General features: G+C 36.1%; 2 protein-coding genes and 2 pseudogenes across 3 annotated transcripts; 3 read left to right on the top strand and 1 right to left on the bottom strand.

Annotated features, from left to right (window-relative positions):
• The first annotated feature begins 21,908 nt into the window (after positions 1-21,908).
• On the top strand, positions 21,909-53,013 carry LOC145789174 (protein LAS1-like). Of its 2 annotated transcripts, XR_014351282.1 has the most exons (8): positions 21,909-22,052; positions 22,170-22,241; positions 29,492-29,598; positions 30,183-30,238; positions 31,672-31,849; positions 33,644-33,727; positions 46,549-46,825; positions 51,247-53,013. XR_014351282.1 is itself a non-coding variant. In XM_082906864.1 (5 exons), exons 2-5 carry the CDS (start codon positions 22,207-22,209, stop codon positions 31,831-31,833), a joined length of 360 nt encoding a protein of 119 aa, XP_082762990.1. In that variant the 5' UTR covers positions 21,909-22,052; positions 22,170-22,206; the 3' UTR covers positions 31,834-32,671. The 2 variants fall into 2 exon arrangements, 1 of the variants encoding a protein (XP_082762990.1); XM_082906864.1 differs by lacking the exons at positions 33,644-33,727; positions 46,549-46,825; positions 51,247-53,013 and having other exon boundaries at positions 31,672-32,671.
• Positions 24,131-26,790, top strand: LOC145807882 (uncharacterized). The gene is made up of 4 exons (XM_082906862.1): positions 24,131-25,449; positions 25,544-25,821; positions 25,925-26,329; positions 26,399-26,790. The coding sequence occupies exons 1-4, from the start codon at positions 25,376-25,378 to the stop codon at positions 26,644-26,646; spliced, it is 1,005 nt and encodes a 334-aa protein (XP_082762988.1). The 5' UTR covers positions 24,131-25,375; the 3' UTR covers positions 26,647-26,790.
• On the top strand, positions 47,384-47,920 carry LOC145806834 (26S proteasome non-ATPase regulatory subunit 13 homolog A pseudogene; annotated as a pseudogene).
• A 777-nt stretch (positions 53,014-53,790) lies between the features above and the next one.
• LOC114264132 (glutathione S-transferase T1 pseudogene) lies at positions 53,791-54,500 on the bottom strand (annotated as a pseudogene).
• Positions 54,501-72,089: the final 17,589 nt, after the last annotated feature.

Below are 72,089 nucleotides of genomic sequence, written 5' to 3'. Positions count from 1 at the left end.
ATTGATTTTTCATGTTCATGGGCTTAATTTAATTGTAAGCTATACAAATCTCAAAACCCTTTCGAAATGCATGAAATCAAGCTGTTCCAAAATGAATGACACAGTCTATACTTGTCTGCTTCACATAGTAATTTTAGTATTTATTAAACAATCAAAACTTGAACATCTACCATAAATAAAACTCATATCATGGTTTAGTAAAGGTCGATCGTTTGATCGAGTGAGCGGGGATGCTCAATTAATGACCTTCCCCCCTCATACCTAAGGTTCCGAACCAAGCATCTTTGGTTACGACGAACAATGGCTTTGGCACGAGTCATGAGTTTCTTAATTTTTTCAAAATATTAGGTAGCGACTCTGAGATCTGATGATACAGTTCATTTTTGGCAAATGTTTTTGCAATAAATTGGATTTTCTATAAAGTTGCCAAATCTGGACACTCATTTATGTTTCAAATTGCACTCGTGAGACTAGATTGAAGAAATTGAGGGTCCGAACTGTTTAACGCACACGGGTACCCCCCGGGCATGTTATAGGTGTCAACTAAGCTGGTGTTACGATTGCTGGATTTTGAACTTTCTTTTGAAGTGCATACTAACACGTCAGACAAAGCTATTAGTGGCGTTTTGGTACAAGAAGGGCACCCAGTTGCCTTTGAAAGTCGCAAGTTAAATTTTGCAGCAAAAAATTATTCAACTCATGAGAAAGAAATGACAGAAGTGGTACATTGTCTTCTCATCTACAGGGTTTATCTATTGGGAACCAAGTTCCATGTCCTAATAGATAATGTGGCGAATACTGTGATGCCCCAAAATTTGAGGACATCGTAATAAGGTTTGAAACTTAAAATCAATTTTCTTAATTAAGAACTTCTAATCATTGTTGCCACTAAGTTTGCCATCATCCATTAATTAACAAAACAAAAATTAAAAGTTCTTGAATTACAACTCTAATCAAACTTGAAGCTTAGTCTTAGTACATTCATGAAAGAAAGACACAAATATAAAAAGAAAACTAGAGAAAAACTAGAAAACTCAGAAAAATGGTTTATGGGACTTAGGCACACTTCAAGCTAACCAAGGCTGAACATCGCCTTCCAAGACCTTGGTGTTTCCTTCAATTTCTTCGGTACCTGGCATAAAACACCAGGGCAACGAAAATGCCAATGAGCGACGAGCTCAATAAGATACTACAACTCGAAAATACCCACCCCGATAATAAGGGGTTGTTTGGGATGTTCTAAATAAGTGCACTTTTTGACTTTTTATGAAATATGGATTGGGTTTGAAGTGATGTGGTAGAGAGGTGATGTGACTTAAATAAGATGATGTAACTTAAATAGGATAGTGACTTTTTGACTTTTTTTAAAGATGCCTAACTTAGCCTAATACTCACAATCAATGAATACTATGTAATCACAAAGTAACAAGCAGCATTTAATAAGCATAACAGGAATGCTATCAATTTAAATAATAACAATAGATAATAAGAACAATGGCAAGCGGAAGCAGTAATTCATCATAAGGAAAATGCCAACTTTTCTTTTAAATTCTCATAGGCTTAGTTTATCAGGTAAGTCTAAGTAACTCCCCGCAGAGCACTATTTCCACTCAACTGCTAAGTAATGGCCACGGGCAATTCTAACTCCCCATTGGTCAAATATTCAAATGTTACTTCTTGTAACTGCCAATGATGCCCACGCACCAAGGTTACGTACCCCAGTCGTGGCATCAAGGTCTGCCCCAAGGGAACGGTCTATGTTGTGACACCAGTACCACCAACCTTATATCGCCTATACCGATATGAGCCGAAATACCTTCTCATGCCATGTTAGGGTTCACAAATCACTTGCGCAAGAATCTAAACCAGGCTCACCCCATCACTTTTAAACTTTAATGAATTGATTCAATTTCATGTTTCTTTACTTCGTCAAATTCACATTTTGATGCAAGTGCAAGTTTTAGTTTGAAAACCACAGTGACATAAGGTTTATATAGCACAACACAACCATGTATGGCAACCAAAATAAATATTATGGAATGTCTTAGGAGTCATCACAAAATTTCTTAGAATTTCACTCACTTCTTCTTTTCAGCATCGTATGGTAGGACTAAAAATAATGAAACCCACACCAAACGAAGTTCAATTATTATAATATTTTAACTGGTGCTAGTTCATTGAGTTAGGAAAATATTTTGGGAAGAATACCGAGGCTGAAAACAATTTTAAAATGGAGAAATAAAATTTGGAAGAAAACTAGTTTCTGGTGCAGTGAGCTACAACAACTTCTAGCACAGGTGATCTGTGCTTGAAAAATAAAAAAGGGCCTCAAACAATGTCAAAAAGAGGTATGGTTAGAATGGCTTGCTAGATATTTGAGTTTAGAACATATTTACAAAGGAGTTTGCACATTGAAAACCAATGGAAGATGGTCAAATAATTTTGCTAAGAAAATTGGACAAATTCTATCGCGTTTTTATAAAACTACAATTTCTCCTCTTAGACTTGTCCATTTTTTTGTGAAATCAGCGACAAATGAAAGATAATTCTTTTATCTAACTATCCCAGAAAAACACCAATTTCAGAGAAAATGAAACCTGCTTGAATTCACTATTTCTACTGTGTTGTAAGCAACGCTTAGGACAAATATTTACTTCGGTAAGGAAATGGTGTCCAATGATTTTATAAAAAATTTACACTTGTATAGAACACCTATATATACTCCCAGTACAAACAGATTTTAAACACAAGTTATTTTCAATTTATTAGAGTATTTTTTCATCTGATAAAATCTAAAACAGTGAAGAAAATATAAGTTTCAAGTAAAAGAGAACCGACCTTATCTCATTTTACCCTCGTGCAAGATTATTTCAAACAATGGAGAATATTTGAACACATAAGAAGATAAAATTAGCAGCTAAACCATCTAATCTATGCTTAAAAGAAGGAATAGAAATCATATAATCATGAAATTCTCATTCTATCAAAATATAAACATGCATTGAGTTATTCTTGTTATATATGTATTAACAATGCATACTCTTGCATATATTTAATATATAAATTCAGTTAAGAATATCTAAGGGAGAATAGTGATAAAGTATTCTTACCTTAAGATCTTTTACGAACTATCTTCAAGATTAGTTTCAAAATAATGACCACCAAGCACCCTCTCCTCTTTCCCTCTTTTCTTTCTTTTCTCCTCTTTTCCTTTCCCTTGTTCAAGCACGTGTAGTAATGGAATGGCTGAAATAGTGTTATATTTATAGGAGTTTTGAGGCAGATTTTTTATTTATTTATTTATTTTATTTATTTTCTTCTTCCTGGATTGGGAAACATTACCTAGAATGTATAAGTCTTAAGTGTGTTTCTATACATGCCTTAGCATGCCTCCTTGGGAAGGAAAGGTGGCCGAATCCTTTGCCCAAAAAAATTTGATTTGTGTGTGTGTGTGTGTACAAAATAAAATCAATGTATATATATAACCTATTCATTAGATGTTTTGCTCCTACTGTCCTCTAACTACCTTAGTTATTATTTGTTTAATTCATTTAGTTTTCACAACTATATTTAGATACAGAAATTTAATCACAGAAAGATAAATAAATGTATTTAAAAGTGTTTAATATTGGTATTAATCATGATGCTATTAACATTATAATTTAATAATCACTATTAATTGACTTAATATTATTATTAACAAATTAATTAGTTGTCTAAAAATTCAGGTTCTTACAAATACTTTCTTCAAAACGTAGAAAAAGTTGTCTCCTAGACAAACTCGATGGGAAGAGTTTTTGGAGGAGTTTGACTTCAAGTGGAAGCATAAGCTTGGTCGACATAACCAGGTTGCGGATACATTAAGTAGGAAAGTGACTAAGGAATATGTGGCTACCATTTCTATCATGGAGTCAAATCTGTTGGACAGAATTAGAGAAAATGTTGTTGTGGATGTCGCTTATCAAAAGTTGGTATAGCAAGTCAATGAGGGAATTGTCCACAGATATTGGTTGGCAGATGACCTTCTCCATGCCAAAGTAGATATGTTGTTTGTCCCAAGCAATGTGGGACTTAGACAGGAATTTCTTCGAGAAACACATGATCCGCAGTGGGTTGGTCACCGTGGCTTGAAGCCGATGTTGGCTCTTCTATCTCGTTCTTATTAGTGGTCGAATATGGATGATGAAATTGAGATGTATGTCAAGACACATTTGGTCTAACAACTAGACAAAATAGAACGCATGAAAGAAGCTGGTCTGTTACAGTCTCTTCCTATTCCAATGAGGCCATGGGTTTCTATTTCTGTGGATTTCATATCGGGATTGCCTAAGGTGGACGGTATGCATTCCATTTTTTTTTTATTGTTGATCGTTTCTCAAAGTATTCTATTTTTATTTTTGCACCACATGCATACCCGGCTGACGTGGATATAGAGGTGTTTTTCAAACATGTGGTGAAGTGAAGATATAAGTGGTGATCACAAAATAATATAGTGAACTCTCTCACACCATATCATAAACTTCATGTGGTGATCAGTGAACCTTCCTGCAAGAAATAGAATAATCTGGAAGTGGTTTTTTGGTGTTTGAATTTAAACACAAATAGCATTGTGTCTCTTTCCAAAAGATGATGACTCTTGGCAAAGGGTGTCAAAATGCTTATAAATAGTTGGAACAATGGGTCTCATTTGATTCATTCACAAAACCAGCAACCAACATATATAAACATCATTTTGCTTCCGGATTATCGATTCAATCTTGCGTGATAAACACCCTCACGAGCTTCTCGATCATCACCATTGTCAAGTTAATCTTACAGTGGTATCAAAGCCAAATTGTACAAATAAACGCAGATGTCGAATTACAGTCCGGAAGAACGAAAATTTTCCAAAAAGTTTTTACCAAAAATTCAGAGTATAATTGATCGTCAATCTTCGGCATTGGTTAATTCCGTTAGTTTATTTAATCATCACCAGCGTGTTATATTCCCAGAGAAATATCCAATGAAAATAACAGTTGGTGGTGCTATTGTTCCGAACCTTGCCAAAAGTGAGGCCAAATTATACCATTGGAAGTAATTTTATAAAATAATTTTTGGTTCAAATTGCGTCTCTAAATTAGCACCGTCTTGTTCTTCTCAGAATTTTGATCACAACAGTGAAATTCATTGTGAAAAATGGAAAAAAAAATTGATCCACAAAATTCAAATTTCAATGTGTGGTCTCCTATGCCCGTCACCAGAGAAGATAACTGGAGCAACAAAGCCGTTTCATCTTCTATTTTGAAAGATCAAACATTTGGGCTAAAGACAAAAGGGCCAAAAATCAGAATCACAGCAAGAAAGTCAATTCCTTTGGGCCTAAGAATTAAAAAGAATTTGATTGGGCCAACACTGGCGGCCTAACCCAGCGCTACAAAGACCAAGCCAAGCAGCCCAAAGCTGCGGCCCATCTTCCAGCACCCAAATCCGTGCATCAGCCCAGCACCCAATGCTCCGTGCCTAGACCCACGTCCATCTAACCGGCACGCTGACCTACGTTTCACGCTGGTTCGGTCCCAACCAGTTCAAACCGGTCCAGCCACAGCCCTAAACTGGCAGCAGCCTGGTTCAGGGGGTTTTTTTGGGCTCTTTCTCACTTATTTCAAGGCCGTTTTCAGTCATTCAAAAGACAAAATTTCCAAAATTCTTCTAAGAATTTTTCCATGGGTAATTGTACTAAATTTACAGAAGAAATAATTAGAGAAGAAGGCTATCCAAGGGTGTTACCGAGGAAAACATCCAAAGAAAAAAAAATTAATAAACGCCATTGTGTACTATTTTCACAAGACTCATAAGCAGGGTCTTGGGTTCAATAGGCCATTGGGTTTTCATCATTCTTTTTACCCAAGGCAAGAAGACCGTTCTACTCATCCACAGTGATATTTTACTTATCACAAAGGCCGACTCAACAACTATAAGGCTTATCCTTATTAAGACTTGTTGTATTTATTTTTGCTTATTTGTTTATTTTGTTTGTAATATCCACATTTGTATTTTTATTGTAACACATTTGTCTTGAGAATGGCTATTAAAAGTGCTATTGATTTTTCAAGAATTGAGATGCTTAATGGAAATAATTTCTGAGCATGAAAACGCCACATTTCTTATCTTCTTATACATGAAAAAACATTGCACAATTTATCCACTTATAAGCCAAATGATGATTCCAATTAGTTTCAAAATAAATGGATAGAAGATGATGCAATGGAAAAGGCAACTATGTTACATAATATGAAAGACAACATTATTCCGCTATTTGAAGAACATGAAACTGCAAAACAATTAATGGAAGCACTAGAAAGTAAGTATGGAGTTCGATCGGACACTCAAATTCAATTGCTCTAGGAAAAATTTAATAACACTCGTATGAGTGATAATGATAGTGTTGGTGATCATGTTAATCAAATGGAATTAATTGCTAAAGAATTATCCAACGATGATCATCCTTTATCAGACAAGATACGAGTAACTACCATACTTGATAGTCTTCCATTGTCTTGGTATCATGCTTTCACATCTTTAACTCATAGCAGACAAGAGATTTCAATGGTAACATTGCCTATACTCTTGGTTTTGGAAGAAGAAAGAATGAAGCGAAGGCATAAAAAAGTTTTGTCTTCTAACTTGTTGATGGCACAATCTTTGTCATAACCACAGAATAATTCCCATACACCATTCAACAAGAAAAAGACTACTTAAAAATGGAAGAAGGGGTTCCAAAAAGGATGAAAAAAACAGCAAGGATGGCAAAAACAACATCACAAGAATCAGGCTGGCCCATGTTACAATTGTGGTAAAAAAAAGTCATATCAAAGCCACTTGTCCTCAGAACAAGCAGAAAAAGGATCATAATCCCATTGCCATGACCGTTTCTGAAGCAATGGTGCTTAAACCTTCATCAAATGCATGGTGGATTGATTCTGCCGCAACTAAGCATATTGTGCAAAATAAAGACATGTTCGTGGAGTTTACTGAAAAAGAGATTGGTGAACACATAATCTACATGGGCAACAACTCCTATATTGATGTTTTGGGCATCAACAACTGTCAATTCTCTATTAATGGAACTTCCATTGTGCTTCATGATGTGCTTTATGTACCCAACATTCGCCGAACTTTAATTTCGGTTCCTGTATTAACCTAAAAGGGTTTTGAGATTAATTTTAGGTTTAACACATTGTTGATTAAGAAAGGAAATGTATTAGTGAAAGGTATAAGAGTGAATGACATGTATTCTCTTCATATTGATAATAATAATAAAGCATGTATTTCTGATTATTTGTCTGTTTCCACTAGTAATAGTTCTTATTTATGACATCTAAGATTAGGTCACATTAATAAAAATAAAATGTCTCGAATGTTTAAAAGTAGCCTATTGCCTAAATTGTTTTCCGATGATTTTGATATATGTGAACCATGTATCAAAGGAAAAATGACTAGCAAGGAATTTTTAAAACATTGAAAATCATCAGAATTACTTGAAGTAATTCATTCGGACATTTGTGGTCCTTTAAGAACTAAAACTCATCGAGGCATGGAATACTTTATTACTTTCACTGATGATTATTCAAGATATGGACATATCTACCTTCTTAAACACAAATGAGAGGCAATTGAAAAGTTTAAGGAATATAAAATAGAGGTAGAAAAGCAACTTGGTTGGTCCATTAAAAACTTGAATAATGATAGAGGTAGTGAATACGAAGCTATGGATTCTTTCTACAAGGACAATGGCATAAAACATTTGTTTACAATGCCATACACACCACAACAAAATGGGATTGCAGAAAGACGAAATCGTACTCTAATGGAAATGACAAGGTATATGATGGCTCATGCTGATCTTCATATTCATTTTTTGGGGGGAAGCTTTGTCTACCATTGCGTACATATTAAATAGAGTCGAAACAAAAGCCAAACCTCTACTTCCTTACGAATGCTGGCATGGTACTAAACCTAATGTTCAAAATCTCAAAGTTTGGGGGTGTAAGGCACATGTACTTATTCCCAAATCTTTAAGAGATAAATTGGGAAGTAAAACTTGGAAATGCAAGTTTATTGGCTATGTTGAAAATGGGAGTGGTTAACGTTTTTACCATCCAAAACGTTGATTAATAGAAAGTAGAGATGTTTTTTTTCTTGAATCCACTAATCTAGTTACTCCTATTAAATAAATTGAATTGCTCTCTGAAGTATCTCCAAATTCTTCTCTTCCTTTTCTATCTCCAACACCACTAGTTCTCCTAGAACCACCTAATAATGGGAGGAAAAAATAACTACATGATGTTGTGTTACGTATTTCGAATCCTAAGATAAGTGGGAGTAAGAGAGTAAGACGTCCATCTTCATTTTTGAAAGATCATTATGTTTTTCAAGTTGAAGAACTTAATAACTTAGTATATTATCCTTCTAGTTATAATGAAGCAATGAATAGCAATGACGCTACACAATGGCTTGGGGCAATGAATGAAGAACTTGCCTTGATCAAGAAAAATGATGTTTGGGAATTAACTGATCTCCCGAGTGAAAGAAAAACCATTGGTTACAAATGGGTTCTTAGAAAGAAATTCAAAATAGATAGAATTTTAGAGAAATACAAGGCCAGGTTAGTAGCCAAGGGATTCACTCAACAACCTAGAAAAAACTTCGTAAATACATATTCTCCTGTTGAAAAATTTGCCTCAATAAGGATTCTAATGGTGCTAGTAGCTAGGATGGATTTGGAATTGCATCAATTACATGTTAAAACAGCTTTTCTCAATGGAGAATTCAAAGAGGAAATTTATATGATGCAACCTGATGGTTTCCAGATCCAAGGCAATGAGGATAAAGTCCACAAGTTGAAGAAATCCCTGTATGGACTTAAACAATCTTCAAGGCAATGGTACTTGAAATTCCACTAAGCCATTTTAGAAATGGGGTATGTTGTGAGTCCAATAGATCACTGTATTTATATCTAGAAAAATAATAATAAGTTAGCAATATTGTCTTTATATGTGGATGATATATTGTTAGCAAGAAATTGTCCAGATATGATTATAAAAACCAAAACTTTCTTGGTATCTAAATTTGAAACAAAAGACATGGGTCTTGAAATTGATGTTCTAGGAATTAGAATTTCAAGAGATAGAAATTCAAAATTATTATATCTAGATCAAGAGAAATAACTAGACAAAGTGCTCAAAAGATTTAATATGGATAACTGTAATTCTTTAAGCATACCTGTTTTGCAAGGGACAAAGTCTTAGTAAAAGTATGAGTCCTCAAACTAAGTCTGACATTGAGGAAATGAGAGATGTCCCACATGCTCAGGCAGTAAGCAGTCTAATGTATGCTATGACAAGTAGAAGACTTGACATCTGTCATACAGTTGGATTGGTAAGTAGGTTTCAATCCAATCTAGGTAAGGAACATTGGCAAGCAGTCAAAAGAATATTCAGATATTTAAAAGGCACTAAGAATTTGAAATTATATTTTGGTTTGAGTGATCTAGACATAAAAGGATACACTAATGCAGATTTTGCAGGAGATGCAGATGATAAAAAATCTGCTAATGGTCATGTGTTCTTTTTTGGTGGAACAATAGTTTCTTGGTTAAGTAAGAAACAAAGTTGTGTTGCAAAGTACACTATGGAAGCTGAATACATTGCTTGTAGCACAGCCGTGAGTAATGCGGTTTGGATAAAATGATTTGTTGACAGTTTACAATTAGACATACCTGCCAGACCGGTCAATATGCTTTGTGACAATCAGTCCTCCATTTCGTTAATCAAAAGTGGAGGGAATAGCTCTAAGGGAAAATATATTGATGTTAGTTATCACTACATAGTGTAGATAGGTGAGATTAAAGTCGACTATATATCCTTAGAAGAGATGGTGGCCGACCCTATGACCAAAAGGTTGTCTCTAGAAAAATTCAGAGAACATGTAGTTTATATGGGATTGAAAAATGCCTAGCTAGGTGGTTTAGCTACTTATATAAGAGCATAGTCGGATGACTCTGGGGATGCCTAGATAACTAATGTTTTACGACTCTATCTTGCATGGAAACATGTGTTTGGTCAGGTAATAAGATAGAGAAACTGACAAGGTACGGACATCATAGTTAGGATGAGATGTAAAGTCCATGATATGCAACATGCTGATTGGATGATGTTGTCTGTTTGATCAACAACAAGTCATTGATAAGGTGTGTTAAGGAAAACCTTTAGGAATGGGCCTTAGAAGAAGTACTTAACAAAAATTTTGGCGCAGGTCGACACATGAGGAATGTGTGCGGCAAAAGTCGTCAATGATGAGTGGGTATGGACTATGAACCCAGCACTGAAAATTGACGCCGTTCATTTGAAATATAGTGTATTGAAGTCATCTGGAATATGTTGTTAGTGGGAGAACACATTCGTACGGGTGCGGTCAGATTGGTGGCAAAAACGTAGGCACATATGGCCAAGTCACAATCAGACGTCGATCTATAAGATACATTCATAGATGAAAGTTGGCATGAGACACAATTTTGATACTAAGATAAACATGCTCAACTTAGGTTTTATCACCAATATTATAATGTCATCAAGTGGGAGATGAAGATATAAGTGGTGATCACACCATAATATAGTGAACTCTTTCACACCATATCATAAACTTCATGTGGTGATCAGTGAACCTTCCCGCAAGAAATAGAATAATCTGAAAGTGGTATTTTGGTGTTTGAATTTAAACACAAAGAGACACAATGCTTGTCTCTTTCCAAAAGACGATGACTCTTGGTAAAGGGTGTCAAAATGCTTATAAATAGTTGGAACAATCAGTCTCATTTGATTCATTCACAAAACCAGCAACCAGCATATATAAACATCATTTTGCTTTCGGATTATCAATTCAATCTTAAGTAATAAACATCCTCACAGGCTTCTCGATCATCACCATTGTCAAGTTAATCTTACATGCAGAACTTTGGGTTGCCAGAGGACATTGTAAGTGATCAAGACACTCGTTTCACCGAATGGTTTTGGAAAGTGCTGTTTGGGTTGATGGGGTTAGAATTGAAATTTTCCACAACAAACCACCCACAGATGGATGGGCAAACAAAATGCATGAATGCTTTTCTAGAGGAATATTTGAGGCATTATGCCACAGCAAGTCAGAAAATTTGGGTGGACCTGCTTAATAGTGCACAATTCTGCCACAATATGCACCGATCTTCAGCAACCAACCTTAGTCCATTTCAGTTGGAAATTGGATATCGGTCCCTCACTCCTCATGAGATGGCCAAACAAAAAATAGGGGGACGTTGTCCCACAGCTTATCGGTTTGCACATACTAAGCAAGAGTTGCTAGAAGAGGCACATGATAGTTTGTTTAAAGCCTCCCGTCGTATGAAAAAATATGCTGATAAAGGAACACTATCACTTGAATAACTTACTCCCCAAATTTGGAAGAAGATCAATAGCAAGACTGTTTACTGTGGGCTCATTTCTAAATGTGACAATCATTTTGAAGTTATGAAAAGGGTTAGAGCAGTGGCTTACAGACTAATACTACCAGATAGGCTGAAAATTCACCCAATATTTCATGTGATTTTCTTAAGGCCTTGTCATGAAGATATGGCAAATGCTGAAAAAAAGCAAGCAAATAGAGCCCCACCAATGATCCAAAAATAGTTTGACAAGGAGGTTGAAAGGATTCTTGATCACAAAACAGAGGGCATGAGCAAAAAGAACAGGAGAACCCATTACTTAGTGAAATGGAAAGGTCTGCCTGAAGCTGATGCTAGTTGGGAGAAAAATGTCACGTTATGGCAATTTGAGATGTAGATGGCTGAGTACTTGAAGACCCTACCAACAAGGACGCTGGCTTCTTCTGGTGGGAGTGGTCTGTTAACACCTTCTACTTGAAGGTTGTCTAGTTGGCATCGACTTCACCTTGTGCCTTTGTCCAACCAAGGCCGCGACATGATGGTGGCATACTAAAACAGCAAGGTGGGAATATGGTAAGTGTTGTATAGCAGCAACACTCAACCTTTGGCCAAAGTGTGGGTAACATGGCATAGATGCAAAGCATTAATATGACCTAAATATAGGCTGTAACATATTTTGGGGTTGAACACAATCAGTGGGCAAGACTTGGTCTAGTGGCCAAGATAATCAATTTTGTGGCTGGCTTGATGGAGCAGACTGCAAGGTAGTTACTAGCAATTATGCATGTTTGTTAAGGGTAGTTACCTTTGTTGGGGCAAAGAAAAGACAAGGCTGGAAATCAGGAGGCAAGGTTGGAAGTCAGGAGCAGTTATCTCCAGATTATTTCTAAGTCCCTAGGTAGTTAGGGGTGTCAACTGCCATGCCACTTGGCATGTTTTCCTTATATTGCTGGTTGTATTTTGTACCTAATTGTAAGCCTATATTAAGCATGGCCATGGAACTCAAAAATTTAGTCAAGTATTTTGAGAGTCTCCATTGGCATTCCTTTATATTGTTGGTGCAATAATAAAGGTTGGGAATTTCCTGTAAATTCGTGTTGCCTTCTCTATTACTTGTTGTAACTCATTGTGCGAATGTATGTTGGAAATTGGCTGAGACTAAGTGTTGGAACTTAGTGCCATCACAAGACTAAAAATTTATACTCTGGAAATAGTGTTGTGATAGCTACCATGGTTGATGCTCACGAAGATCCCGAAAAACATCACCACAACTAATAGTATAAGGGTTTTTTTATTTTCTACAAGAACAAGTGTTATAATCTTGGAAAAATTGTGAGAAAGTCTCATATAGGAATCAGTTACTCTAATCAGTCCCATGAATTTCCCAATACATTGATATGTCCGGTTTGTTTTAACAATCTTACCGTGAGATCCTATTTTAAATTTTGGCATGATTTGATAGACGTTTTTACCCTTTCTCATTAGGGGGATGCCATCTTAGGGAAGTTGGATCCAATTTTTGGATCACATTTCCATCACTTGAACGTAACACTCCAAGGTAATACTCAAACGTAACACTCCAAAAAAAAAAACCCTCTTTATTGTACTTTTTCCAAACGTAGCATTCCAACGTAACACTATGACGTAACACAAAAAAACTCCTTAGTATACTTTTCCCAAACAATAACATTCCAACACTCCAACATAATACTCCAAAAAAATTCAAACACTCCAACACTACAAAACTCCTTAATGTATTTTTCCTAAACTTAACACTCCAACAATCTAATACTAAAAAACTCCTTAGTATACTTTTTTCAAATGTAACACTCCAAGATAACAGTGAAAAAAAAAATAAACTCCTTAGTGTATTTTTCCAAACGTAACACTCCAACACTAAAAAACTCCTTAGTGTATTTTTTTTTCTAAATGTAACACTCCAAGGTAACACTTCAACACTCCAACATAACACATTAAAAAACTCCTTAGTGTATTTTTTTTCCAAATGTAACACTCCAAGGTAACACTTCAACACTCCAACACTACACATTAAAAAACTCCTTTGTGTATTTTTTCTGAACGTAACACTCCAACTTAACTTTCCAAATATAACACTACAATATGGCGAGCAAATGAGCCATTATACATCGAAAACGACTAAATGGATCATAAAAAAAAATATAAGACTATATGGATCACAAGTCCAAAATATGGGACTTACTAGTCAATCACCCTATAATCTTTATGTGCTGGAGACTTATCATAGGTGTTGTTGGGGATCTCAAATTGGCTGGATCTTGACATTAGGTCTCGACTATGAGACTTATCTCATAAATCTCCTAACTTGAGTTTGAATCTTTCTATCTCCACTTTCCACATTCAAGCATCAACCAGAATGTCTCAAAACCCCTAAATGGTTTCGAATCTATTTTGTGCACAAAGCAGTCATTTTCTGCACCAAAGATGACATTATTACTATTACAGCAATTGTACGATGATATTTTCTATTTAGCTTTAGCAAAACCAAGATATACAACTTGGGCTTCCCTATAATATGAGTACCATTGTTTGGAGGATGTTGTGTGCTATGAGGGATCAAATTTTCAAATTTCATTAGGAAGTTAAGTGTTGTGTGAGATTGATGGGAGACATGAATTTAGTACTTTCAAGGTGAATAATTTGCTTATCCTTCAAAGAGGTAGAGACTTGGGAGATGATTTATTTAGTAGAATCAGAGGAAAACTTGCTAATGATATTATGATTTCTCTATGATGATAAATCTAATAATCTTCCTTCTAGTAGAAAAGGTTTTAAGGTCTACAAGTTTGATTTTGTACAAGAGTTTGGACTAAATTAGTGCAAAATGGATTAAATGATCACAGTTTGTTCCTAGGAGATTGTTAGTCAATGTCTTTTTTGACAAGCCATAGTCTCCAATGTAAAAATAGTAGCATATATTTCACTGATGATAATTGGGTTAGTGTAGACACCCCATTTTTGACCGCCCACAAGACTTGGGCGCTTTGTCCTGAGCACTCGATGATGAAGTTACGTTGTTAATGTTTCAAACACTCAGCGAAGGAATCCGGTTTTTAGCTCTAAAAAATTTCAACCTTCCATACCCAAGCTATTTCTATACCTCTATACCACAAAAATCCATTTTATTTAGCACTATGTCAACCTACACTGAGCTTGAAACAAAGGAATAAGGGAGCCACATTGGGGCCCAGTCGTGCCTCATTTGGGGCCAATCGTGGCCATTTGGGGCCAACTGTACCTTTTGGGTGAGAAACACTATTTTGGGCGGAAATCCTCCAGCTGCCCATTTTTGAAGATATTTGTGACCTATTTGGATCAAATTCCACAAATACGAGCATATATCTTTGTTTTGAGAGTTAGAAAAATTTCAAAAAAGCAAAAACACCTTTGAGAGCCCCTTTTTCCTTTGCAAGCTAGCTTTGTGATATTATATCATCCTTGAACCATATCTATACATCATATACACCCTTAGAGATGAACCTTGGAGCCTTGGTTGAGCCTTGAGAATCATAATTCAACCTTGAGAGCGTGCTAGAATCAAGTTTGGTTTATAACCAAAGCTTGCTCTCCTCAAGAGGTATAAGCTTGTCACCTTTTTCCTTACTTTCATTACAATCTCTCTCTATCTATTTCTTGTGTTTTTGTGCGGTTTTGGATCCATTCCAAGTGTTATAACTTGGGGTTGAAGTGCTACCAAAGATAGAGAGGCTTAACACCCTTTCTTGCACCCTATCCCATAGATTATACCCTTTGTTTTTACACTCCTTTCTTTGGATTTCACGCTAATTTTTAGAGTTTAAAAGGGTTGAAAAACATAGTTTAGAAGTCTCAAAAATGAAGGGGTTAGCCACCTCTCCTTACTCTTGTTTACTAGTTTTGTGTCTCCTTGTCCTTACCTATCTTTTTGTTCTCTTTTTGCTACTATTTTTTATGTTTTAGGGGCTGTTTAGGGCTATTTTTAATTCATTTAATTAGTTTATACTTTGAATACTTTGCTTATTGTGTTGTACGTTCTCATGGCTTCGGTTGTTTAGACCTTAAACATCAAGTCATTCGAGTTGATAGCTTTCTTTACTTAGTTTCTATGTAAAGAGGTCCATTTTTGGTAGTAATCAACTTCGCATAATCCTTCCTGTGCTGTCTCTCCTTTCTTAGTTTTCTTTGTTTGAGAGTTGTTTCAAGCGATTTGATTGTTATTCAAGGCATGAGAAAATGACCTCCCATGCTCAATGGCTTAATCTCTTAGGAGGTTCATCGTCAAGGCATAGTCTATCTTTCATGTTATGGATCACTTCTCATTTGACATTTCTCTTCATTTAGTGGACTTAAATCTCACTTTTGGACAAAATGATTAAAGAATGGAAAGGTAAGTCAAAAATGACTAATAAAATTGGCTTAAAATCAATAAAATCGACATAAAGAAAATGAATAAAATTGGTTGGATTCGACCGGATGCTATGCTGAATCCATCGCGTTAAGAGTCATCATATATTAATTCATGATATTTTGATAAATTTTGAGGCGTGTCTACCTCCCTCTTTGAGCTAACTTCATGATAGAAGGAAGGGGTGGTTGTCTTTCATTACATTTATTAACTTTTTGTCCAAATGTGCTCGAAATCATCAAGCAATCAACTTGCTACCATTGATGGTTTCAGAATCGAATTCGTTCTTCTCTTGAGTTCCCTCATGATAAAGAAGAGCATAAGGGACAAACAGGGCTTAGAAAGGCTCTGTCTGCACTGTTTTCACCTCAGAGCACTAAAATATTTTTCTACATGAAAATAGGGCACGACCAAATTTTATTGGACCCGACCGGGCCTCATTGAGGACTGGCCGAGCTCCAATGTTTGGTAAATAGAATCCTTTTGACAGAAACAGAGGGCAGTGGCTGAGGGTAAAACAGAGCCATTGCACAAAGGGCAGATAGAGCAGTTTCTGCAAACGACCTTCATTGACACGCATATGATCCTTGTGCATCTTCTTTTGTTTTATTATTATTGTTCATAATAATGTTGTAATTACTTTTCATGTTATTGTTGTAATTATTATTAGTGTAATTATTGTTGTTTATTATATTGTTGTAATTATTATTGTCATAATATCTTGTTGTTATAAATTAGATAGTTACATTATTTGTTTAGTATTCATTTGGACTTGTAATATGTAGTTTTAATTCGGACACTCATTTGGACCTTCTTGCACGAGGGCAAAATATGTAATAATTATGTATGTCTTCCAACCCCCATTTCTTTCTCCATTTTACTTACCCGCTTATAATGGTAGCATCATATGTCCTTAGCATTTTCCATGACTTGCATCTATTCGTTTTGCACGTATAAGGGTTCAGCTCATCATTCTAACCAATGTCAAATTAAAACTCTTTGCTCGAATATATGCTTTATCGCATGCCTTGAAATGAATCACATGCCATGTTAATAGCCGAGCTTATTATTTGCATAAAGTGGGTATTGCATTAGTCATATTGCATTGTTTAGGAACATGCATTTCTTCTAATTGTTTTGCTTTATTCAGCTTGCCTTAAAGTACTAGGTGAGCATTTCTTACTTTAGCATATTACATTGTATGTTTGTGTTGCCATGTCAAGCATATTCCATGAAGCTAAGTGCTTATTTGATATACCTGTTTGAATGCTGGTGGATGAAGGCATTTTTACTTAAATTAGGATAATTTAATTAATGTCAATATGATCTTGCTTTTTCAAGTGACACGTATTCAAAACACTTTTTCAAAAACAAACATAAAATCAATGCATTTCAAAATTTTGTGAATTGGTCTATACTTGTGTACATCACATAGTAAAACTTAGTGTGACAAGCCTTACCACTGTTTACTGATAATACCACTGATTACTGCTAAACTGTGACTGAACATAATTAAGTAACTGATTTGACTGACATTCTGAACTGATTGATTGAGTGTATTAGTTTAAACTCATTTCTATCTGTTTGACTGTTAATTGATCTGTTCATGTTTTAAGTGTCGAACTGTGAATTGAAGGCCTTATCGGCGGCCGAATCTGAAATTGATTAGTGTTTCATGTTAATTAGAATTTATGTGATTTTATGATAGATTTAATTGAAATGTGATTTGGTATGATTAAATTAGATTAAATAATGTTGAATTACATTAAATGAGTTTATTACTCTTTTGCCACTTAGTGGATTATTCTAGGACCATTTAGTTTACTCATATATGTTAGCATTAGCACCTCTTCAGCCATTATTCAAGACCCAAAACAGAGAGAGAGAGAGAGAGAGAGAGAGAGAGAGAGTCTTGGGAGAGAATTGATTCATCTTGAAATCTTGGCTTGAAATTTAGAGGAATTAAAGAGTAGATTGCAAATTGAGCTTTCATTCTTGAAATTGAGGACATAAGGTAGGATATTTATCTTCTTGATTATGAATTCTAGTTGTACCTTATATGGTTAATGAGTCTTTAGTGATCTAAGTCTAGAATTGGTTCTAACATGTTGAATTAAGGCTTAAATCATGCATGCATGTACATGTTCTAGCATTTTGAGGTTGTTTTCATGGAAATTGCTACATGCATGTCCATATCCTGATTATAGTTCATGAATTCATCATGTTTTTGGAAGTTTTGACTCATTTGATTATGTATTGGAAGCTTTGATTTCAATTGAACACTTGCATGTCATATGTTCATCATGTTCTTGAAGTTTTGTTTGGATTTGTGTTTAATTGAACTACCTTTGGGCTTTGATTTTGCAAATTGATCTTTGAAACATGTCATATTATGATTTTTAAAGTGTTTCCAGAAAATTGGCCCAAAGGAATCGAATTTGATGCTTTAAAGTTAAATCTGAGCTTGGAGGTTCAATCTGGAAATTCCAAATTTTGGACCCATGCTCAAGCGTAAGACTTCACGCTCGAGCGTACACTCTGAGTATATGCATCCCGCTCGAGCGAGGAAAGTAACGCTCGAGTGTGAAATGCGTGTATTCAGTACTTTTCATATGTTTATAGTCCGCTCGAGCGAGGGAATTCACGCTCAAGCGAGGACTTGTGTCTCACGCTCGAGCGGAGGTCGAGCGCCCATCGAGCGTGAATTGCATGCATCCAGTACTTTTACTGTAGTTTACAGTCCGCTCGAGCGAAGGAAGTCACGCTCGAGCGGGGATCCTTTGTCTGCATGTCCGCTTGAGCGTATAAAGCCACGCTCGAGCGAGACCCCTATTTTCTGAAAATTCTGAAAAGTGTTTTTAAGTACATCTTTGCATCCTCATTTCATCCTAGGCATTCATAGGCCTAGTTTAAGGCATCTTAATGAGGATATTGATATAGAACCACACCAAGATAAGTTAGGGGTTAAGTTATCAAACCCAAGTGTGTAACTTAGTGTGTGTTCATTCTGTAACTGTGTAGGGTTGGCATCTGAGGACGCTCATTAGCCACTTATAGTCCAGTGCTCTGTGAGTAACAATGTTGTAAAGATATATTCAATCATGAATATTTTCTGAATGATCAACTGTACTGCTTTCTAAAATGATATTTCTTACTGAATGAATGCTTGTCCTATTTGCGAATTGTATTCGTGGCATCCATAGCAATTTACTGTTACTGCTACTGTTACAGAGATCTCTGTCGGTTCCCATGTTTAGAACCACTACTGTTTACTGATATGATGGCCATCAACTGACTGTTCGGTCTGTTAAGACCTACTGTACTGTTTGCTATTGGATGTACCACTTATGACTGCTATGATCGAATAACTGATATACTGTTCAAATGACTGTTTTAAATACTGAAAGGACATTCATTCCTAACCTCTTTACACATATGTTATTCACTGAGCTTTAGCTCACTGTTTATATATATATATGTAGGTGTCTAGGCACCGAATCGGAGCTAGGAGCGTTGGGTTAAACTCCTTTTTTGGTCAAGCCAACCAACGTGCCTCACTGCGAGGTTCCAAGTCTGACCGAGCTAAGGCGGTTTTGGGGTGTCTTAGTTCACCCTTCTGTCGCTGTTTTGTAATACTGTATAGACTTGTACTGTACTGTTATGGTAGGGATTTGGTCCCTAACCTGAATGCTTGTATATGATGTATGTACATACTGCTTTTGTTCCGAATGTGAATATGTTATGAAAAGTCTTTTTATATACAGACTGTCACAACTCATTGGACATCTTTCATTTACTGTTTTGGCTTCTGCCAGCCCTTGTACTCTGTATTACTGTTATTACTGTTAAGCAGGCCTCCAGTAATCACGGATTACTGGCCGGTTACGGTGCTAAACCCATAGGGGCGGGTTTGGGTCGTGACATTTAGCCTAATAACCGGAGTAAGAGCATAAAATGTGAATAAAAATCACATCATGATTAATAGAGGCCGATCTTTGATCGGGTGAGTAGGGTGCTCAATTCATGATCTTTCCCTCTCATACCTAAGTTCCCGAGCCGAGACATTTTGGTGATGACAGACTAATGGCCTTTGGCACGAGTCACGGGTTTCCTAAATTTCTCAAAAATATTTAGGTGACGACTCTGAAATCTGACAAAGCGGTCCATTTTTGGCATTTTTTTATTCAAAATCGATTTTTCAAAAAACTTGCCGAAGTTTGACTCATTTGTGTTTATCTTCATATTGCACTTGTGAAACCAAATTCAAAACCATGGGAGTCCGAACTATAGGGCTAATTATATCCTAAAGGAATACGAAAAGCAAGCTACAGTTAGTTGGTATAGATGCAGATGAGAATGAGCATAACATGACATGGGTGTATTCAAATTCAAGCCTTTTTACTATTCGGTGATCATTCTTGTTTGTTTTTTTTCATTGAGTGATGCCTAGTGTCAGAAACTAGCTAATTTGGATGTTAATAAATCTGAAGGACAATCTGTGAAATTTGCTGGGGATGATTTGTGCATACCATTGTTTAGCCATGGGCAATTATATGTGGTATTGTCCACATGTATATTCTTTGACCGTAGAAGTATTCTCCTCCCTAAAGATAGTTTGGATTCTACTACAAATATTGTTCATCTTGAAGTGTTGTTGTAGTGTTCTATGTATTAAATCAAGTTTTATCAAAAGGTAACCATGTAAATTTATTTCTATTGTTTATATAACTTTTTATAAAATTTTAATTTAATAATAATTGGATATATGGATTTTTGTAGGATTTGATCAAAAAATCTATAGAGCTTAAAAGGAGAAATACGACTAACTTGCTTTGATAAGGATGTAATAAGGTAAAATACAAGCAAAAGTGTTTTGATGTGTATATTTTCAACAAATGTGGTAATTTATATATATATATATATATTTTCCACAAATTACCAAATTGTTGTGCATGTTTTTTATTGGGGATACATACAAGTTGATACAAAGATTTTTTGGAAAATAATGATGAGGAAGTTTGGGCAAACACGTGTTTGAAAACATGTTATTGACGCATCTTTTGCAAAGCATATATATTTTAGAAAGTTTTAACTCATTTTTTATAAAATTTGAACTCACTCTTTTAATCTATGACAATATAATGTTTGTTTTTCTTACGTAATCATAATTTGATTGGCAAATTATTGGCAATAGTAGCACTAACGTGTGGCAGAATAACTGGCGGAACCGGACCGATTTCACCCCTCTAGTGTGCCGCCCGCTTAGTTTTAGGTAAAAGAGGGCTGGAATAGTGGAATTTAGCTCCAACGGAATTCCAATTAAGTGGTTACGGCATTGCCGAGCGCTTAATCGTAAACAGTGAATTAAAATGGAGTCATTGCTAGGGTTTGTGAAAACCACGAGCAGCTTCGATGTCAATATCGACCGATCATGCAACTACAAGTTGGTCCCATGGCTTACCTGGGATGAATGGAGACTCTCTCTTCTCTTCTTCCCCACACTCCATTGCCTCAGCTAACATAAAACTCCTATTTTTCAGGAAAATTTTCTCGAGAAACAAACGGAGGTTACGCTGTGTTTGGATTGAGTGATTTGGAGAGAAAAGAAAAGAAATGAAGAGATATGTATTTTTTTTATTTGTTTGGATAACTTCAGTGGAGAGAAATAAGAAGAAATTGAGAGAAACTCATTTCTCTTATAAGTCTCATTTCCAATCTTCCCAAAAGTGAAGAGATTGAGAGAGAAAAGAAACCATTATTTTCATAACACCAATTTTGTCCCTATAAAAATAAAGGAAATAAAATAATTGAAAATATAAAAAGATTATTTTGGTAATATAACATAAAATAATTTATTTTCTTTTCTCTTAATGGAATCTAGCTAAACAAGAATGAGAGAAATCGCAATTATTTTTTTTTATTTCTTCTTTATCCAAACAAAAATAAAAGAAATAACAATCAATTCTTTTCTTTTTTTTTTCTCATAAACTTAAGTAATCCTTTCTTTTCTTTTGTGTCCAAGTTGCCAAACATAGTGTTAATGATATTACAAATTTTAGCATGAACAATTGGGGTTTTCCAGATAACGGTGTGGCGAAGTAGAGGGTGTCTTCCTGTTGTGATTGAAGTAACCGCTTCAATTGTTGAAATTCAGCAAAAAGATCCTTTTTTTAGGTAATGAATTTTTTCCCCAAACTTTTTTTGGTCAATATTCCAAACTGAAATAAACTTGAATGTTGTGTGTATATTTATTTTATTATTATACCGAGGAATTGTCTTTGTCAATTGTAGAGTTGACCTTGGTGATGATGCTTTCGACTCGGAGGAGATGCTGACGATGCTATATTGCATGGCAATTGTGAGGTAATTATTGTTTTATTGATGAATTATTCTCATCGGTTTTTGGGTTGATGCATTAAGAGAGAAAAAGAGATTAATTTGCAATTGTTACTCTGTGTTTGGTTGGGGGATTTGGAAACAGAAAGGGAAAATTTGGTTATAATTTTCTTTTCCTAGTGCTTTTATTTTTCTTGTTTTTATTTTTTTATACTTCATTGGTACTGCTAAAGCTTGTTTGGATATAAGAAAGCAATCATTCTCTCCTAATGTCGTTTATGTGTATGACTATGTTGGAAGCAGTTGAAAGTTTTTAAATGGGGTTGAAGTTGATAAATATTTTCACCTCAGGTTGAGACTTATACTCATTATTATTATTTTTTTGTCTAACTTGTATTTCAGAAACAAAATGATTTATTGTTTCATGTCAAAAAGAAGATCCAAAAGCATTTATCAAAAAAAAAAAAGAAAAGAAGATCCAAAATCAACTATAGGATAAAGTTACTTGTACGTTCTCAACTCCCAAAACTCCCCGCCCCTAGGCGAAAAAAGAAAGGAAAATATGGAGCTCTTAATATATATATATATATATATATATTTCTTTCTTATATGAAAACTTGGTTGGCTTCATCCACACTCCCTTTAAAAGCAATATGTTGCGCCCTCTTTTAGGAGGAGCGGGGGGTGAGTTAGTGGGCTTAACCAATGCTGGCTTAGGTTATATCATGGTTCATGTTAAAAGTAGTGGTAAGAAAAATCATAGTTGCTCCAGGCAAGGTTGTTAAGATCGTGATCCGGATCGTACGATCGTACGATCCTACGACTCATTATACACTATTCGATCCAGATCGTACATCGGATCGACCCCAGAGCAGGATCGTGGTGGGATCGACGAGATCGGTAGGATCGCATCTGGATCGCGACTCCATGCGATCTAGATTTGAAGGATTTTTTGGGCAACTTAAAGGCCAAATCGGGACCTAAAATGAGAGAAGCAGAGAAGCAAAGCAGATTAAGGCAAACGAAGAGACTGACCTAGGGAAAGAGAGATTCAATCATCCAACATCAAACGAAGCTTGACCTGGGCAAACGACTCCAGGTGCGTTGTTTCCTCTTCTTCTTCTTCTTCTCCCTCTCTCTTCTTCGCTGCGACTCCACTCCAGGTGTCTGCTGCTCTGTTTTTTTTTCTTCGAATTCGAAGACTCTTCTTCTTTCTTCACTGCTCAGCAGCTCTTCTTTCTTTCTTCATTGATCTCTCCTTCTTTCTTCACTGAATCACCTCCTTCGGTGATTTTTTTTTTTGGCTCTTATTTATTTATTTATTTTTGGTTCTGATTTATTTATTTATTTATTTTTGGTTCTGTAAATTACCTCTGATTTAGTTATTTATTTATTTTTGTTCTGTAAAAAAAATACTAAAAACAACTGAACAATCATTCTTCACCAATAAAGAAATTTTACTATGTGAATCAACATCTGGGTATGATCTGAGCACCTTACTGTTGTAAAGCTCTTTAGATGACCAAGTCATTATCTTATTTATTTATTTATTTATTTATTTCTTCATTGAATCACCTCTTATTTATTTTTTTCCTTCACTGAATCACATTCTCTTTTTTCTTTTCTTTTTTTCTTCTTCAATTTTCCTCTTCTTCTTTGTTGCCTGCAATGCTATAAATGATAATGCTACTGCTGTCTTAATTAGCCCCTGGGAATGGAAATTAAAAACATGAACTGTCTCTGTCTTGTGCTTTTTTACAACTTGCCAAATGTTTACAATTTGTTGCAATTGCAGGAATGTCAGCCTCTGGTTCAAGAAGAGGGAGGAAGAGGAAAAATGTTGCTGGTCTAAGATCTGATCCTGGTTAGGAACACGGCATTGAAGTGGATGCTGCAAGCAAAAAGGTAAAATGCAAATACTGTAATATTACTCTTTCTGGAGGAATATATAGATTGAAACACCATTTGGCATGCACTCATCAAAATGGTGAACCATGTCCCCAAGTTCCGGAAGATGTTAGGGAAAAATTTATGAGTTTTTTGAGAACTCAAACATTGGAGTCTCAAAATAAGAAAAAGAGAATGCTTGATATTGGTGATGATGATTCCGATGAAGAAGTGGAATTATTGCATGCCGGTGGCCATGGAAACAAACAAAAACATTATGGGCGTATGGATAAATTTGTGGTGAATAAGTCTCGGCATCAAAATCAAAAAACTATCAATCAATTATTTAAGAAAAAAGAGAGAGATGATGTTTGTCAAACAATTGCCCGATTTTTTTACACTAGTGCAATTCCTTTTAATTGTGTCAACAACCCTATATTTCCACTTATGGTTAAGAAAATTAGAGATTATGGAAAAGGCCTTGTGCCACCATCTTACATGAAATTAGGGTGATATTTTTAAAAAAAGAAGTGCGAGAGACATTGCAATTGCTTGATGAGTTCAAGGAACAATGGAAGAAGACCGGGTGTACAATTATGTCCGATGGATGGTCGGATAGAAAGAGAAGATCAATTTGTAATTTTCTTGTCAATGGTCCTAATGGAACTATCTTTCTATCCTCATTGGATACATCCGACATTTCAAAAACCGGTGAAAAGGTTTTTGAGATGTTGGATGAGATTGTTGAGAAGGTTAGAGTGGAGCATGTTGTGCAAGTGGTGACCGATAATGCTTCTAATTATAAGTTGGCGGAAGAAATGTTAATGGATAAGAGGAAGAGCTTGTTTTGGACACCTTGTGCCGCTCATTGCATAGATTTGATGTTAGAGGATTTCGAGAAGCAAATCCAACTTCATCGAGTTACAATTAAAAAGGGAAAAAGAATTGTGGCATACATTTATTCAAGAACAAATCTTATTCATTGGATGAAGGAGTTCACAAAAGGTATTGAACTTATTAGGCCCGCGGTAACACGATTTGCCACATCTTACTTGACCTTGAGGCGGCTTCATGAGCAAAAGGGTGCATTGTTCTCTTTGTTTACATCATCTAAGTGGAGGAATAGTCGATTTGCAAGGTCTGAAAAGGGTAAAAAAATTGAAGATATTGTTTTAGATAATCGTATTTTTTGGAAGGGCGTTTCTATGTGCTTGAAGGCTGCGGTACCTCTCATTTAAGTACTTAGATTGGTGGATTTGGATGAGCATCCGGAGATGGGATTCATTTACGAGGCAATGGATCGTGCGAAAGAGGAAATTCAAAGCAATTTCAATAATGTTTTCACATGGTAAACTTTTAATTAGTTAAACTTATTTACTTTACTATTATATTTCTCTAAACTTTTTATTTGTTCATTAATACTCTTTATTTAATGGTGTTAGCTATGATCCTATATGGACCATCATTGATAGAAGATGGGAATCCCAACTCCATCACCCATTGCATGCTGCAGCATACTTTTCGAACCCTCAGTTTCATTACAGTCCTAATTTTCAACCCGATGCGGAGGTTAAAATTGGGCTATACAAATGTCTTGAAAGAATGGTTCCTGATGTTAATGAGAGGGTGAAGATAGATTTGCAAATTGATGCATTCAAGAGTGCAAGAGGGCTCTTTGGCATACAAAATGCAGTCATGACTAGGAAAAAGAAATCTCCAGGTGTTTTTTTATTTTTACTATAAGTTGATTTGTATCATTTTTAATATCTTATTATTTGTTTTCATTTCATCAATTTTAAATTTATAACTAAACTTTCATGTAGCTGATTGGTGGGACTCTTTTGGTGATGAATGCCCTGAGTTGAAGAGGTTTGCAATTAGGATATTAAGTTTAACATGCAGTTCATCGGGGTGTGAGCGAAATTGGAGTGCTTTTGAGATGGTACATTCAAAGCGGAGGAATCGTTTGCACCAAAAGAGAATGAATGACTTGGTGTTTGTCATATACAATTTGAAATTGAGACAACGACACATGAATAGACAAACAATCGTGAATCCATTATGCTTGGATGATATCCCATCAGATGATGAATGGATAACAGAGAGAGAGACTCCGACTCTTCCAAGAGAAGGAAATTGGTTGAGTGTGCTTGATAGGAATGCTCGACATGGATGTGATTCGGATGAAGACGAAGTGGAGGCCCTTACAAGGAATTTGGAAGAAGCTTGTAAGTTTATGTACACATCTTTTAGTTTTAATTAGAAATTATAAAATTTTTTTGTTTACTCCAACTTAGGTCGTGATCATATTGGTAGAGAATATGATGAAGTTCATGAAGTAAGTGATGATGATGCTATGGATCAAAACATGGATGCTCGAAGGGATTTTGATCATGACTTTGAAGATGCTACTATTGGTGAAGACATTGGGGACTTGGATGGCACCGGGGGTGGTGATGATGATGACAATGATGATGTGGCAATGATTAATGCTGATTGTGGCAATAATGATGATAATTTCGATGACAATGATGGCTTATTGTAGTTTTTATTTCTTCTTCCTTTATTTAGTTTGTTTTGTTTTCATTAAGAAACAATGACAATGGTGTGCAAGTATTAGTATTTGGTTTTATTATGTTTTTTACTTCTTTTTTTGAAAAAAAAAAATGTTTGAATGCTATATTGAATTGTTATATTTCTTTTTTTGGGGCTTATTCTATATATATTTTGATAGTATTATTAAGTCATATAAAAATTATTGCATTTTTTTATCATTTTAGTAGGATCTTACAATCCTCGATCCGATCCTACGATCCGATCCGATCCGACAAACCCCTAAAACAATCCTGTGTAGGATCCCAATCTTAACAACCTTGGCTCCAGGGTTTTGATATATTTTGTATAGATATGCAACTATAAAAAGCCAAGCTTACTAATATCGAGTAAGTACTTTAAGCTTGGCTTGTTTTCCCTAGAATTTGAGGTTGTATTGAAAAGTGAAGCTCAACCTTTTCTTTCTTTGTTACAATTTGGGTGGACACTGTCACGAGCTGTATAGATATTCTTGCAACCATCGTTAAATCTGATGGAAAACCCAAGTTGATTAATATATTTAAGCTTGGGTTGCCTTCCCTAGAAATTGAGGTTTTGTTGAAAAGATAAGCTCAACCCTTTCTTTCTTTGGTGCTATTTGGGTAGACATTATCACGAGTTGTACATCCAAGCCTAATTAGTCTTGCAACCAATGTTAAACCTAATGGAAAATCGTAAGGGATAATTTAGGAGGTAAATAATAATCAGTGTGTTTAATTTTAATTTTCTGAATTCAATTTTCTAAAAATTGAGTTTTTTATTTTTTCATGTTTTTTTTTTATTTATAATGAATATTTTTTAAATTTTAAGCAATTTTTTTTTACTTAGATGTATCTAAATAGTAAATTATTTGTGAAAAAATATTTTAAAAAATTAATAAATATACAAAAATACAAAAAATGTACTATCTTTTTATATTTTTGGTATTTAGTGAATTTTTTTAAAGATTTTTTAAAAAAATATTATGTTTTCTAAGTGTATTTATGTTAGGTGTATCTAAAAATTAAAAAAAAATTCTTAAATATTAAAAAATTCAGTGAAAACAAAAAAAAAAACGAAAAACAAAAAAGTAGAATTTTTTGAAGAGTGAATTTTGAAAACTAGAAACAAATAGAGTGAATGTTTTTTTTTTTTTTTAAACTGTTGCTTTGAGCTCAGCTTCCTAATCCAAATGAGCTAAACATTTAGGCTTGAGATGGCGGATATAAAAAAAAGGGGCGGCCCTTCACATAAGGTTCTCGCAAAAGTGTTACCCCCATAGCTAGGGAGGTTGTTCTCTTAACTTGAACTTGTGTCTTTACACTGTGTTTGGTAGGGAGATTTTGGAAAGGATTTGAAAAAGAAAAGGGAAAAGGTGTGTGAAATTAGGTGAAATGTAAGTATATTTTATTCACATTTTACCTACCTTTTTCATTTCTCTTTCCATATCCTTCCTCAAATTCTCCAGCCAAACACAGCATTAGAGATGCAAATAGTAAGCCTTACGGTTGGGCCAAGATGCCATCTCTGAGGAAGTTATTAATGAAAAATCTTAAACGTCCCAACCTTATCCTCGAACTTGATTGGCAAGGCTTAAGAGAAAATTAGGAGAATTGAGATAATGTATTGATAGTTTAAGCTTGCCTTGCTAAACAAACGGTCCAATTTTATTATCTATTTGGAAAGTCTCTCCTGCTTTGTTCCTCTGAATGCCATTTGTGTGTATGGTACTTTAACTCTTGCCTAGGAAATGATGTTGTACCTATGTCAGTTTATACTTTTGTGATGAGTTTATTGCGTTGAGATGGGTTTGGCTCAAGTCTTTCTGCCGCAATGGTGATTTGGACTTGAACTTGGCTTGATTTGATTCTCAACTCCTTTCATAGGTTTGATCCTTAAAGAAGCTTCTTAATTTGAAGAATTCTAGATTGTGAAATTCTCGTACCACTTACCAGATGAAATGTTCCACTTTTTTGGCCTTAAAAGTAATATAAAATTCAATATAATTTTGTAAAACATGTTCTTAGCTGCTACAACATTAATTAAAAACTGTTACCAACACTCAAATTGTGATAAACAACGTCATAAATTGCTCATCAATTATTATTATTATTATTATTATTATTATTATTATTATTATTATTGCCATATTTTGTGCTTGAAGAAAATTCATGGCTCTAGTTTTGATTCCTATTATATGATATCATCAAACCACGACTGTTACATCAACAAATACTGTGATTTAAAACCATGAGCTGGGAATATTGGTGTATGTCTTACCTATATATGTATAACAATAATTTATAATTTCAAAATAAGTATACTTGTCATTGGTATACCATATTTTTAAGCGTAATACATTTTATAGTCTATTTCCTTAAAATAAAATGTGTGTGGCATCTACAAGCACATGTTATTCTAGGAATTAGTGTTGTGAAGTGTTGAACTATAATAAATAACCCATCTGTACATAATAATATGTACGGAAATTGCTGATTTGATGAGCGATAAATAAGTTGAAAGTTGAAAAGTATTTTCCCCCCTCCCCTGCTTTTGTTGGTTTAATTGCTTGCTTACTAGTGTTTTAATTGTGGGCACCTTCTTATTTTTTATTTTCCCTCTTTTGGGGGTGGGGGGAAGGAGCATTGTTAAGAAGATATGCCTTTTCATTTCAACTTTTAGTGACCACTCGAGCATGTGTAAGCTTCATGTTGTAATTGAATGTGATTAATTTTGCTCTCTACATGTTTGTGACCTTCAGTTTCAAACTTTACGAAGAAATTAGGCTTAACTCTTAATTTTTTTTTTTTTTTTTGAAGGCTTGTGAATGGTGTTGTTGAGAAGACACGCAAGAAGACAGAGGTATCAATTGCAAAGGCAGCTGATGCAATCAATATTCCACGTATGCTGATTGATATTCGCCATGGTAAGGAACTCCGAATAATCATTGCGCTCAAATCAAAATATGTATTTTCTTTATCTAGTTATTAACATTTTATCTTGCTATTCTAACCCCTAAGTCTAGGGAGTTGGTTACTTTTGAACCCCACCACTTTTGAGTCACATTAGAGAGTTAACATTTTAAGGCTTAGGGTGCATTCATTTTTGAAAAGTGTTTTCTATTCAAAAAAACAGATAAAACTGAAACTTACATTGATCAATCTCTCTATTTTCATCTAGTTATTAACATTTTATCTTGCTATTCTAACCCCTAAGTCTAGGGAGTTGGTTACTTTTGAACCCCACCGCTTTCAAGTCACATTAGAGAATTAACATTTTAAGGCTTAGGGTGCATTCATTTTTGAAAAGTGTTTTCTGTTCAAAAAAACAGATAAAACGGAAACTTACATTGATCAATCTCTCTATTTTCTCTACTGGGTTGGCAACTAGATACCACTAACCAACATTCGGTCTATCATTGATGTATTCTACAAATTACGGTCATGTTTTTCCCTTAAATGACATCTAAGTAAAAACCAACATTGGTCACTCTTTGATGTTTATTTGTAGAGGGTTCTCACCGTGATCTCCCTTCACTTCGGCTGGTTTGTCTTGCTTCAATTAAGGTATGTATATGTTCTCTTTCTGTCATATATAATCTAATCAAACTGTCCTCATTGGGAGGCTTGTTTGCCATGATAAGTTACTAGGTTTTTGAGCATGTAAAGGGGTTTGACGCCTTGTGCTGAAAATTGCTCTAATTGCATGTGGGTAGCTCTGTAGTTTGTGTTGCCTGATATATTAGAAATGATTCCAAACACTTGCCTTTGGTATTCTCGTACCAAAAGAAGATTGGAATGGGCTTGTCCAAAATCTTGGGCTTTAAACAATTATAAGATATTCCATATCGGTCCAACATAACAATGTTACTGGGGTGAAGTGGGAGATTATCCACATGCTAAGTTTGTCAAAGGCTCACCCACTTGGTTAGCCTGTAAGAGGCGCCGTTTTTCTTTCTAAATTGTTTTTAGTCTTAAAAGAATAGATGGATGTAGTTTTTTTTATTGATATTCAGAGATGTTTATGACAAAGTTTCAAAAAGAAGAAAACATATAGCAGACAAGGATCAATCTCGAAATTTTGGCACTTCAGATGTGTTTCAACTGAAACATCTTTAAATCAAAAGATTCTAGTGAATTGACATAGAAAATTAGATGATCCAGAACCAAAAAAAAAAAACTAAGAAATCAACCCTTCCATTTTACATGTGATGCAATCCACTAGACATGCAAGAAAAATTAAAGCTAAAGAAGTGGCAATATTTGGAAATTGGCATGAGCTACTATTTTTATTAGTCCTATTTTTGTTTGTTTTGGGTTTAATATGCTACTAGTTAGTTTAAAATTAATTTTTGCAAGTTGTTAAGGTTTGGGGTATTTTGGTAATTTGTAGAATTTCTGTGGGTTGCCATGGGTTGTCTTATGGGTTAAGTTGTTTAATTGATTTTTTTTTTTTTTTTTTTTTGGATTTTATTTGTATTGGATAAAGTTTAGAAGTGAGTTTTTAGTAGTTTCCTTTTTGGTAAATCCAATCCAATTGGAAAAGAAAGTCTCTAAATTCTGTATAAAGTCATGTGACGCTTCTAGTTTAATGGAGTTGATATTTTAGAGAATTTTAGAGCTTTGAATCTTTCTTATGGATTGTGAGATGTGATATTTTCCTATGCTTCTAGGATAAATTACCCTTTAAACTTTGAAGCAGAACTTTTCACTCCATCCTTATGTTTTGCACCAAACCCAAACTGAGGTAACTATATATTTTTCTGTGCTTCTAGGAAATTACTCTGTATGGAGCTCCATGACAATACAACTTGAACTGATTAATCCAACTGAATTGTTTAGTAATATTCATGTTGATTTGAGATTACATGACCTGCAATACACACCTTTGTACCTTTCACATATCTTGTGAATGGTATCATTAAATTCTGAATTTCTTTACAGTTGTTGTTGTCTGAAAGTTAAATCACAAAGCATTATAATTCTGTGGGCAATTTCAGGCGCTAGATTGGTTGAAGTCTTATTATTGGGAGCCTCAAAAGAAGGCAATTCCATTTCAAAGTGATGTCATTGGTAGCCTCCGAAAAGAAATCAAGTATAGACTTTGTGAATTGGCTTTTTGTTTGAAAATCAAGCACACTAAGGTTCAAGTTCTTCATTAGCTAAGGGGAAACTTGCGTATGGATTTTTCATTTTTTATTTATCAGTGTTTTTCTTTTTCCTTGACTTGAAGGATTCCTTGTCTTTCTTCCCCTTTGTATCCTTTTTAATTTGTGGCATTCATTCAATATTTTGTGTTTGCTATAAACTAAATAGACATTATTATGCTTCTGCCATATGTTCAATAATTCCTTGATTGTTATATGTGTGTGTGATAAATTGATAGTATTCAGAAGCATTCTTCTGTTATATTATTTAAAGATTTCCTATAAGGTCTCTTTCTTTAAATGCTAATCAAGTCCTGGTTGGCCCAACTTAAATTGTAAAGTAAATTGGAAAATGAGCTATCTATTATAAAATCTTTGATCTATTTTCATATAACAGGTTTTTAATTAAGCATACTTTCCTTTCTCTTAAATATGTATAGTAATTTGTTTTATTTCTTTCTTCTGTCACAAGTTAATAACAAGTATTACAACAGAGCAGATGCTTTAATTCAATATTCTGTTCTAAGATCCTAAAGAACCTGCTCTGTTCTAATACTTGCTTGCTGTTATTAACTTGTGATAGAAAAAGGAAATAAACAAATTAACTTGTGGTATAAAAAATTTGAAAATGATACAAACAGGGTATTAATTTGAAATTAAGGCTCTTTTAGGAAGCACTTTTAAATTAAGACCCTGCTCTGCTTAAAGAACATCTGAAAAGGGTACACTTTTCAAATACATAGTTGAAAATCGGTCTTGAAAATGATACATATTGTTTAATTATGCAGGATTATGTACATTCAGAAATAAGATAATCCATCGTTCAGAAATAAAATGAAACATTTGGAAACAGTTCTCTTTAATGCAGGTTCAGAAACAAAAATGATACCCTATTTTCTCTTTAACACATGTCTTAATTTCTCTTTAATGCAGGTTTAGAAATAAAAATTATCCTATTTTCTTTTTACATTTGAAGTTATACTTAAAAAAATTACCATGGATATTCAAGTGGAATATTTTGGGTTGGTGTAATATTTTATTATTGTGGGGTTAATTAAAAGGACTAGAAAAATTTCAGTATTATGATGCAAAATCCAACAACTGCTAAACTGGTACTAAAGCAGTCACAGTCCACCTTTGTAGAGGCATTGTATTTCAGCTACTGAAAGAAAGCTTAATGATGGGTTATATACTATAACTTCCCCAAGTCTGACGCAAAAAGAAAAGGAAGAAGTAAAATCCACATGTTTACAGCTAAGCTTTTCGTAGGCTGCTTGTGATTCAAATACATCATATTTCTATCACAGTGGAAGAAATATTCAGTGAAAGGCCTAAAACTACGTCGTTTGTGGAGCAAATGATATTATGTGTAGATATATATACTCATAATATCTGCCTGAATGAAAAAAAGGAATTCTTTGTTATGTCATAAAGAAAAGAAACATATTTGGCTACATTCTGTATGTTGTTTTGTGTTATTGGTCTACCTCACCGAAGGCACATGCCTTATATTCAACCTTATGTGATTTTATTTTTCGTAAGTATTTGTTGTCCCTTTAAAACAACTTATGTAGTCATGTTAGCTAATCCTAGTAGTTAGGACAATGGTCAGTTGAGTTGAGAAGAAGAGTTAGTTTGATTTATCTCTTGCATGAAGGAACTTTATGGTTACTTTTCCTTTTTTTTGTCTGTTACTTGTGTTGAGCTCGTTTTGTATCTTTCTCTTTTTTCTATATTATTAATAAAATCTCCTTTAAAAAGGAGGAGAATTCAAAATTTGTTACTCTATGACCTTTGATTTTATTGACATCCACTTCTTTTGCAGGGACTAAACATTGCGAACAACTTTGCGGGCGTAATAAGTTTCTCTCTCTTATGGCCGGCAAACCCCAATCTTCAAAGTCTACAGGTGAATCCATTTAATGTTATTTTTAAAATTTTCCAGACATACATGGCAGTGGTGTTTTTCAGCTTTTTATAGACAGTCTTATGCTAAGACGTGGTTCAAAAGTTGGGTTGTTTGATTTTTATTTTTTGTAATTTTTTTTTCCCCTCTCCTCTCCTCTCTCTCTCCTCTAAGTGCCATTTTAGTGGCTGTCTGTCTTGAATTTTAAACCAAACTGGTTTTCCCTTGGTTCACCCGAAACCTTTACAACACCAATAGGTTTTCTCTCGGCTCACCTACAATCCTTATAACAAACTTCAAACAAAACAAGTAACTGGATTTTCTTAGTTCAATCCAAAACCAACCACCACCAATACACAATTCCTATCACTTCAACTACTATGTTCACCTTGAGCTCCTAGAGTGTCTCTAAATGAGATTGAAGTGTAGGTGTATGTAGGGCTGGGTATAAAAATAGCCGACCTGCAAAATCCGTCCTATCCGATCCTACCCGCAGTGAATTGGGTAGTTTCGGCATAAGTTTAGGACTAATACGAGTCTAGTTTTAAGAAAAAGTTCTGGTTTGGATTGGGTCTTGGTTGGACCTGCACTAATCCGACCCACTCGCAGATCAAAAACCAAACCAAACCAAACCAAGTCTTAAGTCCCATCAAATGGGGTCAGCTACATGAATCCTTCTTCTCCACGCGGCCCTATCAAAGGCTATTTCGTTAGTCAAATTAAGTTGATCCATATCTCTATTTACAATGCTAACCAACGTTAATCTAGGCTTAACCTGTCCCCTAACACTACCATCTACCGTTACAGTATTGCATCTCTTCACTACTGCCTCTGTTGGTCTCCGTTGAATATGACCAAACCATCTCAATCGATTCTCTCTCAACTTATCTTCTATCGGTGTTACTCTTACCCATTCTTGAATACCCTCATTTTTAATTTTGTCTTGTCTAGTCTTACCACACATCCGTCTTAACATTCTCATCTCAATCACACTCATCTTATCTACATGTTGTTTTTTGGTTACCCAACACTCCATCCCATACAACATCGTTGGTCTAATAGCCATTCTATAGAACTTACCTTTAAGTCTAGTAGGTATTCGTTTATCGCACAGTACCCCAGACGCACTTCTCCACTTACACCATCCCGCATTAATCCTATGGGGCACATCTGCATCAATCTCCCCCGTTGTTGTGATAATCGATCCTAAATAACAAAAATGTTCACTCTTAGGCAGTTCTTGATTCTCAATCTTCACTTTTTCTCTGTTTTCATTGTTATTGTTACTAAATTTACACTCCATGTACTCTGTCTTAGTTCTGCTTATCCGGAATCCTTTGTATTAACTCCTTCTCTAGTCTTATCCACTAGCACTATATCGTCTGCAAAAAGTATACACTATGGCACATCATTGTAGACACCCCATTTTTGACCGTCCTCAAGACTTGGACGTCACCGTTTGAACACTCGGTGATCATCCATGTTTGTGTTCGTTTAGAGTTCCCGGAGGCCTCGGCTACGCGCCTTGCCTCAGGATCTCCGAACTCGACCGTTTAGTGTCTGGTTTTGCACCAAACACTGACATCTTGCCTTTGAGAGGCAGGGTAGGGCTTGTAGACCATCCCCACCCACCACCGGCAGTGGCTAGAGGCCACCGGCTGGTTTTTGCTTCCATCGGCACTTTTTATTGCCGGCCGGCACTATTTGTTGCCGGTCAGCACTATTTAGTGCCGGTCGGCACTCCTTTTGGCCAAGATGGCATTTTTGGCCGGCCGACTACTGTGCATCTACTTTTGCAGATATTTTAAGACAGCTGTCTTGCTTTTTGCTCCCCTCCATACACGTGTATGGAGGGATCTCCCTCTTATGAAGCTTGTCTTGTAAGCTTTACAAGACAAGAAGTTCCATAAAGAGAGGGGTTGGTCTCTTGGCTTAGAGGTGAGACACTTGAGATATTTTGAGAGCTTAGACAGCCATTGTTAGGGTTTGAGTTCTAGGGTTAGAGTTAGATACACATCCTATCTCTCTTTCCCTCTCTTTTGTGCTCTTGTGTGTGTTTTAGTCCATACTATTACACACAAGCACCTAGTGTTTCACCTTCCTCTTGGAACTGAGGTTCTAAAGGACTGATTTTGAAGTTTTGGTGTTGGATTCAAGCCAAGGAGGGTCATTGGAGCATCATTGTTGAAGAAGGCTTCAAGGGTAAGAATCTCACCCCTTTATTCCCCATTTTTGCACCTTATTTCTACCTGTCTTAAATTCGTTTTTGAGCTTGGTGTATAATACAAAAAAGTTCTGTTTTTAGACCCTCTTGATTGTTTATTAAGGGTGTTTTGTGATTTGAGGGTGTTTGACCCCTCTTAGGCCTTGAAAGGCCTTATTTTGTGCTATTTTGTGCTTGTTTCGGGACTTTGGTGTTTGGGCCTCTTCACCACTGAAATCTTGAGGGATTTCAGTAGTGGAGATGGTGCCTTGAAGTCTCTAAAGGGAGAGGGCCACCCCCTCTCCTTATTGTCCTTGAAAAGGGCATGTTTTGGCCTCTAAAGGGAACCTATGTTTGAGTGTGTGTTGAGCATGTATAGGCTGTTTTTTTTCATGCTTATATATCCATAATATAACATGATTTTAAATTGGTTTTGGTACTCCATGCATGTTTAGCATAGTTGCCATGTAATGCCTTGTGATCCCTTAACATGTCTTAGGTTGTGTGTCTTTGTTTCTAGCATGTTTTAGGCTTACATTTGTGAAGATTTTGTGCTTATCTTGACATGTTTTAGGTCTGTCCATAAGTGTTTGGGTTGATCTTGGCATGCTTAGTATAGCTCCTTTGCATTCCGGCTTGTTGGCCTTAAGTATGTGCATGTATAGCATGACATCTTTGCATTGATTTGGTGATTTGGGGTCACCCTACATGTTATTTCAGTCCCATTTTCATGCCTATGTGTTTGCCTTGAATGCATCTTTAATGCCTCATAAGCTTGTGTAGCAATGCTCCTTATTTTGGCACTTGTGCATGCCTCTAAATTTGAGCCATTTGGATGCCATCTAAGTGATCCTTAGGCCTTGTATTAATGTGCTAAAACTCTGTTTTTGGTCAATAAGTTCATGCCATGTTTGGTCTTGCTAGGTGTAGTTCAATACTCCATTGGTTTGCTTTGAGCATTTAGGCCATTAGTTGCATGTTTGGCTTGATTTATTGCTTGGTTTGGCACCATGTTTTAGCATGATTTTAGGGCTCATGTTGCATGCTAATTGTCCATGAAATCTCTTTTCAAGTGTGCTTGAATGTTGCTTGCTTAATGCTTGAGGTTTGGACCATAACAAGTGTATGTGTGCATGTGTGTTTAGCCTCCTTTTTTTGGGCATTTTGGCTACTGTTTTGGGCCTTATTAGAGCTGCCCAAGTCTTGTATAAGTCCATTTTTACATCCATTTGCATGGTCCCATGTTTGCTTGTATGCTTGCATAAGCCTGTTGCCATGTCATGTTGCATCCTTAGCTTGCATGCTTAGGTTGCATTGCATCTTGCATGCATGCCTTGTTCCTTGACTTGATGATAGGAATTGGGCCTTAATTTGTTTGATTGGTTTGCATTTCATTGGACATGAAAGTTGCATACTTGATTCCTTGGGCCATCATGCATGGAAATGCGTGATTGGTGGTCCAAGAATCGAGGCACATGCCCCTTTGAGTCATTACCATGATAAGGGACATGGTTGGTGCATATATGCCTTGAATTGTGCTGCCATGCTTTGCCTTGCCCTCTGCTGCTGTCATTTGCAGATTCTGCAGGAACACTCTGCCGACCGGCAGTGTAAAGTGCCGACCGGCAATCATTTCTCTGCCGACAGCTCCACTTTGTGCCGGTGGCCACATCCCACTGCCGGTGGCAATTCCATGCAGCCGGTGATGTCTCCCAGCATCCAAGGAAGCAGTCCTGAGGTTTTGGCAACCTCCAGAGGGGTGAAGGAAAAAAAACAGAGGCAGTTCACGCATGGCGGCGCATTTCCCGAGGCGATTTACTGTTTTCTTAGTTTAATTTAATTTGCTTAGTTGATTAGGCAATTTGTAATATTAATTAGCTTGCGTAGTTAATTAATTTGTATTATTTATTTGGTCCCTCTGAGTGAGGGCAAATTTGTAATAAGTGTGTGTGAGTGGAGTGTATGTCTTCCAATCCCCACTTCTTTCTTCCCTTTTATTTACCTGCTTATGATGGTAGATTAGGGCATCTTTAAAATTAGCATACCTTATGCTATGCATGCGTGCATCCATACATTTGTATTACATACATTAGGCTCGGTACATCACGCTAACTGCATCTGTATTTCAATTCACAAATTGAATATGTGGTAATTGATCGCATTTCATATGCCATGTTTAGGGTTAGCCGAGCCTGCCTAGATTGCATTTTTGCATATGATGCATTAGCCATTTTTAACATGAACTAGGATATGCATGTTTGCTAACTAGTTTACTGTTTTGGCACGGAGTACGATGTAAGTATTTATACTTTAGCATCCCGCATGTGTGTGAGTGTTGCCATGACAGTATGCCTGCCATGCGGCTAAGTGCTTATATGAGATAAACTGTTTTTAATGCCTGTGGGTGAAGGTTAGATTGTTTGAGTTGGAAAGACTCGTTGAAATCCGCATTTTAGCCTACTTGCGAGTAGCAAATCCAAAACATTTTCCAAAACAAACGGATATGCAATGCTTATTTCCAAGTTAGGCAATCTAGTCTATACTTGTTTGTTGCGCGCATAATATAGTAATTCTAGGCTAATAAATGGAATAAGAACACGTAATGTTTTCAAAATCGGATATCATGGTTAGTAGAGGCCGGTCTTCGGACCGGGCGAAAGGGGGTGCTCATAGCTGACCTTCCCCAATCGTACCCAAGCTCCCGAGCCGAGACAACTCCGGTGATGACGGACATGTGGCCTTCGGCACCGAGTCAGGGTTTCCTAAATTTCCCCCATTAAAAAACATTTAGGTGGCGACTCTGTATCTGGCAAAGCAGTCCATGTTTGGCACTTCTTTTCAAAAAATCTGTTTCTCAAAACGATTTGCCAGATTTGGACTCTTTGGTTCAGATTAAGAACCGCGACAACAAAATCGCGAGTCCGAACTGTAGTAGCATAAGGCCCCCCTCCCCACGCGGGCGCATCTACAATCATCTTGAATATTTCTCGTTAACTCATACATAACTAAAGCAAAAAGATAAGGACTTAAGGTAGATTCTTGGTGTAACCCTACAATGATAGGAAATTCATTTGTCTCTCCAGCAGGCGATCTAATAATGGTCACCACTCCTTCATACATGTCTCTAATCACATCAATGTAACCTTTTGTCACCCCTTTCTTCGCTAACACCCACTATATTATATCTTGGGGCCCTCTATCACATGTTTTCTCAAAGATAAATACCATATAAATGTCTCTTTTCTTTTCTCTATACTTTTCTATTACTCTCCTCAAAAGATAGATCGCTTCCATTTTTGACCTGTCAAGCATAAACCCAAATTGATTCTCTGACACCTTATATCTCGCAATCGGCGTTCTATCACCCTTTCCCATACTTTCATTATATGACGCATTAGCTTGATTTCTCTATAGTTGTTGCAATTCTGGACATCTCTTTTATTCTTATAGATTGGCACTAAAATACTCTTTCTCCACTCATGTGGCAACAAAATTTTGCTAAACAACCTAGTCAACCAAGCAACCCCCCTTTTACCCAAACACTTCCAAGCTTCAATAGGGATATCATATGGTCCCAAAGCCTTATTTGATTTCATCTTCTTAAGTGCAATCTCCACTTCAAAGTTTTTAATCCTGCAATAGAACATATAGTCTTGGTTTATCGTATTACTGGTTATTTCTTCCCCTATTGCCGTACCTCCATGTTCCTCATTTAATAGTTTCTCAAAATAGTTCTTTCATCTTTCCTTAATCTCTTCATCCCTCATCAATACCTTAGAATCCTTACTCTTGATGCACTTAACTTGATTAAAATCTCTTGTTTTCCTCTCCCGTATCTTAGCAAGTTTGTATACCCTCTTCTCTCCCTCCTTACTATCTGGTCTAGTGTATAGGTCATCATAAGCTTTCAACTTAGCCTCTCTCACTACTTTCTTGACCTCTTTATTAGCCAATCTATAGCTCTTAAGGTGTTCCTCAGTTCTATCATTCTGTCACTTTTTAAAGCACTCTTTTTTTGCCTTAACTACTGCTTGAACCTCCTTTTAGGTCCTACCATCTCGTCCTACGATGCCCACCATCCTTCCTAGCTTAGTATTGCCCTCTAAAACATAAATCTAGTACTAAAATCCTATGCTGAGAGGTCAGACTCTCTCCAGGAATCACCTTACAATCATTGCATTTTAGGCAGTCCACTTTTTTCACTAAGAAATAATCTATTTGGCTCTTAACCGACCCACTCTTAAAGGTTATCAAATGCTCCTCCCTCTTCTTATACGTAATATTGGCTACCACCAGGTTAGAAGCCAACGCAAAATCTAAGATACTCTCTCTAGCCTTATTTCTGTCACCAAAACCGTATCCACCATGCATCCTTTCATAGCCTAGTTTATCTATGCCTACAGGGCCATTAAAATCTCCACCTATAATCAGGTTCTCTCCCACGGGTATCTCCTGTAAGATCTCATCCATTTGCTCCCAAAAATGCCTCTTAGTCTGATCATCTAATCCTACTTGAGGGGCGTATGCACTAATAACGTTCACTATATTCCCTCCAATAACTAATTTAACTAATATAATTATATTCCCTGTCCTAATGACCGCCACTACATTCTCCACAAGACCCTTGGCAATTAAGATTCTTACCCTATTCATGCGTCTATCCTTACCACTATAATACAGTTTAAAACTAGTATCATCAATTTCCCTACCTTTCTCACCCGTCCACTTAGTTTCTTATACGCAAACTATACTAACTCTCCTCCTAATCATAACATCTACCAATTCCATCGTCTTACCAGTTAAGGTTTCTATATTCTAAGTGGCTACTCTAAACCTATAGTCTTGGACTAGCTTCTTTACCCGCTCTCGTCCAGAAAAATGCGGGAACCTTTGCCCATTTTTCACCGCATCCAGGAGTCGATGCGGCGCTCCTTGCTCACTTTTCGAAACACCCGGAGGCAGGCACAACGCGTCACTTGAGGGGAACGACCTAGCATTTAAACGATTCAAAGTAGGATTCATTGTCATAAGAGATCTGAGCAGCTTTTTTTACGTGTTGGTTGTCGGCTACCTAACACACAACCCTCCTCCTTAACCCGGGCTTGGGACCGGCAGAGTTGTTAACAACCCCGGCGGAGTTCCACCCTCAGATCAATTTAAAAAAAATGTCTGTTTTGTTTTATTAATTTGAACCCTAGCAGCAAGCAGCAGCCCAGCAACTGCTTACTCTTTTATCATCTCTTATCTCTCTCTCTCTCTCTCTCTCTTGCCAACTATTGAAAGAAAGTGAAAGACTTCTTTGATGATGATCTGAAGATAGATGACGAGTTTTGACATACAGATATATATACATATATCAATATCATATATATATATATATATATATATATTCATGTTGTCCCTTAAAGATTTGACAATAAAACTAAGGAATGCATCAGGTAATATATATGTATATACGAATATATCAATCATCATATATATATATATATATATTCATGTTGTTTTTCTTTTAAGATTTGATAATAAAACTAAAGAATGCTCCAATAAGATGTAATACTTTCTGATATGCTCCAATATAGTGAGGTGGACATTGGTTAAGCTCGATGAATTGGTTATGGATGCTATAGGGTGCTGGTGCTAGGCTTTGTTTGTATTTTTTCTGAAGCTGCCTGTGTTTTAATGGTTTTTTTTTTTTTTTGGTGTGTGGCATCAGTGGGGTGAATGGGCGTGATTTGAGATATTAATTTTACATGTATAAGATTTTTAAATCTCATGGCTATTAGTTTTACATGAAAATAGTCCCAAAGAAAGTGGCCAAAAAACAAAAGGCCAACAAAAAAATTTTGAGAAAAGCAGAAGCTTCAACCCGTACATCCGATCTGCACCCACCCGTGGAACCGATTGACCCACTTACACAAACCGCAAATCACATTTCAGGCGGCTGCAGGTCCAATTTTGTTAACCCGCAGCAGTGTGGGTCAGGTCAGACCTGCGACCCGATCCAGCCAAAACCGGCCCGCGACTAGCCATAGGTGTATGCGATGACAATAATGTATTAACTACACAAGAAGGTTGAGAACAATGCCTTCCACTAGCAAAGAGATCAAAGACTTTAAGGAGCAATGTCTTCAAAGACTTGTGTTGAAGGTTGCTCTCCCTCTCTAGGGTTGGATAAAATGTATGTGTATAAGAGGTGTATAAACTCTCTAGGTGTCTTCTCTCATCAAAGAATCCTAATGGGGCTTGGGTGTATTTATAGGAGGCAGTCCCTGGCAATTAATATTTAGTTTTTCAAAATTTCCAAGTCTGCAGGCTTGCCCAAACCACAATTTTGGTCAGCTCAATCTTAGTCTTCTGGAATGCACTCTTGGGATCCCACTTTATATTGACTTACTTGTTTGCTTCTGTGAGTCCACATGTGGGTATGCATGTATGGAAGACAACCTAAAAGGCTTACATGGTCGACCAACCTATATGGTTGGTCTCCTGTTGATTAGACACAACCCTAGTTGACCAACCTTCAATGTTAGTCGCCCGAACTAACTAAATGAATTATAGAGCCCATTCTTTATGGTCTTCTTGATCCCGTCCTTGTCTAAAGCTTTTTATTTGCCGATGAAGCTTTCCCATACCATCTTGCATGCCAATAAAGCTTTTCCATTATTCTTCAAGCTTCCAAGGCTCTAAGGCTTGTCCAATGTACTCGCTTTATGAAAGTGGCCTAAGAAGCACAGGCATGATATACAACACAAATACAACAAGATACAACAAGACCACGTTGACAAATAGTTTAAAACACAATTATGTGTTTCTTCGGGGTGTGGCTTGGTTTCTATCTAAAAGCACATTACACAGTAATGAAATTCCCAACCTAATGCTAGTACTAACATTAACATCACTTTGTTAGTTCTTTTGGGGGTTGGGGGTGGTGGTTTACACTTGGGAAATTTAGCCAAAACCCCTTTTATTGGACCCCGTATTTGGTGAAAAAGACAGCCCAATTTATTTTGCGTCATAAACCTCCTAAGGATGAGACGCATAATTGAGTAAGGACAAAATAAAATATCATTTTTTTTTTCTTGGACAATATTGCTAGAGTAACATGTTACTTTGAACTAGAGTAACACGTTACTGTTTACATCAATTTCGACGGTAATAATATATATATATATATATATATTAAAGAATTTCATAGTCAACATGATGAAGATCATGGAAAGAAGAAAAAGAGTAAATCTGGAATTTCGCATGAAGCACATTTAGGGCATTAAGAATTAAAGATTTTGAATAATTTTGAGTTTTCATGTCATTGTAGTAGGCTTTAGGAATTAAGGGTATAATAGTAATTCCAATAATTGTTAGAAACGGGTTGTATGGGTCACCCATGGGTTTTATTTTGGGGCAAGTTATTAAATGGGTTATTATATATGGGTTTATCATGTCTAAAATAATTTTAGTGGTCAAAAGTTCAAGTTTTTTATTTTGATACTGAAGTAGAATTTAGAAGTCATTAAAGTTTCCTATTATAATTGAAGTAGAATTGGAAGTCATAGTCGGTCTAGAATATTAGTAAACTAAATCAAACCAAGCCAAGCCTTAAGTCCCATCAAATGGAGTCGGCTACATGAATCCTTCTTCTCCACGCGACTCTATCAAAGGCTATTTCATTAGTCAAATTAAGTTGATCTATATCTCTATTTATAATACTAGTTAACATTAATCTAGGTTTATCCGGTCCCCTAACACTTCCATATACCATCACTGCATCACCTCTCTTCACTACTGCCTCTGTTGGTCTCCATTGAATATGACCAAACCATCTCAATCGATTCTCTCTCAACTTATCTTCTATCGGTGCTACTCCTACCCATTCTCGAATATACTCATTCCTAATTCTGTCTTGTCTAATCTTGCCACACATCCACCTTAGCTTTCTCATCTCAGCCACACTCATCTTATCTACATGTTATTTCTTGGTTGCCCAACACTCCATCCCATACAATATCGCTGGTCTAATAGCCGTTCTATAGAACTTAACTTTTAGTCTAGTGGATATTCATTTATTGAACAGTACCCTAGACGCACTTCTCCACTTACACCGTCCCGCCTTAATCCTATGGGCCACATCCGCATCAATCTCCCTTGCCGTTGTGATAATTGATCCTAAATAACGAAAATGTTCACTCTTAGGCAGTTCTTGGTTCTCAATCTTCATTTATCCTCTGCTTTCATTGTTACTGTTACTAAATTTACACTTCATGTATTCTGTCTTAGTTCTGCTTATCCGGAATCCTTTAGATTCAAGTGCTTTTCTCCAAATCTCCAACTTTGTGTTAACTCCATCTCTAGTCTCATTCACTAGCACGATATCGCCTGCAAAAAGCATACACTATGGCACGTCATCCTGAATATATCTTGTCCACTCATCCATAACTAAAGCAAAAAGATAAGGACTTAAGGTAGATCCTTGGTGTAACCCTACAGTGATAGGAAATTCATTTGTCTCTCCAACAGGCGATCTAATAGTGGTCACCACCCCTTTCATACATGTCCTTAATCACATCAATGTAACCTTTTGTCACCCTTTTCTTCTCTAACACCCACCATATTATATCCCGAGACACTCTATCATATACTTTCTCAAGATCGATAAACACCATATGAATGTCTTTTTTATTTTCTCTATACTTTTCTATTACTCTCCTCAAAAGATAGATCGCTTCCATTATTGACCTGCCAAGCATAAACTTAAATTGATTCTCTGACACCTTTGTTATATCTCGCAATCGGCGTTCCATCACTCTCTCCCACACTTTCACTATATGACACATTAGCTTGATTCGTCTATAGTTGTTGCAATTTTGGACATCTCCTTTATTCTTATAGATTGGCACTAGAATACTCTTCCTCCACTCATCTAGCATGTTCCTAGTCAACAAAATTTTGTTAAACAACCTAGTCAACCAAGCAACCTTCTTTTTACCCAAACACTCCCAAGCTACAACAGGGATATCATCGGGTCCTAAAGCCTTATTTGATTTCATCTTCTTTAGTGCAATCTCCACTTCAAAGTTCACAATCCTGTAATAGAACCTATAGTCTTGGTTTATCGTATTACTGGCTATTTCTTGCCCTATTGATGTACCTCCATGTTCCTCATTTAATAGTTTCTCAGAATAGTTCTTTCATCTCTTCTAATCTCTTCATCCTTCACCAATACCTTAGAATCTTCACTCTTTATGCACTTAATTTGATTAAAATCTCTTATTTTCCTCTCTCGTATCTTAACAAGTTTGTGTGATTGGCCTATCCCTCGCGAGGGTGAAGCATTTCTCTCTCTCTTGTTCTTGTTCACTTCTTCTATCCAGTGAGGTTACTGTTCACGTTACTGTTCACCGTGCTTAGAACAACCACCCAACTGTTCCTAAACACTTGTGTTTTCATTCCCAAAACCCTACCTTTTTACAAACCCTTAAACTTCTATTTTTTTAAATACTTATGTAGTCACAAAATCCTACCAAATTCAGCCCTACAAGTCTACTATTGCGGCTGTCAGTATACTTAAACCGGACTCACTACTTGTAAGAAAGTAATCTCTACTCGTCCTACATCACAACATGGATCTTATTTGATATATCTTGATGAGAGGATTCTAAAAATATTAATTTTATTAAAAACCGATATCTAGATCAAAAGTTGTATTATTTTAAAGTTTAATATATTGGTAATAGTAGTATATATTGGACTTTTTAAGGAAAACTTTTTGTGCTTGTTCTTAATACATTAAAGTTTTATTATGGGGGGGTTTTGACCAAATCTCCCTTTACACCTGGGGAGCAAGGAGCCTAAACACTATCTATCTGGATATATGAATATAACGGTGAGATGAGAAGTGACGATGGCTAAATTGTACTTCACACTAATACCAACCATACAAGAATAGAAAATTGCTGGAATGAATGTAATTTAGAAAGATCCAACCTGCTTTTTAGTGTAAACTAGTTGCAACTATGGTAATTGGAATTACAAAATGTTAATAAGAACGCTCTTTACACTACTGCAAAGAATAATAATGATAAATTGTATCAAAGTATATAAAACATGATTTATATTATTACTTTCAGTTTTAAACTGCATGATTGAATCACAACTTATGCAAGTGTACAAATGTTAGTGATCCAATATTATATAACTGTTAGAATAATACAAGCTTAAATTCTATTAATCTCTTTTTTTATTTTTTTATTTTTTTAAAGCAAAGATAATTGTCTTAATTAAGGCTTGTGGTTCATACATCAAGTTTAGTTTTTCCTCCATTTTGATTTTTGTTTTTCAGAATGTTAGTTAAGGGAACATGTCATTTGGGATGCAGCTGGAGTATTTCGGAATAGTGTTTTGCTTGTGTGTTTGGGCAGATTGATTCTATAGAACTTTGGTATATTAAATTTTTGTTACTTTCGTATATTGAGGAGAAAGAAAAATAGATAGGAAAAAATAAGTATTTGTTACCTTGCCATTTTGGACTTGCTATGTGTCAAGGAATTTTGAGAAAACTAATATATTGGTATATTGTTTTATTTTTTGTTTTTTGTCTTATCCATTGATCTGTTGTCTGTTTCAGGTTCTAAGAAACAGATCACCAAGGCATTCAAACATCTTATTCGATTATATTCTTCCTGCTCCTTAGAAGTAGGGTCCATTTTAGTACAACTTTTGTTGAGCGGATCAGATTCAAAAAGTTATCAAGTCAGTCATAGTTCAACTCATGTGCAGAGTCTATTTGATGATTGGAAGCCTGTCGTTAAGAAATTGTCAAATAAAGAACCAGAGTTGCTTCTGAACCTTCAAGGCAGTCCTTGAAAAAATTGAGACTCAAGAGGCCATGGAATATGAAAGTGGTAACTGCTACATCTTGTTTCTAACATGTTAGCTACATTTTTGTTTTTTGTTTGTTCAATTAATATTTCTGGTTCTTTCATTAGACTTCTAAATATTGCATTACATTTAAGTTTTAAAATGAGAATATTGACATCACATTTTTTTGGTTGAAATACAGAGGGACAGCCCCAATAACAATTAAATTAACATATAACTAGTATTTTCGAATATTGTCTGTTAAAATTTTCACTTCACCTACCACCACTACCACCTCACCTACTCCACTAAACCTAACCCACTACACCACTACCACCTCCACTTCACCTACTCCACCTCTCCACCTACTCCCAAACACACTCCTATATAATAGGAATCCTTGTAATTGTAATATATACAATAAACATATCAATCAATAATACAATTCTCTATTTCTCTTTATACATTAAATTTACTACATGGTATCAGAGCAAGGTTAAGAAGCTAGTAATTTTGCTTCACCGGCGGGCGGCAGTCTCGCCTTGGCCGCCCGCCGGACCTCAACACATCTCTCCTCTCTCTCATTTTGGGGTTCATCAGCAATGGCCGCTCTGCAATACCTGGATTCCCTTCACAGTACCCACCCAGAGCTCGGCGAATGGTACAATACCCTCTCGGATCTGTACCAACAGAAGCTATGGCACCAGCTCACTCTCAAGCTCGAACAGTTCGTCGCTCTCGCCGTCTTTCAGGCTGGTGATGCTCTCATACAGTTATATCATAATTTCATCACTGACTTTGAGACCAAAATCAATCTTCTCAAGCTTGCACATTTTGCTGTAATAGTCTCTCGGCAGTACCCAGGGAAAGAAGCTTCCATTGGTTATCTTGAAGGTGTGATTGAAAAGCTTCTTGCTACTAGAGAAATGCGCATTGAGGAACCAATCCTTTACATTAAGATGCAAATAGCTACCTTGCAGCTTGAGAAAGGCAGCCAAAAGGAGTGCAAGAAACTTCTAGAAGACGGGAAGAGTACGCTTGACAGCATGACTGACATTGATCCATCTGTGTATGCCAACTATTATTGGGTTTCATCTCAATACCATAAATCTCGAAGCATTTGCTGTGCCCTCTCATAGGCCTTGAGGTGGGAGTCCACACCTCTTGGGCCATCCATGGCTGCTGGTTTTACTCTCCGAAGAGTCTCCTTCGCTTCGGCAATTCTCCCTTGCTTCATCAAGCAAATACCCAAATTGCACATCTTGCTATTGTCTGGTGCAATCAATAATGCTCTGTGATAAGCATCTTCCTTTTGGCAGACTTGAAGACCCACTCACTCATATTTTATTCCACTATCACCATACACCCACTCACGCTCTTTTTATTTTATTATTATTATTATTATTATTATTATTATTATTATTATTATTATTATTATTATTATTATTATTATTATTATTATTATTATTATTATTATATCAAATAATCCATACACTCATGTTTCCCACTGATAGTGTCCACTTTTGAACCCATCCCCACGTCTTTATTTCTTTTTAATCAAATTTCTTTTATTATTATTATTATTATTATTCTTATTTACAAAAAAAAAAAAAACACCATTGCAAACAATTTACCAATTTGCACACCAACTCATTTTATTCATGTCGGGTCTCACCCCGATCACCATGTTTCCACATACAAAAACACAAAAAAAAAAACACAAAACAAAAAAACAAATAAAATAAAATAAAATAAAATACAAACAAACACCCACATTCACAGGTGGGATTTTTCTTCTCTATTCTGCCGCCGGTCTTTTCTTCTTGCCTCCGTCTTGGGCGGCCCTTGCCGGTGTTGCCTCCGTGTTTCCCACTCTACTGGGCATGATCACTCCACCCTCCTCCTCCACTACAGCATATGAAGGACCTCCGAATCGGAACATCACGGTGGCCTTCCGCTTCAGCTCCTTGTTTTCTGCCTTTAGTACACTTATCTCTGCTCGCGCATCCTTATACATGCGTTGGAGCAGAGCCAGCTGGGAGTTTAACTGTTGCACCTCATTTGTCCTGCTCTGCAGCCGGTGCGACAAATTTGTGACCGCAGTCATGGTTTCCACGCATGACTTCAGAGTATACTGATTGGCCTCAATATCCGTTTGCACCGCCATTTTTTGTTCCACCGACCGCATCGGAAAGTTCAACGGAGCAAACACCAGTTATTTCTCTTGTGGACTCGTTAAGGTCTGGAAAGAGAGTGAGCAGACCACGGGAAGATGAAGCCATTTTCTGGACAACAGTGTTACAGAGTGTCTCTCTCAGGAATCTCTCTCAGAAAACAGAGTGTTACAGAGTATCTCTCTCAGAAATCTCTCTCAGAAAATGAAGAGTTTTTCAGAGTTTTTCTAGCAGGTTTTTTGTCTCTGCTTCCAAGCCTCAGCCTCTGCCTCAGTTTATAAAGACCCTGACGAAGAGGCAGACACGCGCATCATGCGCCTCTCGGTGCTCGCCGACAACTTGGGCGCGCCTTTTGATGGCACGCCTTTTGATGGCACGCCTTTTTATGGATTGGGCACGCCTTTTGATGGCACGCTTTTTTGAAAAATTGGGCACACCTTTTAAGGGTGCGACTTTTTAAGGGTCCGACAAGACTCTGTAAACTGTCCCGACATTGATTCCGGTTAGCTCCTTCATGGGTCCGACAAGACTCTGTAAACTGTCCCGACATTGATTCCGGTTAGCTCCTTTATGGGTCCGACAAGACTCTATAAACTGTCCCGACATTGATTCTGGTTAGTTTCTACAATGGTCCAATAAGACTCTGTAAACTGTCATAACAACTGTCAGAACATTGTCTGCTACAACGGTCCGACATGACCCCATAAACTGTCTTCTACATCGGTCTGACACCGCCATCGAGTGTCCTCTACACCATTATGACACCACCATACAGTGTCCTCTACATGGTTATGACACCCCCATACAGTGTCCTCTACAACGTTATGACACCACCATCCAGTGACTTCACCAATGGTCTGACACGACCATACAGTGTCTCTTATCCTCTTTTATTTTTATGTATTTTCTTGTTTTGTTACTCTCTCCAAACTCAAGTTGGTTAGTTCCTATCCCCCTTGAGTTTGCGGGGGGCTGTTAAAATTTTCACTTCACCTACCACCACTACCACCTCACCTACTCCACTAAACCTAACCCACTACACCACTACCACCTCTACTTCACCTACTCCACCTCTCCACCTACTCCCAAACACACTCCTATATAATAGGAATCCTTGTAATTGTAATATATACAATAAACATATCAATCAATAATACAATTCTCTATTTCTCTTTATACATTAAATTTACTACATTGTCAAATGTGGCATAATTTTTGCTGAGTTTTTATGAAAAATTTTACCATCATCTTGGCGAACACTGGATTTTCTTTGTTGGGTTTGGTTGCTGCACTACTTTTGGCTTGGAAAAGTTATTTTGAGCTGTCTTTAGGTGATGGAAACCTTCGTCCATAATATGCAAGTTGGTTTTGATGTTTGAAATCTTAATAATGCCTAGGATTTACAAATCACGGAGATACTCCTCACTTAGTATTTATTTTTAATTTTTTGTATCTGTAGATATTATAGTTGTCAATCCCATTCTATACCTATTGGTATGGTCCAGTACTTTATTGTACTGGCAACAAAATGATACGAAGTGAGTTGAATTCTCTTCGGGTAATTTTTAGGGTAGTGCCTGATTATTTTAGATTGCACTGGGCTATTTCACCAATTGGGGTAGTATGGGCCTCTTCTAGTACATACTGGGAGAATTAGTGTTTAGTCCATTAAAAGATTTTATAAAGGAAAATAAGTTAAAGTTTAAAAAATAATAGAGTCCAATGGAAGTTTAAAAAGTAAAAAGTGATCAAATATTTCAACAATTAATATGTATTTAGAAAACTGTACACATATATCAAATATTTTACAGCAAAGATGAAACATGAGGATTAGGAGTGGTTATGCCAATATCTTGCTTTTAAGATTTTGACTTGTTGATATGTTCACACCCTACTTTTTAACAGTTTAACTAGTTGACATGCCTTTATTATCTGTCATGTGTCCCATTTTTAAGTCCCTATTTGGAGAGAGCTTGAAATTTGGCATCGAGTTTATTTTTAGATTTGATCACTAACTATTGGTTTATCTCTAGTTATCATTTATAATGTTATTCCTTTTTTTTTTCCTCAATGGAGGGAACTAAATACGAAAATCAACATTGTCTGTGTATGTCTGGGTAGTATGTCCTGTAGGTTTTTCCCTTGATACCATAGTCTGTAATAGTGGAGAGATGAATTTTAGCATGTCTTGTAGCTTGTTGTGTCTTTGTGTATGCGATGATTAAATGATCTTACAAAGTTGTTTCTTTTGTCTTTGATAAAAAAAAAAATTTTGGGTCAAACTTTATTAGGAGAACATGCCATATCAGAGAATACAACTGGGGTACACCACATTGAAAGACTTTCGGATCTGTTTGAGTGGCTAGTCAGAAATCTGAAGGGACTAAAGCCTATAGGGCGGGGACATTCTGCTACTGTAACTGAAGGTTCTTCAATAGATACAAGTTTGCCAAAGGCAACTCTGGTGAAACTCCTACGAAAATCTCTTATGGTTTCAAGTCCTAGCAACAACCAGCTCAGGGATGCGGCCTTAGTTCTCGCTCATATGATTGGAAATAGCTCTTTGGTTCAGAAACTGAACAAACTATGCTTTCTAGAGGCATCAAATCCTACGTTTGATGAAGAAAACTGTTAGAATTCAATGTATAAAAATAAATAGAGAATTGTATTATTGATTGATATATATTGTGTTTACAATGAGTCCTATATATAGAAGATTAGAGGAGGTAGGTATGTAGTAGGTGGAGTAGTAGGTGGAGTAGGTGAAGTGGGTGGAGTAGGTGTAGTGGTAGGTTTTGGTACATTTTAACAGCCCCCCGCAAACTCAAGGGGGATAGGAACTAACAAACTTGAGTTTGGAGAGAGTAACAAAAACAAGAAAATAGACTAATACATAAAATAAAAAAGGATAGGAGACACTGTATGGTCGTGTCAGACCGTTTGAGAAGACTGTATGGTTATGGCAGACCGATGTAGACGACAGTGTATGGGGTCATGTCGGACCGTTGCAGCAGACAATGTTGTGACAGTTGTTGTGATAGTTTACGGAGTCTTGCTGGACCCTTGTAGAAACTAACCGGAATCAATGTCGGGACAGTTTACAGAGTCTTGTTGGACCCATGAAGGAGCTAACCGGAATCAATGTCGGGACAGTTTACAGAGTCTTGTCGGACCCATGAAGGAGCTAACCGGAATCAATGTCGGGACAGTTTACAGAGTCTTGTCGGACCTTTAAAAAGTCGCACCCTCAAAAGGTGTGCCCAATCTTTCAAAAGGCGTGCCATCAAAAAGCGTGCCCAATCCATAAAAAGGCGTGCCATCAAAAGGCGAGCCCAAGTCATAAAAAGATGTGCCGGACATGATGGCGAGGCGCGTCACCACATTGGCTTGCGCGCCCGTTTTGTCGTCTGGCGTCAAGTGGCGCGCGATGCGTGTGTCTGCCTTGGCTATTTAACCAAGACGGATGTAGAGGCTGAGGCAGAGGCTAAGACAAAAAACTGGCTAAAAACCTCTGAGAAACTCTTCGTTGTCTTGAGAGAGATACTCTGTAACACTCTGTAACCAACCCTTCTCTGAAACACTCAGCAACCCATAACATGGCCTCTTCGTCCCGTAGTCTGCTCACTCTCTTTCCCGACCTCAATGAGTCCACAAGAGAGGTAACTGGTGCGGTTGCCCGTGAACCTCAACCAAGCGCCCCTGAGTTTGCTCTGTTGACCTTTCCTATGCGGTCTGTGGAGCAAAGAATGGCAGCGCAATCAGATATTGAGGCGAATCAGTATACATTGAAGTCATGTGTTGAAACCATGACTGCGGTCACAAACTTGTCGCACCGGCTGCAGAGTAGGACAAATGAGGTGCAGCAGTTAAACGCCCAACTGGCTCTGCTCCAACGCATGTATAAGGATGCGCGAGCAGAGATAAGTGTGCTGAAAGCGGAAAACAAGGAGCTGAAGCGGAAGGCCACCGTGATGTTCCGATTTGGAGGTCCGCCATATGCTATAGTGGAAGAGCAGGAGGGAGTGAACGTGCTCGGTGGCGTGGGAAACACGGAGGCAGCACCGACAAGGGCCACCCAGGACGGAGGCAAGAAGAAGAGACCGGCGGCAGAGTAGAGAAGAAAAAATTCCGCCTGTGGATGTGGTTTGTTTGTTTTTTTTTTTTTTTTTTTTTGTGTAAAATTGTGATCGGGGTTGATCCCTGACATGAATAAAATGAGTTTGGTGTGCAGTTCTTCTTCTTCTGCTTCTTTTGTTTTTTTTTTTTTTTTTTTTTTGAAAATAAAGGAAAATAAATTGGAAGAGAAGTATGTGAATAAAATTGAAGAGAAATGTGTGAATGTGAAAGGATAAAAATAAAAAAATAATAAAAAGGAAATGTGAGATTCAAATTTGTTTGGTCGGGTCCTACCAAAAAAAAATATTTTTAGATGGGTTATTTGAGAAAGAGATATGATTGTAGAGTGGATATTTGAAAGAGATTAAAAGTGAGTTGGAGAAAAATAAATAAAAAAATAATGAAGTTGGAATCAAACGGAGGAGAGAGGGGACAAGCCCACATGGGTGTCTTGGGAATGAAAATTCAAAGGTGAGTGGAGTTGATTTTTTTTTTTTTTTTTTTTTTGGTCGAATATATATAAATATATATATATAATATCAACTAGTGACATACCTCATCACAAAACACGTCCCACCTCTGCACTATACACACGTTTACCAATAAGCTTTACAGCTGCTCAAGCACTAACCCATAATACATGGCAAAAAACCATGTGCCGGTGCACAAAACCATGGGCCAGAATACCAATCACGTGTATCTCTACACTAAGCACGAAATCAAAATAGCTAATCTCAAAGCAAGACCCACAGCTTAATCCACTGTTGAACATTGCTGTGTGGGCCTAATATTCGATTGCGATCCTCCTCATCCAAAACCTCTAGTTGCATAATTTCACAAACCAAGCTGAGATCTGCCATAGATGGCTGGGTGTTTCCCAGCAAAAACTGCTCATTTTCCTTGAGCCAAAATGTCTCAATCTTTTCAAGAGATGCAGACAAAATTTTCTCAGCTTCAGCAGCTACATGTGGATTTGGTTGAATGCGAAGTACAGGTGCAAATACAGTATTCTGAAGAAATGTACCTGCACCACGGCATAGATTGGAGTGATGCCAATCAGCACTGAGTCAATCTTAGCTCTTTTGATGAGATCAGTTGGATACCAATGATCTGCAACTCCAGGAAACGCACAAGCAAGATATCTGAGAATTGCATGACTCTGAAACAGCTTAAAATCTCCATCCACTATTGTCGGCACTTGTCTCATAGGGTTTATTTCTTTAAATTCAGGAGATAGGTGTTGACGTTTAATCAAGTCAACTGTGATCTCCTCAAAATCAATTCCATTCAACTTGCAGAAGATGAGAACTGCACGAGATGGCTGCGACAATCGATAGGTGTAGACTTCCAGCAGGCAGGTGTAAATGTTGCTGAGCTGGTTGTTGCCCGAGGCTTTGGGACTGTTATTAGGCATCGAGATTTTTGAGGAAAGATCAAACTATTATGATGTCCTTCTCTCTGCTGAATCTCGAGCCATTGCTGGGAAGAAAGGGATTCATTCTTCCAAGGATTCTCCAGTAATGCACGTAGCAGACCTGATGACGACTTCAGCAAAGAAAACAAAAGATTTCTTGCCATTTCTGCAACGGAAAAGGTTGCCAGAGTACAGGACGAGAACAAAGGAAGCTTCAAGGAAGAAAATTGGTAGTGATGGGTTGACTGGGTGAGTCAAGGACAGCGACTCGAAGGAGTTGGGCGTGAAGGTGGTGGACTCGAAGAAATTTCAAGGTATGTGTAGAAAATTCTAGCGGACTAGGTTGAGGTCCGGCGGGCGGCCAAGGCGAGGTTGCCGCCCGCCGGTGAAGCGAAAAATACGAACTGCTTAACCTTGCTCTGATACCATGTTAGAATTCAATGTATAAAAATAAATAGAGAATTGTATTATTGATTGATATATATTGTGTTTACAATGAGTCCTATATATAGAAGATTAGCGGAGGTAGGTATGTAGTAGGTGGAGTAGTAGGTGGAGTAGGTGTAGTGGTAGCTCTCCCGCCACAAGTTCTGAAAGCAACCTTGCTCGGCTAGAGGATTCTATTCACCAAGCAGCCAAGAAGCTTGAGTTTGTTAAACTTCGCCGAGTGAAGAGCAATGTGTTGAAGACAACGGATGGTGATGTGGGAAATAATAACCGATGGGTTATAACAAAATCATGGAACTCGTGTCCGATTGGTATGTTGCCCAATGCCCTGTGATGTTGGTTCTTCTGATCGGCTTCCTGTTCTCGACTGTGATGATGATGATGATAAAGAAGATCTAAAGCCATTAGAAAGCAAGGAACAGAGGGCATTGAACGAGGGTATGCTCAAGCGAGGACTTGATTGTGATGTTGAGCTTTTCAATAACTTGCTTGTTAAGAAGATGAGGGGCAGTGAAGGTGTGTGTGAATCGGATGGTAAGGATGATACATTGTCAGAAGGTGTCAAGGGCCGGCTGATGATTGGTGGGGTTTGGAAGAAAGTTGAGGAGGAAGAGTTGTTTGCCATTGCATCAGCTGTAAGGATTTTGGTTTAATTATTACTCAGAGCAAGGAATTTGTAGAATAGCCGAGTCGATTTTAAATGGTTTAGTTTGGCTTATCCTTTTTGTCCGTCCCATTTTATATTTTTCTACTTCCAATAGCTGTATCTTTCTTCCTTTTTTGGTTTTTTTAATTTATCCATATTAGTCTATGTTTATTTAATTTTGTGTGGGGAAGTAGTTTTGTTGGTTAATCTTCATATAGTAGTGTACTAATACAGGACGTCCCTTGCTTTTCCTAATACAGGTAAGGTCCTGTACTATACGCAGCATTCCATTTTCATTTCTATGTGCTCTTTGCCAATGCGTGTACATTTATTGTGGGAATAAAAGAAGAGAAATGTTATTTGTCAGTAAATTTTTTTTAACGTTGTGTATTTTTATGTAATAAAAGTTATCTATGTCAGTAAATGTGATTTGATTATGGCTTACTTTAATTTGGGAGTCTTGTCAGACTATTTGATGTAATTTTTGTTTATAGTTTATAAGATAAAAATAGTTTAAATAAATTATAAAATAATTAATTTTTTGAAAACTGAGGAAGGGGTGCTTTTGGTTTTTATTTTTTGATTGTTAGTTTTTAACTTACAGTAAGTTGTACTAAACTGGTTCATTATCTTTAAAAATAATACAACTTTCCTTGTTGCATAAGAAATTACATTCTGAAAACTGGAGGGATGTTTTTATTTTAATTTTTTTTTTTTTTAAGTTTTAACTTACAATAAGTTATTAAATAAGTTCATTATATTGACAAAAATAATATAGGACTTTTTATGCTGCATAAGAAATTACATGGGCGATGAAGAGGACTTTTGAGTGAAATATTATGATAGTATAAAGATTTTGTGAATGTTCCAAGGTACGTCGTTCATGTAAACGGATTAGGAAGAAAAGCAAAATGACAAGCTTCCCTTCGATTAAAAAAAAAAAATTGGTAAAAAGTAAAAATATAAGAAAATGAAGTGAAAGAAAAGAAATATATTTTCTTGCAAGTATTTAATTAAGATGAAATTTTATTAGAAAAAGATAGAAAAATTTAGGAGTTTAGTTATGGACAACTCACACATTCAATTTTTTTTTTTTTTTTTTTTTGCAAGAAATAAATAATTAATTACAATGTTAATATGGGTTGTACAAGAAAAATAGTTTTCTTATATTTTTTATCACTTTCAACCTAAACAAACTCATAAAAGTTTTTTTTTTTTTTCACTTTCTACTTATTTCTTTCTAAACAAATTGAGCTTAAGAGAATTTCATATTAAGACTGTATTTGGTTGGGGGATTTGGCACGGAAATAGAAAGGAAAAGGGAAATAAAAAGTAAAGGAGAAAGAATTGATAGAGTTCAAGTTTCAAGTTATGTTTGGTTGGGTTGAAAATGAAGAAAAAAAAGAATCTAAGTGAACTCAAAAGATAGAAAGTGAGATTATATTTCCTTTCACTTTTTTTCTTTTTTTTTTTTTTTTTCTTTTTCATGTGTTTTCCTTTATAACCAAGCAAAAAGTAGAATTATATTTTCTTTTCCCTTCTATTTCTCTTGCCAAATCTTCTAATCAAACACAGTTAAAGTAAAAATCTTTGCAGTTTATATGGAGGATTCACTGAAAGTGAAACCATAGACCATACATTTACAAAATCAGAAGAAATTAAAGCTGATAACAATAAAGAAACTTTTAAGAAAATGGGATTTTTTATTACCAAAGCAAGCAGAGGGAAGACATTAAGGAGAAAGGACTTTTTGCATTCGGGACAGAAAATTAGCAAGAACATTTGTTTTGGTAGGAATATGTTTTGCATCAAATTTTCAATTTGCAAATCAATTTGCCCAGCGAAGAAGTTGGGATTTGGGGAATATCTTTCTGTTTGAGCTTAACAGTCTTTTTAAAAAAAAGGAAGCACAGAGTGCTGCAAATGGCTCTCTTCATCCAAGAGGATTAGATATAGGGAAAAATTTTCAAGTTTTAATTATATATTCATGGAAAACTTTATTATTTTATTTTTTAATATTTATAAAATTTATCATTAATTTAAAAATATTTTTGTAAACTTAAATTGAAATGAAATTGCCCCTTAGATATATGCATCGTTTTCCTCACCTATAAACATACTATTTTAAAATTTCAACTCCTAGATCAATCAAACAATTTTATTACTACTCTAAAAATGAAGCAACCTTAACAAACGACCTTATCATTATCGTTGACTATTATTTGATCTCCTTTCATCTACGAAGATCACACCTTAGAATTTTAAAAAATAAAACAATAAGAATTCAAAAAATAAAAACTACAATAAGTGGTAGTAATACATGGAAAGAATTGGTTAAAAGAGTATGGATAAAGGAAGGTTTTGAAAATCGGACCGGACCAGCCGGTTCGACTGGTTGAACTGTCGACCGGTCGGGGTTTTGGTCCGGACATACCCTCTGAACCGGCCAAAACTCAAAACCGGCGTATTTGGTGAAAATCGGAAAAACTGGCGGTTGAACCGGCGAAACGTTTTCTTTATTTATTTATTTTTTTCTTTCTTTCTTTATATATATATATATATATAATATAAGAATATAAGAAAATTTTTATTTGAAACTATTTTTCAAGGGTCTCATCTTGTGAGAAATCTCATTAAGAACTTGATGAAATTATTGTGAAAGTCTTCACCTACTTATAAGAAAAAAATTCTTTTAAAAAGACTCAAGAAATTCATGTGGGATTCAATCAAATGTATTGGAGGGAATATTGAAATTTTGATATCCTTCCAAAATTTTTGCTCTCCTTTCAATCAAATTATTTGAATTAAAATCATATGGAGAGAATATTAAATATTTGATTTCATCTTCCAAAATTGAAATTAATAATATTTTAAAATATATTAATATATTTTTCAGTAAAAAAAATATTAGGAAAAATATTTAAGATAATTTAATATTTTTAATTTATAATTTTATTACATATATTTTTATTTAAATATAATTTTAACATATTTATTACGTCACGGTTCGATTCTGGTTCAACCCGACGGTTGAACCATTGACCCGTCCACTCGATCCCTTTTCTGGTTCGCTCACCGATCCGATTTTTAAAACATTGAGATAAAGAATAATTTAATCACAAACCTATCAATTTAATGGGGACAATATCAGTCAACAATATCGAGATAATTACAAATAAAAATCAAATAAAATTTATCTGCTTAAACAGTAGAAGGAAGTCCCACAGGGACGACCTAAGAACACATCATCAAACACAATAAGATCAGATGCACCTTGACGTGATCTCAAGTGGCTCACATTTTTTTTCTCTCCAACTTTGGTGGTCACTGTGTGGATGATTTCATATTATGTGCATAATATAAAGAACCATTTTGTTTTTTTAATTTCATAGCTTTAATTGGGTGCACTGCACCATAGTACTTGCTACAATTTTCAGTTTTATTGGTAGAGTACAACTTTGTACTCCTTGTGCATCTACTTCATCGTACTACCAATAATTCAGCTCCATCGTGTTCAGATGTAGAAATTTTTAAAAAATATCACACTGCATCCTATCGCAAGCCATACACGTGTATGATGATTCAATGATAAAAAATGCATGATAATGGTGATTAATATTTTGTTAAGATTTCAATTTTATATTATTCTAGGGCATTTAGATAAATATTTAGAAAGAAAAAGAAAGGAAATGAGTGAAATATAATTATATTTTATTTATACTTATTTATTGTTGAAACAATTTTCTGTGTAGAATAAATAATTTGAAACAAATAAAAAAATAAATTACGTACCGAATTTATTTTACCGAACCAAATGAATAATAAAAGATCAAGTTGAGTGTGTGACATTTTATCCTTAAGACAGATTCGCCCCACTACGGTGCTTACGGACAAATGGCGTCTATCTCGCAAGATACAATGATCTTCACAAATTATAGTAGCACTCCAAACAATTTGTTTGGTGAACAAAACCTATGTTCTAAACTCTCTGAATTTTTTCCTAAAATAATATGAAGAATAAAGCAAACAGATAAAATATCTAGACAGCAAGAAATGTGTATTTCAGATTGTTTTTCCCAGATCCCCAACTACTGGAACAATGCTGGTATATATTGGCAAATTTCAGACCCGAACAAGTATTAATTTCAAACCGGAACAGATTCAATTCAAACCAATAGGTGCAACACTGTTTGAACAGATAACTGCTGGAGTTTGAATCTGTTGGTAACAGCTGGACAAATTTGAATCTGTCTGGCAGTTTTAAAACTGCTAAACAGATCTATCTGGGCAGTTTGAATCTGTCCGAAATTTGAAACTGTTGTGGAACTTGGAAAAGGCACAAATTTTGGACAAAAAAATTGAATTCAAATTTGGTGCAAAATTCGAATTAATTTCCTGCAAGAATTTTTGAAAAAATTTAAATGAATTTTGTCCAAAAAATTAACATTAGAATCGACTCGACCCACAATCCACGCCCGGCACGGCTCGACCGGACGGCAGCGGTGCGCGCATGTGCGTGGTGGTTTGGGCTAAGGTTTCATTTGTCCATAACTCCTCCCTTCTACAAACTTGGGGTGCCCCTTGGAGCCCAACCCAAGTGTTGTCACTTTGAACTTATATACACATATAAGTTCTCTTCAAGTTTCAATGTGGGGCAAGCTTTACAAAGAAACCCACATTTAATTATTTAAATGTCCATTCCACGAACCCGAAAAATGACGTCAAGTTCCTATTTACTCATGAATGCTTTTGACGAACCGTCTTCACCGTGTGACTTGTCATGCGACAAGGAACACGTCACCTCTTCGGACACACCCCAAAAGACGAGTGGACCTCACTCAATTTTGGGCTCAAAATTGGCCCAAATAAGTTTATAAAAACCAATTTTCTAACAATCCCTCACATGAATGGAATTTGACAGAGAGAAAATGCAACAACATGATCTAATTATAGAGAGTACAGAAATTGGAAATATTCTACAAAGGATAAGTAGCTTTTGGCTTTGAACCTTCCATTGTGAGACACTATTGAATTTACTAGCTAACTAGTGAACATGATGTCTTGAACTGTTCATCCGTTTGTATAAATCAAGACAATAGAACTCACACGATATATCACTAGACACAGTTTAATTCTCACTATTGTGTTCATTTTGGCCCTGAACAACCTGGTCTTTCATGAGTGCTCTAGAGAATTGTAATTCTTCACAAATCTCATAGAACTGGCCCAGTTCACACTCACATAGGTGATTTTTATGAAGAGTATCCTACCATACTCCACTAGGTTTACCTAGATATAAGAATCATTAAAAGTATTACTTAACCTAAAACGCTGCAGATATCACTATTTTATCATAGAAATTGGTAGGAGTTGGACTCCCCAGTAATCCTTCTGAGTCATACACAACTCAGTTGTCCCTTTGAAACTAGATCTTGGGATCTCCAGTCAACTAAGTTGGGTTACCGTTGTGGTAACTCTTATTTAATAGGCTTAAGTCTCATTCCCCTCGATGAGTTCTCAACTAACTCTCTTGCTAACCCTTTGGTTAGTGAATCTGCTATGTTGTCTTTAGACTTTACATATTCAATGGAAATAATTTCATTAGAGAGTAGTTGTCTTACGGTGTTATGTCGACGGCGAATGTGTCGCGACTTACCGTTATACATATGACTCTGTGCTCTACTTATTGCTGATTAACTATCACAATGTATGCATATAGCATGCACCGATTTTGACCACATTAGAATATCTTCAAGGAAATGGCGAAACTGTTCTGTTTCTTCCCCAACTTTATCTAAAGCTATGAATTCTGATTCCATAATAGACTTAGTAATACAAGTCTGTTTGAAAGATTTCCAAGATACAGCCACACCACCAAGAATAAAAACATACCCACTGGTGGACTTTGAGTCTCTAGTATCCAATATCCAATTTGCATCACAGTACCCTTCAAGTACAGCTGGATATCTAGTATAATTAAACCCAATGTTACGAGTAAATCTAAGATATCTTAGAACCTTTATAATTGTTTTCTAGTGTTCTACTCCTGGATTACTTATATATCTACTTAATTTACTTACTGCATAAGTTATATCTCGCGCGAGTACAATTCATCAAGTACATTATGCTTCTAATAATTTTGGCATACTCTAATTGAGAAATACTTTCCTGTACATTCTTAGAAATAAACAAATTAACATCCACAGGTGTTCTAGCAAGATGATCATCATCTTTGCTAAATTTGTCAAGTATTTTCTCAATGTAATGAGATTGTGACAAAGCATAACCTTCTGATGTTTTGGTAATTTTCATACCAAGAATTACATCAGCAATGCCCATGTCTTTCATGTCAAAATGTTTATTCAACATGTTCTTGGTAGTTTTAATCATGTCATTATTACTACCTATGATGAGCATATCATCCACATAAAGGCATACTATAACATAACATTTGTCTGTGTTTTTAATATAAACACATTTGTCACACTCATTAATTTTAAATCCATTTGATATCATTGCCTTGTTAAATTTCTCATGTCATTGCTTTAGCGCTTGTTTTAAACAATATAATGATCTAACTAATTTACACACTTTCTTTTCTTTTCCTAGAACAGAAAATCCTTCTAGTTGTTCCATGTAAATTCCTTCATCTAACTCACCATTTAAGAAAGCAGTTTTCACATCCATTTGATGAATTTCTAGATTGTACAAAGATGCAATAGTAATTAGCATTCTAATGGATGTTATTCTAATAACCGGTGAGTATGTGTCAAAGTAATCAAGATCTTCTTTTTGTCTAAAACCTTTGACCACAAGTCTTGCCTTGTATTTGTCAATTGATCCATCCACTTTCATTTTTCTTTTGAAAATCCACTTGTACCCATGAGGTTTACAACCTGGTGGCAAATCCACCAATTCCCAAGTATAATTTTGCAAGATGGATTCAATTTCACTATTAACAACCTCTTTCCATAAAGGAGCTTCAGGATTGGACATAGCTTCTTTAAAAGTTAAAGGCTTATTTTTAACAAAAATGTTAGAAAATCTAGACCAAAAGTTTTTGAGGTTCTAGCACGTTTACTACGCCTAGGTTCCTCTTTCTCATTTTGATCTATTTCTTGATTTTGTTCTTGATCATGTTCTTGATCCTGACCAGTAATAGCATCGTGAGATCTTTTATTATTACTAGTCTCTTGTCCAGTCTTATTTGGAAATATATGTTCAAAGAATGATGCATTCCGAGACTCAATAATAGTATTTACATGCATTTCGGTATGTTCTGACTTATAAATCAAAAATTGATATGCACTATTATTCTTGGCATAACCAATGAAAATGCAATCAACTGTTTTATGACCTATCTTAGTCTTTTTAAGATTAGGAAGAGCCACTTTAGCCAAACACCTCCACACTTTTAAGTATTTGTAGGATGGTACTCTCCCATGCCATAATTTATAAGGTGTTTAATGTTGGGAAATTTCGTTTATAAGGCTTATTTTGGGCTAACTTTGATCCCAAAATTGAGTGGGCCCCAAACGTCTTTTGGGGTGGGTCCGAAGAGGTGATGTGTTCCTTGATGCTTGGTAAGTCACACAGTAAAGACGGTTCGTCAAAACCATTTATGAGTGAATGGGAACTTGACGTCGTTTTCGAGTTCGTGGAATTGAACAAACTCAAGAATTAAATGTGGGTTTCCTTATATGGGTTGTCCCACATTGAAACTTGAAGAAAGCTTTTGTGAGTATATAAGCTTTAGGTGTACAACCTTGGGTTGGGCCCCAAATGGCACCCCAAGTTTGTAGAAAAGAGGAGTTATGGACAAAGTGAACCTTAACCCAAACCACCATACACGCGCGCACGCCGCCGCCGTCGTCCGACCGACCAAGTCGAGCCGTGCCGGGCGCGGGTGTGGGTTGGGTCGGTTCTTGTATTAATTTTTTGGACAAAATTCATTTGAATTTTTTCCAAAAATTATTACGAAAAATTAATTCAAAATTTGAAATTCAAACAAGTTTTCAATCTGTTGGACAGATTCAATTTCATAAACTGCCCAGACAGTTACAGATTCGAATCAGTAACTGTATCTGTTAGTTATAGGTTCAAATATGTCCGAAACAGTGCAGCAGTTACAAACAGATCTGTTTGAATTTCAAACAGAATCTGTCCAGTTTGAATTCCTACCTATTCACTTCAAATTAGCACCTATTCGGGTCATTTATATTGCCTACAAATACCAACATTCCAGCAGTGTTTAAGGATCCGAAAATCAGTCTGAAATGTTCATCTTGCAGTCATCTTTTGCTCATTTGCATTTATAATCTTCATTCTAGTTTTAGAATAAATTTTGGAGAGTTAGAACACAAATTGGTTCGCCGTACAATTTGTTTTGGAGTGCTACTACAAATTGGTTAAGATCATTGTATCCTGGAAGATAGATGACACATAACCGTAAACACCGTAGCGCGACGAATCTGTCTTAAGGACAGAGTGTCACACACTCGACTTGGTCTTTTATTTTAATTCGGTTCGACAAATAAATTCGGTACGTTATTTATTTATTTATTTGGTTTTGTTTCAATTTATTTATTGTACACAGAAGATTTTTCCAACAACTTTAAGACATAATCGAATTATTCTGTTTACAGAATTTTTCGGTTGTTTCCCTTTCTCTTTATTCTTTTAAGAAAATTATTTTCTGTGGATTTACAAAATAATATTCTGGTTGAAAAAATAAATAGTGATTATATGCTATTTGACAAATAGTAGTAATATACTGTCTATTTTTTTTGACAACTAGTAGTAATATACTAGTGCCATTAACAATTCAGAATATTTATTTGTGAAATTTTTTCAGAAATTAATTTTGATTTTTAGAAATTATTTTCTGAGTGTTCATTAATTAAAATTCTGTTTCAGTATTTTAAATCATTGAAGTGTTACAAAAATTTAATTTTATGTGTGGAATTAATTTGGTTAAATAAAATTTTATTTTATTTCCAACTTAATTGAAAAATAAAATTACATTCTTGTTTCTTTTATTTTTACAGAATTTAATTCTGTGAATTTGGTTTAATTTTCTGTATAGTATAAATTCTAATTATAATTTTGTTTTATAATTTAGAATTCGTGGTTATTGAAACTAATGCCCAAACAAGTACTAGTGTGGTGGCCGCAATTGCGTCAACCCCCCTCTCTTATTGTAACAGTACCGGTAAATCACAGTGAGAAGCCAGAGAAGTTTTCAGTAACTGATTTAAAAAGATGGCAACAGAAAATGTTGTTCTATTTTACAACTCTAAACCTGGCTTGCTTCCTCCGTGAGGATGCTCTTATTTTGAAAGAGAATGAAACCGACCGGCAAGTGGTTGCTGCGGTCGATGCCTGGAAACACGCTGATTTCCTTTGCCGGAACTACATCTTGAACGGACTTAACAACACATTATACAACGTCTACAGTCCTATCAAGACAGCAAAGGAACTATGGGAGTCTTTGGAGAAAAAATACAAAACGGAAGATGTCGGCTCAAAGAAATTTGTGGTTAATAAATTCCTGGATTTTGTGATTGTTGATTCTAAAACTGTGATCAACCAAGTTCAAGATCTCCAACTCATTCTGCATGACATTCATGCAGAGGGCATGTCTCTCAGTGAATCCTTCCAAGTTGCAGCCTTAGTTGAGAAATTACCACAAGGTTGGAACGAATTCAAGAACTACCTCAAACACAAGCGCAAAGAAATGTCTTTGGAGGAATTAATTGTGTGTTTGAGGATTGAGGAGGACAACCGCAATTCTGAAAAGCAGGCTGGTAAGCATCCTATGGAGTCTAAGGCAAATGTGGTGGAACATGCTTCAAAAAACAAGAAACGAAAGTCTTCTGGAGAAAGTTCATCACAAGGCTCTAAAGGGGGAAAAATAAAAAGTACAAGTTTAATGGCAAATGTTACATTTGTGACAAAAAGGGACATCGGGCCAAAGATTGCCGTAGCAAAGGCAAAAGCAAAAGAAGAACAAGCAAGAAGCCTGCTCAAACCCATATGACCGAAGTGGACAATATTTCCAATGGTGTAGATGACATCAATCTTTCTGCAATTGTTTCCGAGGCAAATCTTGTCGAAAATCCTAAAGAATGGTGGGTGGACACTGGTGCTACTCGCTATATCTGTGCCGACAAAAAGATGTTCATATCTTATTCTACAGTGGATAATGGTAAACAACTTTTTTATGGGCAACTCCTCAACTTCCAAAGTTGAAGGACAAGGGAAGATTGTTCTGAAGATGACATCTGAAAATGAACTTACTCTCAACAATATGCTGCATGTACCGGACATTCGCAAGAATCTTGTTTCCGGATCTTTGTTGAGTAAGAATGGGTTTAGGCTAGTATTTGAGAGTGATAAATTTGTACTTACCAAAAATGGGATGTATGTAGGAAAAGGTTACATGTCTGATGGTTTTTTCAAGTTAAATGTAATGACCGTTGTACCCTCAGTTATTAATAAAAATACATCTTCTTCTTACTTGCTTGAGTCTTCAAATTTATGGCATGATAGACTAGGACATGTTAATTATGAATCTTTGTGTAGATTAATTAATATGAAATGTTTACCTAAATTTGACATTAATTCAAATCATAAATGTGAAATTTGCGTTGAGGCAAAATTATTCAAAACTTCTTTTCATTCAATTGAAAGAAGTACGGAACTACTTGAATTAATTCATAGTGACATTTGTGATTTTAAATCAATTCAAACTAGAGGTGGGAAAAATTATTTTATCACTTTTATAGATGACTATAGTAGATATAGTTACGTTTATTTAATTCAAACCAAGGATGAAACTTTGGAAACTTTCATTCAATATAAGAATGAAGTTGAAAATCAACTTGGTAAGAAAATCAAAAAAACTAAGAAATGATAAAAGTGGTGAATATAAATCACCTTTTGGTGAGTTTTGTAAAGAACATGTAATAATTCATCAAACCACCGCTCCTTACTCACCTCAGCAAAATGGAATTGCTGAAAGGAAAAATAGAACTTTAAAAGAAATGATGAATGCCATGTTAATAAGTTCTGGATTACCTCAGAACTTGTGGGAGGAAGCAATACTTTCTGCTAATTATATACTTAATAAAGTACCCCGAAAGAAAGTGAATCAAACACTTTATGAATTGTGGCATGTAAGAGTACCATCCTACAAATACTTAAAAGTGTGGAGGTGTTTGGCTAAAGTGGCTATTCCTAGTCCTAAAAAGACTACGATAGGTCCTAAAACCATTGATTGCATTTTCATTGGTTATGCCAAGAATAGTAGTGTATATCGGTTTTTGATTCATAAATCAGAACATTCCGAAATGCATGTAAATACTATTATTGAATCTCGGAATGCATCTTTCTTTGAACATGCATTTCCAAAAAAGACTGGACAAGAAACTAGTAACAATAAAAGATTTCATGATGTTATTACTTGTCAGGATCAAGAACATGATCAAGAAGAAGAGTTAGATCAAAATGAGGAAAAGGAACTTAGGCATAGTAAACGTACTAGAACCTCAAAATCTTTTGGTCCAGATTTTCTAACATTTTTGTTAGAAAATGAGCCTTTAACTTTCAAAGAGGCTATGTCCAGTCCTGAGGCTCCTTTATGAAAAGAAGCTGTCAATAGTGAAGTTGAATCCATCTTGCAAAACCACACTTGGGAATTGGTGGATTTGCCACTAGGTTGTAAACCTCTTGGGTACAAGTGAATTTTCAAAAGAAAATTGAAAGCGGATAGATCAATTGACAAATACAAGGCAAGACTTGTGGTCAAAGGTTTTAGACAAAAAGAAGGTCTTGATTACTTTGATAAAAAAAAAGGTTTTAGATATATAAGGGTTCTTACATATCTCTGATTTACTCATAACATTGGCCTTAATTATACTAGATATCCAGCAGTACTTGAAGGATACTGTGATGCAAATTGGATATCGGATACTAGAGACTCAAAGTCCATTAGTGGGTATGTCTTTACTATTGGTGGAGAGACTGTATCTTGAAAATCTTCCAAACAGACTTGCATTGCTAGGTCTACCATGGAATCAGAATTCATAGCTTTAGACAAAGTAGGAGAAGAGGCAGAATGGTTTCGCCACTTCCTTGAAGATATTCCAATATAGCCAAAACTGGTACTTGCTATATGCATACATTGCGATAGTCAATCAGCAATAGGTAGAGCACAGAGTCATATGTATAACGGTAAGTCACGACACACTCGTCGTCGACATAATACTGTGAGACAACTACTCTCTAATGTAATTATTTCCATTGAATATGTGAAGTCTAAAGACAATATAGCGGATCTACTAACCAAAGGGTTAGCAAGAGAGTTAGTTGAGAATTCATTGAGGGGAATGGGACTAAAGCCTATTAAATAAGAGTTACAACGACGGCAACCCAACCTAGTTGACTGGAGATCCCAAGATCTAGGTTCAAAGGGACAACCGAGTTGTGTATGACTCAAAAGGATCACTGGGAAGTCTAACTCCTACCCATTTCTATGATGAAATAATGATGTCTGCAACGTTTTAGGTTAAGTAAAATTTTAATGATTCTTATATCTAGGTATACCTAGTGGAGTATAGCAAGATACTCTTCATAAGAATCACCTAATGAGTGTGAACTGGGCCGGTTCTATGAGATTTGTGAAGGGCTACAAGTCTTTAGAGCACTCATGAAAGACCAGGTTGTTCAGGGCCAAAATGAACACAATAGTGAAAACTAAACTGTGTCTGGGGATATACTGTGTAAGTTCTATTGTCTTGGTTTACACAAACGGCTGAACAGTTCAAAACATCATGTTCACTGGTTAGCTAGTAAATCCGATAGTGTCTCACAAGGGAAGGTTCAAAGCCAAAAGCTACCTATCCTTTGCAGAATATTTCTAATTTCTGTACTCTCTGTATTTAGATCATGTTGTTGCATTTTCTCTTCGTCAAATTCCATTCATGTGGGGGATTATTGGAAAATTTGGTTTATAAGGCTTAGTTTGGGCCAACTTTGAGCCCAAAATTGAGTGGGCCCCAAATTTCTTTTGGGGTGGGTCTGAAAAGTCGATGTGTTCCTGTCACGACCCAAACCCACCCCTATGGGTTTAGCACCGTAACTGGCCAGTAATCCGAGATTACCGAAGGCCTGTTTAACAGTAAGACAATAATACAGAGTACAGGGGCTGGCGGAAGCCAAAACAGTAATTAAGAGATGTCCAATGAGCTGTGACAGTCTGTATGCAAAACGATTTTTCGTATATTTTCACATTCAGAACAAACAGTACTATACATACATATACAAACATTCAGGTTAGGGACCAAATCCCTACCATAACAGTACAGTACAAGTACACATATCATTCAGTCTATACAGTGTTACAAAACCAGATACAAAAGGGAAAAAACCAAAACTCCCCAAAAAGCCCTAGCTTGAAGAACTAGGAACCTCGCAGTGAGGCACGTTGGTTGGCTTGACGAAAAGGGAGTTTAAACCCCATGCCCCTAGCTTCGATCCGGTGCATGGACACCTACATACATATATAGAAACAATAAGCTAAAGCCCAGTGAATAACATATGCGTAAAGAGGTTAAGAATGAATGTCCTTTCAGTATTGAAAGCAATCATTTATCAGTATATCAGTCATTCAGTTTGTGGCTCATAATTCATGCCATACAGTAATTCAGAAACTATAATAGTCATATGTGGTACACCCAATAGCAAAACAGTACAGTAGGTCTTAACAGACCGAACAGTCAATGATGGCCATCATATCACTAAACAGTAGTGGTTCCAAACATGAGAACCGACAGAGATCTCTGTAACAGTAGCAGTAACAGTTTAGTAACAGTATATTGTTATGGATGCCACGAATACGGTTCACAAATAGGACAAACATTCATTCAGTAAACAGTGTCATTTCATAAAGCAGTACAGTCATTGTTCAGAAAATAATCTTAATTGAACATATCTTTACAGCATTGTTACTCACAGAGTTCTGGGCTACAGATAAGCTAGTATGCATCCTCGGATGCCAACCCTACACAGTTACAGAGTAAACACATACTAAGCTACACAATTAGGAAATAATAACTTAATCCCTATCTTGACTCGGTGTGGTTCTACATCAATATCCTTATTAAGATGCCTTAAACTAGGCCTAGGAATGCCTAGAATGGAATGAGGATGCAAAGATGCACTTTAAAACACTTTTCAGAATTTTCAGAAAAACAGGGGTCTTGCTCGAGCGTGGCTTTCTACGCTTGAGCAGACATCCAAATAAATGAGCTTCGCTCGAGCGTAACTTCCGTTGCTCGAGCGGACTGCAGGCTACAGTAAAAGTACTAGATGCACAAAAATCACGCTCAACGGGCGCTCGATACACACTCGAGTGTGAGACACATGTCCTCGCTCGAGCGTGAACTCTCTCGCTCGAGCGGACTGTAAACACATGCAAAGTACTGGATACATGCATTTCACGCTCGAGCGCCACTTTTCTTGCTCGAGCGGATTGTATGAACACAAGGCTTACGCTCGAGCATAGAACTCCTCGCTCGAGCATGAGTTCAAAATCTGGAATTTCCAGATTTGAACCTCAAGCTCAAAACTCAATTCCAACCCAAAATCCAATAACATAAAGATTGATGTAAAACTCATACATGCATGAGTTCTAGTGAATTCAAAGCTTCTAAAACATGCTCTAAAGAGCCAATTCTTGCAAAAACATGGTGAATCCATGGATCAAGACCAAAAATATGAACATGCATGTAGCAATTTCCATGAAAATAACTCAAAACTCAACAATAGGACCATGCATGCATGAAATCTTACTCAATTCAACAATTTAAGCCATATTTTGGCTCTAGACTTCAAAATTAACATGGACCATGCAAGAAGTAATTCAAACTATGAACAAGAAGGTAAATTCTCTACCTTAGGTCTTGGATTACAAGTGTAGAGGCTCAATATGCAATTCTCCAAGCAATCTTAGATGAATTCTATTTTCTCCCAATTCCCTCTCTCTCTAGTCGGTTTTGCTCTAGGAAATGAGCTAAAGAAATGTTATATCAACATGTATGAAGTGGAGAGGGGTTGCCTAGATAAATTCACTAGATGACAATTTGGTGATTAAGGCCAACTCTTGTAATTTACCATTATTAAATCTAATTTAATTATACCCAATCACATTTCAATTAAATAGACCATAAAATTACATAAATTCTAACGAGCATAAAACATTAAGCAATTTCAGATTCGGCCGCCGATAAGGCTTTCAATTTGCAGTTTAAAACATAAAACACGAACAGATAATTTAACGGTCAAACAGATAGACATGCATTTAAACTAATACGTTCAATCAATCAGTTCAGGATTTCAGTCAATCAGTCAGTTAACATGCTTAATCATGGATTAGCACTAATCAGTGGTGAGGGTTGTTACAGTTCCTTGCCGCTTGGTAAGTCACACGGTGAAGACGGTTCATCAAAACCATTTATGAGTGAATGGGAACTTGACGTCGTTTTCGGGCTCGTGTAATTGAATAAACTCAAGAATTAAATGTGGGTTTCCTTATATGGGTTGTCCCACATTGAAACTTAAAGAGAACTTTTGTGAGTATATAAGCTCTAGGTGTACAACCTTGGGTTGGGCCCCAAGGGGCACCCCAAGTTTGTAGAAGAGATGAATTATGGACAAAGTGAACCTTAATCCCAACCATCACACACGCGCGCGCGCGCCGCCGACGCCGTCTGTTCGACCGGCCGTGCCAGGCGCGGGTGTGGGTTGGGTCAATTCTTGTATTAATTTTTTGGACAAAATTCATTTGAATTTTTTCCAAAAATTATTACGGGAAATTAATTCAAAATTTGAATTCTAGATTTTTGTCCATTTTTAGTCGAAATTCAAACAGGTTTTCAATCTATTGGACAAATTCAATTTCATAAACTGCCCAGACAGTTATAGATTCGAATCAGTAACTGTATCTGTTAGTTATAGGTTCAAATATGTCCGAAACAATGCAGCAGTTACAAACAGATCTGTTTGAATTTCAAACAGAATCTGTCCAATTTGAATTCCCACCTATTCACTTCAAATTAGCACCTATTCGGGTCATTTATATTGCCTATAAATACCAACATTCCAACAGTGTTTAAGGATCCGAAAATCAGTCTGAAATGTTCATCTTGCAGTCATCTTTTGCTCATTTGCATTTATAATCTCCATTCTAGTTTTAGAATAAATTTCAGAGAGTTAGAACACAGGTTTGGTTCGCCGTACAATTTGTTTTGGAGTGCTACTACAAATTGGTTAAGATCATTGTATCCTGAGAGATAGACGACACATAATCGTACGCACTGTAGCAGGGCGAATCTGTCTTAAGGACAGAGTGTCACACACTCGACTTGGTCTTTTATTTTAATTTGGTTCGATAAATAAATTCAGTTTGTTATTTATTTATTTATTTGGTTTTGTTTCAATTTATTTATTGT

Source organism: Camellia sinensis, chromosome 14, assembly GCF_055761805.1.
Source record: "Camellia sinensis isolate YWXY chromosome 14, ASM5576180v1, whole genome shotgun sequence".
NCBI classification, from domain to species: domain Eukaryota; kingdom Viridiplantae; phylum Streptophyta; class Magnoliopsida; order Ericales; family Theaceae; genus Camellia; species Camellia sinensis.
The sequence above is the reverse complement of the archived record's forward strand: the minus strand, read 5'-3'. Positions and strand labels throughout refer to the sequence as shown.

What these genes read in the sequence shown, in the direction of transcription:
- LOC145789174 (XM_082906864.1), top strand. Translation starts at nt 22,207, where the DNA reads ATGCTGACGATGCTATATTGCATGGCAATTGTGAG. An exon ending in TATTGCATGGCAATTGTGAG is followed by an intron (nt 22,242 to 29,491) that starts GTAATTATTGTT and finishes TTTTTTTTGAAG; the next exon opens with GCTTGTGAATGGTGTTGTTG. An exon ending in TTTGTCTTGCTTCAATTAAG is followed by an intron (nt 30,239 to 31,671) that starts GTATGTATATGT and finishes GGGCAATTTCAG; the next exon opens with GCGCTAGATTGGTTGAAGTC.
- LOC145807882 (XM_082906862.1), top strand. Translation starts at nt 25,376, where the DNA reads ATGGGATTCATTTACGAGGCAATGGATCGTGCGAAAGAGGAAATTCAA. An exon ending in TTCAATAATGTTTTCACATG is followed by an intron (nt 25,450 to 25,543) that starts GTAAACTTTTAA and finishes TAATGGTGTTAG; the next exon opens with CTATGATCCTATATGGACCA. An exon ending in TAGGAAAAAGAAATCTCCAG is followed by an intron (nt 25,822 to 25,924) that starts GTGTTTTTTTAT and finishes ACTTTCATGTAG; the next exon opens with CTGATTGGTGGGACTCTTTT.